Below are 72,089 nucleotides of genomic sequence, written 5' to 3'. Positions count from 1 at the left end.
TTTTCTGCTTTTCTCATCCCATCTATGTGAGTGAAGGCATTGGGAGACAAGCAACAAGCCAAAGGATACTTGCCACCACAAGGAAGGATTTTCTACTTACCCTACGCGACACTTACCTCATATAGATTGAGGTTAAGGAGAGTAAGTAGAACCCCCTGAGGGGCTAGTGTGATCCGCCACTTTGGGATTTCCACCTTTTCCTTCTCTGCACAAAGTATCACTTATGGACTCTATTTGCATGTATATCTTGTGGATTTACTTTTGTAATTGCATATTTTGACTGTATGTACTGTGATTCTTCTCTGTCCACTGTGGTGTTTTAGTATTAACGGCACCATCTGCTAGACCAGTGTATCTTTGCTCTAGCCAGCCTTTGATGTTTGATGTTTGATACTTGAAATATTTTTTATTTATATACTGCGAGAGTTTTATATATGTATTTGTTTTTTTAACTACTTTCTACATTCCCTAATTACTATCCAGCGGTCCTATATTGTGACCCTTTATACACATTAATTAGCTCTTTATACTAAGCGCCCCTATATTTTACCCTCTCTTGGTTACATATTTCTTGTTCTATATATTAGGGCTGTGGGGTTTGGGGATCCCACTTCCCTAATAAGTAATTTTGGGGCAGCATAGTGAGCCATCTATTCTCTTTTTATTATATATATATATTTTTTTCTTCTTCCAAATTAGGATTCTTACTGGCATCACCTATTTTTGCGCCGTTATCATACATTTTTCTCTTTGCATATATATATATGTGTGTGTGTATGTGTGTGTGTGTGTGCAGATGTATCTATGTATTTATATGTGTATATATGTATTGACAGACATATATACACATATAAATACATATGTATACATATATAACAAGAGGAGGACGGCACTCATTGGTCTTTTTAAAGTGTACTTTTATTAGAAAAAAAATGTTTTTTTCTAATAAAAGTACACTTTAAAAAGTCCAGTGAGTGCCGTCCTCCTCTTGTTATATTCAACCGTTGGCACCCTGGCAGTTGATATTATGGTGAGAGTGCTCTTTTTTGGAACTTTGTATACATATATAGAATATATATACAGTGGATATAAAAAGTCTACACACCCCTGTTAAAATGTCAGGTTTCTGTGATGTAAAAAAATGAGACAAAGATAAATCATTTCAGAACTTTTCCAACTTTAATGTGACCTATAAACTGTACAACTCAATTGAAAAACAAACTGAAATCTTTTAGGTAAAGGGAAATAAAAATAAAAAACTAAAATAATATGGTTGCATAGGTGTGAACACCCTTAAACTAATACTTTATTGAAGCACCTTTTGATTTTATTACAGCACTCAGTCTTTTTGGGTATGAGTTTTTCAGCATGGCACATCTTGACTTAGCAAGATTTGCCCACTCTTCTTTCTAAAAACACTCTACATCTGTCAGAATGCGAGGGCATCTCCTGTGCACAGCCCTCTGCAGATCACCCCACAGATTTTGAATTGGATTCAGGTCTGGGCTCTGGCTGGGCCATTCCAAAACTTTAATCTTCTTGTGAAGCCATTCCTTTGTTGATTTGGATGTATGCTTTGGGTCGTTGTCATGCTGAAAGATGAACTTCCTCTTCATGTTCAGCTTTCTAGCAGAAGCCTGAAGGTTTTGTGCCAATATTGTCTGGTATTTGGAACTGTTCATTATTCCCTCTACCTTGACTAAGGCCCCAGTTCCAGCTGAAGAAAAACAGCCCCAAAGCATGATGCTGACACCACCATGCTTCACTGTGGGTATGGTGTTCTTGCATACTGTGTGTATATATATATATATATATATATATATATATATATATATATATATATATATATATATATATATATATATATATATATATAAAGATTAAGAAGCAAAACATTCTTCAATTAAAAAGTCCAAATGTATTCAGCAAAATTTAAAAAAAAAGGATATATAACGAACAGCATAGGTAGCAGTTTAGTCTGACATGTTTTGGCCAGTGGCATAATTAAAATGTGTGCATTTAAACATATATACCTTAAGCTTGTTTCTGAAAGGTTAAGCACTGATCACTTAACGGGAATCAATTAATACTCTTTCTATTTGATTAACTCTTAGTCTACCTAATTTATAGGAGGGCTAAACTCATATACAAAGTGCATTATATTCTTAGAAATAAAGGTACGATGCCAATATAGTTGCAGTTGTACAAACATTACAGATAGATGATCTAGCAAAAAGTGTAATACTATTGGAATACAATAGAATACATGTCCTGTGTATTCATGGTCAGTACATAACTAACTCATAATCACACAAGATATATTGGACCCTTTCGCTCAATACAGTGTGTTCATAATTTACCCAGTAATCTCATGTTCTATCTAAGGTTTGAATATATCCTTTTTACATATGTTTTACTAAAACAAAGTATAGTTTACTTCTGTATCCTCTATAGATAGAACATCCCTGGGGATAGCAATGGTAGTATTCCTGTGCAAAGATCCAAGAGCTGACTTTCAAGCCCCTTACTTCCGTTAGAGAATTTGTTCTTTCTTTCTTACTACATGACCACTTGCAGTTAAGAGCATAGGCTCACTGGGGACTATACTATATATGTGTGTGTGTGTGTGTGTGTGTGTGTGTGTGTGTGTGTATTGGAGCCCTTTGCAGTCAAAAAGATGAAAACATGTTAAAGCATATTTATGCAATATTCATATTTAATAAAGTGTTTAACTATGTGTTTACTGTAAATATTTAACATTCCTTGGTTCTTCACATAGCAGAATATATTCCTTTATATATCTGTATATATCTATACCTAGCTATATATAATCATATATATATATTTATATACTGTATGTGTATATATTTATATATATATATATATAGATTAGCAAGAATGTGGAGAGCGCTCAGTGTGAAATTTCCTTGGTTCTCTGTATTACTCTCGCATATATATATATATATATATATATATATATATATATATATATATATATATATATATATAGTATTTTCAAAATAGGACTGCACTCGCTGGATTTAAGCATAAAACTTATTTTATTTTATTGTGGTAACGTTTCGGAGTCCACAGACTCCTTCCTCAGACCAGTACAAACATGCAAGTGAACACAGTGCCTTATATATACAATAAGCCCCACCCATCTAACAATACCTGTGTGAATTGCGCCAAAAACATGGTTGTCATGGTGATGACCCCCTCAACCAAACAATATTGCCATACTACTAAGCTAATAAAATAGTAAAATATATAGAGCAGAAATGCAAACATATCATTATAGCAATGTATATCTATGTAGACCAACATTTGCAGTATCAGGTTACACTGTGTTAACAATAATTCAGCACATGATTCATGTTATAAAGTCACATTAAGCATGGAACAATTGAGTCACAATAATCTATCCCTAATTTATAGCTAGTTGGTTACTTATATGAGTCTGTATGTGTCCATAATTGAGGTTATTACACAGTCATCATATCACATATTGTTTAAATAAGCGTTACCCAGAATTGGAGAATCCTAGTAAATCTCTGCCACTGCTTTTGTAAACGCATCATGTTTGTTAGGTCATAACAGATCTAGATTATTGCTGATACTCATAGCAGACACCTCCGTATAGGAACATACCTTATGTAAAAATGCCAGTATCCCCAGTCTGATTAGTGATCTGTCAAAAAGATGTGTTGCTGTCAAGTGCCAAGTTATGTGTCTCAGAGACGCTGTGCAGTGAACTCCGGCGTCTGTGGTGTAATTCCTCAAACCGCATGGCTAATTAGCATATGCGGCTGACGTCACCCGGCTTGCGCTACTGCTTGTAGTCATGGTAACCGCGGTGCGTTTATACAGCTTCAAGCCCTGTCAGTATTATCAGAGTGATTTGAACACATTAGTGAGTGTTAGGTGGCCATGTCACAATACAGCAGTAGCTCACCCAATGTTACCAGAACGGTTACAACAGATGTAAAAGGGCAAGGTATTAAGGCTTCCACCGGTGGGGGGGGGGGGGGGGGGAAAAATTTACATAGTGCACAACTTATAGTGCATAGTTAAAGTGTATTGTCACCCATATAGCTATTGTGGGGTAGTTGCTAAGGCTCTAGTAATAAATCCCTTGTTAGGTTACCGCAGCTGTGGTGGCAAATGGGTCATATGAGAAAGAAACAAAAATGTACATAAAGATAAAACTAAATGTAAATACAGATACAACTAAGGCTTCCACTAGAAGCAACATAACATGGTCCAACACATTATTGTATCCCACATACCTCCTCAAATAAGGTAGCATATTGTCTTGTTACTCCAATTTTAAGCATATATCTGATACAGACTAACACAATGAGTATATATCTCAGGATACTTATTAGCATCACATTCGTTTAACAGTATTACCTCCTTGTGTCTGGATACCATTGTGTCCATATAGCTGAACCTCAAATAATATCATTGGTTCACTATTCATAATTGGCAATCAAGGAAGGGCATGTAATCTAGTTTAGTTCTGGTCCATACATAAGTCATTATAAGGTGTTAACTCCTTTTATAAGGTGGTGGTATTATAGTGGTCATAGACTTCCATTCATGATGGTGACAGGTGACTCCATAGAGAGATGAGAGTTATATTCATACTAGGTTCGTGGAGATGTCATGGTACCCTAACATTATCCAAGTGCCCTTCAATCCCATGTTTCAACCACCTCTGATAAGGCAACAGTAGACACTCATGAGTGGCACGGATACCTAATCCAGTGTGTATCACATTTTGTAACATGAAACACACTGGTTAGTGTTCCAACCCTCATGTATAGTCAAGATCGAGGTGGTCCATCTTAGTGTGTATCCCAGAGCTACAAGTGACTATCCCTGGTTGGATATCAAGCTCTATCAAGTGTCCCACTATAGCGGGTGATTCACCACGGGTGAATCCTCACAAGTATGGGATCAGTGGTATATAACCACACCACACTGTTATCAGAGGAAGCAATGCCAATCGTTAGACATATTTAGGCCACATAGAATTTGAGCATGATGGCAGAAGCGATATGTGATCTTGAGTTGCCTGATGAGGAATATACTACCAAGACTTTTGCATTTACCAATGATGATGCCCTAAGGATATTAGTGGACTCTGATACAACAGAAGTTGAACCAGCTGAGAGCACGCAAACAGTTTACAACACCCTAATGAGACTCAGGAAGAGAGAAACAGACCTAGAGCTACATACAATCTACCTGTCTAAATACTACAAAAAGAGCAAGATACCTAGAGGGTTCAGAATAAAAAACCAGCCAACCATTGGGAGAAATAATAAAAACTTTTGCTTACGTTGGTGTCAGATACTTAATAAATGCTCATTGGATTTAATCCTGTTGGTAATAGAAGAATGCACTAATATCTTGGCAACTGTTAAGGAAGAACTAAGAGAGTTTAATACTCATAAGCTACAGATACTACAGAATGACACTGGGGAACCATGGATGGACAAGATCACCAAACAAGTCAGTGACTATAGAAAAGAATTGGTAGCTTTTAAAAACTAGAAACTACTAACGGTAGACAACGATTATAAGGACAAAAGAATTTACGCATGGATCCATGGTGGTAACCAAGGAGGCCCACAGAGACAGAGACGTCTACGGAACTACAGATCAAGATATCTCAATACTATTGACAGTAGCTCAGGCTCTGATAATGAGACCGGGAACTACGAACAACGCCATCAAGACCAGGCACCCACACCATCACAGACACCTTTTTTAGGGGTAACCACAAGATCGGCAAACACAAGAGGTCGAGGCCGCACCCGCGGAGGGGGAACTACTGTAGGCAGAAGACCCCCCCTGCCACCAAGATGAAAAACCCTGATATAGTCATCAACCTTAGTCAAAGGACACTGGAAGAAGGTGAGATTAGTTTACTAAATAAGAGTCTCACATTTATCCCCACATTTACTAATGATGACTTTGAGAATTACTTGGATATACAAAGATTCCAAAGGAACCTCAAATTAAAGGAACACTTTAAGGATATATCCATAGAAAAGGAAATAAAGCAATTTAAACCTAAAAGCAAATTTGAACCCAAAACCTGTGGCTCAAGCATTAAAACCTACCCCAGATTGATTGGTAATGACACTAAGGAGCTAGAACAAATGAAACACAGACCTAACCTCAATAAAGCAGAAAGAATGGCACTAAAAACCTTGGCCAAAGACACAGACATTATCATACGCCCAGCGGACAAGGGAGGAGCAATCATAGTCATGGACTATGTACAGTATCGCAAGGAAATCTTAAGACAACTGGATGATCACCAGACCTATAAGAAATTAACCCGGGACCCAACGAATGAGTTCAAAAGGGATATAGACAGTACACTATTAGAAGCACACCAGATGAACTGGATCAACATTGATGAATACAACTTCTTGAGGACCACTCATCCGATTCATCCAATATTGTACACTTTACCGAAGATACATAAAGATCAACAGAATCCCCCAGGAAGACCAATTGTGTCAGCCAGAGGGTCCTTACTACAACCTATAGCACAGTTTGTTGATGCCCTTTTACAACCCCTTGTAAGATCTATGGACTCATATATTAGGGACTCAGGTGACCTCATTTCCATCCTCAACACGGTGGATAAAGTTGATGACAATGACTTATTAGTCACACTGGATGTAAGAAGCTTGTACACGGTCATTCCCCATAGGGAGGGACTTAAGGCAGTAGCAGTGGCGTTGACACGATTCCCATACGTGGGACCACCTATCTCTCTGATCCTGGACCTATTGGAAAAATGCTTAACCTTGAATTATTTCCGTTTTGAAAACACATTTTACCAGCAATTGACGGGGACAGCCATGGGATCGAACATGGCCCCGTCATATGCCAACTTGTATATGGAACAGTTTGAACGTGAAACCATTGACATCTATAATATCGACACAGTGAAACACTACAAAAGATACATTGACGATGTCTTTTTCATATGGCATGGCACAAGAGACACTTTGGTGGATTGGGTCACGCACATAAATGCGCTTGAGACCCCAATCAAATTTGAACTTAAATACGATGGGAGTTATATTGACTTTCTAGACCTTAGGATTTACAAAAAACAAGGCACATTATGTACAACTCTCTACACTAAACCAACTGACCGGAATTCAATACTCGAAGCATCCAGTAACCACCCTCCCCACACCAGAAAAGCAATTATAAAGTCAAAAATAATTAGAGTGTTAAGAAACAATACTGAAGCCAGCAATCGTGAAACACAATTAAACATGATGGCTGAAAAGTTCTTACAAAGGGGCTACAGTATGGAACTCATACAAAATGTTATTGCTGAGGTGGTCACTCATGGAATGAATCCAGTAGACCAACGGGAGCAGCCAAAGAGAGACAGGATGGTTTTCACCACGACCTTCAACAAAGGAAAGGACAAGATGGCTGATAATATCAGGAAGAGATGGGAGATCTTAACTACAGACCATACTCTACCATTTAAGCATATGGATCCTCCCATCATGGGTTACAGACGGGGAAGGAGCCTAAGAGACCTGCTCATGTCCACAGACCCCCAGCAGTGCTATAATAAACAACAATGGCTAAAGACTAAGAAAAAGGGTTGCTACAGGTGTCTGGGATGCACAACATGCAGTGGGATGATCCCGTGTAAAGTCTTCAGACATCCACACACAACCCAGAAATATACAATAAAACATTTCATTACCTGTACAACCTCTCATGTTATTTATCTGTTCAGCTGTTGTTGTGGCCTATTTTATGTAGGAAAAACGACGGACAACGCAAGACTCAGGATGGCGAACCACAGATCAGCCATAAGGAGTGCCCTGGACAAAGGGGTATCGGACCAACCCGTGGCACGCCATTTCCTTATAGCCAAACATAAGGTAACGGACCTAAGATTCGTCTTGATTGACCACGTTCCACCACTTAAACGAGGAGGTGACAGGGACAAAGCCTTACTTCAGTGTGAAACGAGGTGGATACACAGACTTGGTACCCTACATCCTAAGGGCCTAAATATGTCTAACGATTGGCATTGCTTCCTCTGATAACAGTGTGGTGTGGTTATATACCACTGATCACATACTTGTGAGGATTCACCCGTGGTGAATCACCCGCTATAGTGGGACACTTGATAGAGCTTGATATCCAACCAGGGATAGTCACTTGTAGCTCTGGGATACACACTAAGATGGACCACCTCGATCTTGACTATACATGAGGGTTGGAACACTAACCAGTGTGTTTCATGTTACACAATGTGATACACACTGGATTAGGTATCCGTGCCACTCATGAGTGTCTACTGTTGCCTTATCAGAGGTGGTTGAAACATGGGATTGAAGGGCACTTGGATAATGTTAGGGTACCATGACATCTCCACGAACCTAGTATGAATATAACTCTCATCTCTCTATGGAGTCACCTGTCACCATCATGAATGGAAGTCTATGACCACTATAATACCACCACCTTATAAAAGGAGTTAACACCTTATAATGACTTATGTATGGACCAGAACTAAACTAGATTACATGCCCTTCCTTGATTGCCAATTATGAATAGTGAACCAATGATATTATTTGAGGTTCAGCTATATGGACACAATGGTATCCAGACACAAGGAGGTAATACTGTTAAACGAATGTGATGCTAATAAGTATCCTGAGATATATACTCATTGTGTTAATCTGTATCAGATATATGCTTAAAATTGGAGTAACAAGACAATATGCTACCTTATTTGAGGAGGTATGTGGGATACAATAATGTGTTGGACCATGTTATGTTGCTTCTAGTGGAAGCCTTAGTTGTATCTGTATTTACATTTAGTTTTATCTTTATGTACATTTTTGTTTCTTTCTCATATGACCCATTTGCCACCACAGCTGCGGTAACCTAACAAGGGATTTATTACTAGAGCCTTAGCAACTACCCCACAATAGCTATATGGGTGACAATACACTTTAACTATGCACTATAAGTTGTGCACTATGTAAATTATTCCCCCCCCCCCCCCACCGGTGGAAGCCTTAATACCTTGCCCTTTTACATCTGTTGTAACCGTTCTGGTAACATTGGATGAGCTACTGCTGTATTGTGACATGGCCACCTAACACTCACTAATGTGTTCAAATCACTCTGATAATACTGACAGGGCTTGAAGCTGTATAAACGCACCGCGGTTACCATGACTACAAGCAGTAGCGCAAGCCGGGTGACGCCAGCCGCATATGCTAATTAGCCATGCGGTTTGAGGAATTACACCACAGACGCCGGAGTTCACTGCACAGCGTCTCTGAGACACATAACTTGGCACTTGACAGCAACACATCTTTTTGACAGATCACTAATCAGACTGGGGATACTGGCATTTTTACATAAGGTATGTTCCTATACGGAGGTGTCTGCTATGAGTATCAGCAATAATCTAGATCTGTTATGACCTGACAAACATGATGCGTTTACAAAAGCAGTGGCAGAGATTTACTAGGATTCTTCAATTCTGGGTAACGCTTATTTAAACAATATGTGATATGATGACTGTGTAATAACCTCAATTATGGACACATACAGACTCATATAAGTAACCAACTAGCTATAAATTAGGGATAGATTATTGTGACTCAATTGTTCCATGCTTAATGTGACTTTATAACATGAATCATGTGCTGAATTATTGTTAACACAGTGTAACCTGATACTGCAAATGTTGGTCTACATAGATATACATTGCTATAATGATATGTTTGCATTTCTGCTCTATATATTTTACTATTTTATTAGCTTAGTAGTATGGCAATATTGTTTGGTTGAGGGGGTCATCACCATGACAACCATGTTTTTGGCGCAATTCACACAGGTATTGTTAGATGGGTGGGGCTTATTGTATATATAAGGCACTGTGTTCACTTGCATGTTTGTACTGGTCTGAGGAAGGAGTCTGTGGACTCCGTAACGTTACCACAATAAAATAAAATAAGTTTTATGCTTAAATCCAGCGAGTGCAGTCCTATTTTGAAAATACTGTGAATATTACTGACCTGGCACCCTGGTTGATGACTGGAGGTGATTGAGAGTGCAGATACACATGGAGGATATATATATATATGTATATGTATAGAAGTCTGGTTACAATGTGATAAATTATTGATCACTTAGTAATTCCCCGTTCTAATTCACTAATATAAAACCAATGTTCATATGAGTCCATATCACAATAAAATATATAAAAAGAAATTCTTCTGTGGCATTCAAAGTAAGCGTTAGGAAAAGACCCCGTTGGGGTCCCTACTTACATTCCTTACCCCCAATCTTATGAGGTAGATGCCGCACAATGAGAGGGATCTCCCACGTAGATCATAAAATTCCTTGCTTCTTTGCGCCTTGAAGCTGGTAGAGTGGTCTTTCAGTCACGGATTCCGTTTTGCTATTTTAATTGGATGTATGAGGTTGAAAGGATGAACACGGTTTCTGAATATTTGGTGGAATATTAAATAAAGACCTATCTGTACGGATATACAGATAAGTGTATTATCTAATTCTGATATTTAAAAGTGATCAATAGTTTAAAAAATATTATTTAATTAGCAAAAGGTAAAAAACACATATGTGATCGACAAATTAAAAAATAAAATAAAATAAAATAAAACAATTACAACACACTCAAAGTATCAGAACATAAAATCACATATCACGAAATGCAATTCATAAAAAATTATTAATTTTAAAGCAATTCATAAACATATTACAAACAATAAAATATTTGGCCATTACTGTGTGTGTTTTCTATGAAATATTTTATTGATTAGATTGATTTAGTCCCCTTACTGGTACTAATCCTTCTAAACCATCTTCATACTCTGACTAGGCCATGCAAGGACATTCACCTTTTTCTCCTTCAACCACTGTGTGGGCATTTTTGCTGTGTACTTTTGGTCATTGTCATGTTGGAAGGTAAATCTTCTTCCCATTGACAACTTCCTGGCAGAGGGCAGCAGATTTTCCTCAAGAATTTGCAATATTTTGCCCCATCTATTATTTGTTCTATCCTGACAAATGCTCCAGTGCCTGCTGCATAAAAAACACCCCCATAACAGGATATTACCACCTCCATGCTTTACTGTAGGTATGGTGTTATTTGGATGGTAAGCTGTATTGGATTTCCTCCAGACATATCGTTTGGTGTTGAGGCCAAATAATTCTGATTATCCTAATATTTGAAGGTATAATCTAGATTTTATTAAAGACACAGAGACAAGTATTTTTATGCATTAATCTTTCTTTACTACTCAATGCAGCCTTTTTAAAGAACAATAACATTAAGATAAATAACATAATACATAATAAGAAGCTAACAGAAGCTTATTATAATGAGAGAAAAAACAACCAATCAGCACAGAGAATAGGCTATAAACTGAGTACACAGCAAACACTCTTCCTCTTTCTAGTTGATGCTCAAAAGAAATAAAATATTAAGCATCATGAGGAAACCAAAAAGTCCGAAACAACAAAGGATAACAAAAGTCATTTTCTTGTAGAATTGATAGAAGGAATTCCATGAACAGTTGTACTTGATTGAAGACCAAATAGGTGTCCAGAATTCAATGGTTGGATGTTGAAACTTTTTAGTTGTAGGGAAGAATTCAGATGATGAAAATGGATTGAAATTACATGGATACTGTTAAAGACAAAATATATATTAATAACATATAATAATAGAATAGGGTGATAGAAAATATACAAAATTATTTCTGAGGAGGGAAAATACTCGTCTCTGTGTCTTTAATAAAATCTAGATTATACCTTCAAATATTAGGATAATCGGAATTTTATTACAAGACCAGAGACTCATATTTTTATGCAAGTTTAAAGCATATTAAGAAAACAAGTTAAGAGAGGCATGTTGAATGGGTCTGAAATAGAATTGTTTAAAAATGGAATCAGAAGACCAATCTGCTGCAAGTAAAATTTGTTGGAGAGGGGCCGCTTTTAAAAAGGCCTTAGAGGCAGCAGAACCTCTGACGGAATGAGCTGTGAAAGAAATGTTAATACCAGCCTCTTTCATGACCCATTTAACCCACCTAGCAATAGAGGTAGAAGTAATAGGAGCGTGAGGAGGAATAAAAGAAATTAGAAGTTGGTTAAAGTTAGATTTCCTAAAAGATAAAGTTCTAGATTCATATGACTTTAGACATTCAACCACACACAGAGAAGGTTCAGAAGGAAGATAAGGGTAGAAAATAGATGTAGATAAAGTTTTAGTTCTTCGAGAAAGGAAAAAGGTGACTCCTTCAGGAGAGAAACGTTTAGAGTTCCAATCTAAAGCTTTCACATCAGATACTCTTCTGAAAGAGATAAGACAGAGAAGAGTAGCTAGTTTAGCAGAAAGTTGTTTTAGAGATAACAAATTATTATCAGGCCAAGATTTGAAAAGGGAAAAAATTAGATCAACGTCCCAGAAAAATTCATGTTTGGGAACAGGAGGACGTTTTAGTCTAATGGCTTTAAGGATTCTGCAAACTAACGGGTGCTTGCCGACAGGAGAATTATTAATTAAACTATGTCTGGCCGAAATAGCTGACCTATGAACATTGATGGTTCTGTAAGCCAGACCTGAGTCAAAAAGATGGGAAAGGTAGTTAACAATATTATTCAAATCAGAAGAAACGGGATCCAAATTCCTTTGCAGGCACCAGCTAGACCACCTTGACCATGCGGCAAAGTAGCATTTGCGGGTGCCTGGGGCCCAGGAATCTTCAATGAGGGACCTAGCTCCCTCCGAAAGGCCTCGGAGAGACCAGGGTCCCCTGATATTGTCCAAGCTATCAGGAGAAGAGACTCTTGGAGAGTTAGACTGTGATAATCGCCCTCTGGGTTGACTAACAGATGAGGAAGCGGAGGAAAAAGAATTGGGAGATTGATGGACATCTCCAGGAGGGAGGGATACCATGACTGGGTTGGCCAAAAGGGAGTCACTATTGTCAGACATAAAAGATCCCTGCGAACCATTGAAATTGTCCTCGGGATCATTGAAAAAGGAGGGAAAGCATAAGCCTTCTGAGGGGGCCACGGATGAAGAAAAGCATCTATGGCCGCTGCCTCCGGATCCGGGCGCCAGCTGAAGTATGGGTAAACTTGAAAATTGGTCCTGGATGCAAAAAGGTCCAAACAAAAGGGACCTCTGAGAGATTGAAGGGAAAGAAACATCTTCCTGTCTAATCTCCAATCGCTGGAATCTGTTAAATAACGAGATCCCCAGTCTGCAGCTTCGTTCGACTGGCCTGGAATATATTCCGCTTTGATAGAAATATTCCTGTCTAAACAAAGATGAATAAACTCTTTGGTTATGTTGGATAGATTTCTCGATTTGGTGCCTCCCAAACGATTGAGATACTGCACCGCGGAAATATTGTCCATGCGCAGGAGAATAGAAACTGGAGAAGAAAATCTGGCAAAACTTTTGACTGCAAACGAGCCAGCCAATAATTCCAAACAATTGATATGGAAATGTTTCTCCTCCAAAGTCCATTTGCCACCTGTGATGGAAGGACCACAACGCGCACCCCAGCCTGAAAGACTGGCGTCGGATTCTATAACAAAATCGGGAGTTCTGCCAAAAATGGCACTTCCATTCCAAGCTTCCAAATGAGAAAGCCACCAAGACAGTTCTTCTTTGGCTTCTGAAGACAAAGGAATCAAATGAGAGTAGGAAAACCCTTTCCTCAAGTGAAGAATTTTCAATCTTTGAAGTTCTCGGTAATGTAAGGGGGCAGGAAAAACGGCCTGAATAGAGGATGATAGTAAACCTACTATTCTGGCTATAGTTCTGATGGGGACTGAATCTTTTGATAGAGTTTTGGAAATTTCTTTTTTGATGTTCTTCACTTTGTCTGACGGAAGACTCAAAGTAGAAAGCCTTGTATCGATTTGAAATCCTAGGAAAATTAAGGATTTCGTAGGGTAAAGAACTGACTTCTGTTTGTTCACAATGAAGCCTAAGGATTCTAGTAAGGAAATTGTGGAAGTTAGGTGATTCTGTAGGGAACAAAAATCTTGGTCCATTATTAAAATGTCGTCTAAATAAATTATCAGACGAATACCTCGAAGTCTCAACCAAGCCACTACCGGTTTGAGTAACTTGGTGAAGATCCAAGGGGCGGAAGACAGGCCGAAAGGAAGACAAGTGAAGTTCCAAAATTGGTCTTCCCAACGGAAAGTCAAATATTTCCAATGTTCTTGAGCGATTGGGACAGTTAGATAGGCGTCTGTAAGATCTAGACGAGCCAACCAATCGTTTTCTCTTAAACACTCTCTTAGTAAGTGAATCCCTTCCATCTTGAAATGATGGTATACTACATAAGCGTTTAAAGTTTTTAAATGTATTACCGGTCTGAACTGATTGTTTTTCTTTTTTACTAAAAATAGATTGCTTAGGTAAAAATCTCGGGGTTGAAAAACCGGAAGAATTGCTTTTTTGGAAGAAAGAGTTGAAATTTCTTTTTTGACCAAAAGAGCGTCTTCCTGAGAAAAATGAATGGGATGAGGAAGAGAGATTTGGATTGGGGGAGAAATTAATTCTATGAAAATACCTGACACTGCTTGTAAGACCCAAGGATCTGAAGTAATTGAAGCCCAATTTTGGGCAAACAGGGCGAGTCTGCCACCAATTTTTTCTGGGGAAAAAGGGAGAGGAGGAAATAGTGAACTTACCAGGGGCTTGTCTAGCTCTGGCTCTGGTCCTGAAACCTCTCTGGGTCCAAGGGCGACCTCTTGTTGGGAAGAAGGAGGAGGTAGAAGGTTCTGAATAACCTCTTTGAAATTGTGTCTGGAACTGTTGTTGGTAATGAGGTTGATGGGGAAAGTAGTGAGACCTTGAGAGATAGGATTGGCGGCCGGGAAAGCGGCCTCTGCCTCTCCCGGCCTTGTCAGAAAAACCTTGGTTAGGGTAGAAAATTTTCTTAACTGAAGTCTTTACCTTGTTCAAATTGGAGAAAGTGTTAACGTATTGACTAAGGTCTTTTAAATATAAGTCACCAAATAAAAGACCATTTTTATCAGATGCGATATTGCTTGAGGAAAAATCCGAGATTTTGGGGTCTATTTTCCTTAAAATATTACGGCGTCTTTCACCAGACATGGCACAGTTTGTATTCCCGATAAAGCAAAGTAATCTTTGGACCCATTCTCTTACTACGTAGGGATCCAAAGGACAATTTTCTGCAACTCCCTGTTCTGACAGTTCGAACAATTTAGTCAGGGGGCCGACAGAATCCAGAAGTTTGTCCTGGCAAATTTTTCAGGATCTGTCTACCCCTTTTTTCAATTTGTACCCAGGGGTGCCAATGAATTTTAAAATCTTGGGATCAACCTCTGGAGTGATAGAGGCATTTTTAGGTAAAAGGGGGCGAGGACATTCAGCCTTCATTTTGTTACGGGTTTGTTTCTTTAGGGGTTTACGTAGTTGATGATCAATAAATTTGGCTAGGTCAATGGGGGGACACCACTCGGCGGACCGGGGATGGTGTAGTTCGTCTGGTTTAAATCTAGGGTTGCCCAGGCAATCTATAAAATCTTCCTCGTCTTCACTGAAATTGTGACAGTTTTTTTATTTCTTTTTCTGTTTTTTGGGTGCGGGAGAGCCGTCAGAATTATCCGACTCATTAAAGTTGTCAGAGTTTATATCTGTATATTCATCACCATCTGAATCATCTGATTCTGAGGATGGGATTTTTGAAAAATCTTTATTATTACATTTTAATTTTTTGCATATGTAGGTATCCCCCGTTTGGTTACCCTCGGGGTGCGGTTTTTCTTCCTTTGCTGTGAGGAATAGAGGGCTCAGCTAAGAGCTGACGAGATTTTTCAATAAGTTTTTTGCTTGCTTTATAGGCAATAGATGGGCTTTTTCTTTTTAAAGAAATCTTTTTCTGTTTTTCTCCCATCAAAGAGGACATTTTATTAAATAAATTGTTCATGGAAGAATCTATCATATTCTGTACAGTTTGTAACGTTAAGGGAGATGTATCTGCTTGCATTTCAGACATTATGGTAATTAAAATATGTCTGAAGCAAATACAAAGAGAAAAAATATAATTAAATAAAATAAACTCCCTTAAAAGAAATATGAAAATGTATATTTATTAGGAAATATATTCCTATGCAAAACGATTTTCTTTAACTTATATACAGTTTGCTAATGGGCAACGATTTTATTATATTAATTAACAAACGTTTAGTCCAGAAATAAATATTTTTTGCAAAATGTCTAAAATGTATAAATAAGCCAGTAGATGGCAATGTAAGCTAAGAAAACAGAGAAATGTTTAAATGTATGCAATGTCGAGTGAAACGGCACACAATGTTACCACTCGACCTCCCAGGAATTTGCAGCTGACTGTCTGAGGTAAATACAGACGTCAGCGTGAATGGGCGGGAAGGGAGGGGAGGGGGGACAGCCCACAAAATGGCGCCGGAGCGGCCGAGAATAGAGCAGGAAGGGAGAGGAGACAGTAAGTTCAAAACTTTAATATAACATAAAAGGATTAGTTTGCACCAGGAAAAGAGTTAGAGCGGTCATAGGAAAAAACGGAAGGCATGGCTGACAAACGGAACAATGAGGGAAAAAATAATAATTTAATGAAAACGAAACATTTTTAAAATAAAAGAGAGAAATAGGCAAAACGATAAATAAGGGTAGAAAATAAGGCTACAAAATTTTCTGAAAACAAATTATAAACAATAAAATATGGAAATTTAATAATTATGGATATAATATTGTGGACAACTTATCTGTTTTGAGCAGCAAAAGAAAGAGAGGAAGAGTGTTTGCTGTGTACTCAGTTTATAGCCTATTCTCTGTGCTGATTGGTTGTTTTTTCTCTCATTATAATAAGCTTCTGTTAGCTTCTTATTATGTATTATGTTATTTATCTTAATGTTATTGTTCTTTAAAAAGGCTGCATTGAGTAGTAAAGAAAGATTAATGCATAAAAATATGAGTCTCTGGTCTTGTAATAAAATTCAATTTTAGTCTCATCTGACCATAACACCTTTTTCCATGTGGCCTCAGAATCTCCTAGGTGTGTTATGGCAAAACTCAGTTGTGACTCCATGTGGCCTTTCTTGAGGAGTGGCTTTTTTCTTGCAACCCTCCCATACAAGCCACATTTGTGGAGAATTTGTGATATTTTTGTCACATGCACACACTGACCACTCTTTGTTATAAATTCCTGCAACTGCTTCAGAGTTGCTGTGGGCCTCTTGGTAGCCTCTCTGACCAGTTTCCTCCTGGTTCTTTTATCTAGTTTGGAGCGTTGTCCTGATCCAGAGAGGGTATGTGTTGTACCAAATACATTCTACTTTTTTTTAATTAGCTACACCTGATTGATTTAACAAGTCATTTTAGGAGGGGGTGATCCTTTCTTTAACTCAGTGATTCTGTTTTTGAATTGTCTTTATTTTTGCCTGACATGTTGGTGTTATATCTTTCACTTGGATGTTATAAGTTGCACTGAGTAATTAGAACTGGATTAACAAAAACTGTGTCTGTCTTTATCTCAGGCTGCAAAGCAACAAAATGTGATTATCCCCTTAGTGACCAGAGCACTTTTCCATTTTCTGTCCGTTTGGGACCAAGGCTATTTTTACATTTTTGCGGTGTTTGTGTTTAGCTGTAATTTTCTTCTTACTCATTTACTGTACCCACACATATTATATACCGTTTTTCTCGCCATCAAATGGACTTTCTAAAGATACCATTATTTTCATCATATCTTATAATTTACTATAAAAAAAAAAGATAAAATATGAGGAAAAATTGAAAAAAACACACTTTTTCTAACTTTGACCCCCAAAATCTGTTACATATCTAAAACCACCAAAAAACACCCATGCTAAATAGTTTCTAAATTTTGTCCTGAGTTTAGAAATACCCAATGTTTACATGTTCTTTGCTTTTTTTGCAAGTTATAGGGCCATAAATACAAGTAGCACTTTGCTATTTCCAAACCATTTTTTTCCAAAATTAGCGCTAGTTACATTAGAACACTGATATCTTTCAGGAATCCCTGAATATCCCTTGACATGTATATATTTTTTTTTAGTAGACATCCCAAAGTATTGATCTAGGCCAATTTTGGTATATTTCATACCACCATTTCACCGCCAAATGCGATCAAATACAAAAAATTGTTCACTTTTTCACAAATTTTTTCACAAACTTTAGGTTTCTCACTGAAATCATTTACAAACAGCTTGTGCAATTATGGCATAAATGGTTGTAAATTCTTCTCTGGGATCCCCTTTGTTCAGAAATAGCACACATATATGGCTTTGGCGTTGCTTTTTGGTAATTAGAAGGCCGCTAAATGCCACTGCGCACCACAAGTGTATCATGCCCAGCAGTTAAGGGGTTAATTAGGGTGCTTTTAGGGAGCTTGTAGGGTTAATTTTAGCTTTAGTGTAGTGTAGTAGACAACCCCAAGTATTGATCTAGGCACATTTTGGTATATTTCATGCCACCATTTCACCGCCAAATGCGATCAAATTAAAAAAAACGTAAAATTTTTCACAATTTTAGGTTTCTCACTGAAATCATTTACAAACAGCTTGTGCAATTATGGCACAAATGGTTGTAAATGCTTGTCTGGGATCCCCTTTGTTCAGAAATAGCAGACATATATGACTTTGGCGTTGCTTTCTGGTAATTAGAAGGCCACTAAATCTTGTTGCGCCTCACACGTGTGTTATGGCTAGCAGTGAAAGGGTTAATTAGGGAGTTTGTAGTGAGCTTGCAGGGTTAATTTTAGCTTTAGTGTAGAGATCAGCCTCCCATCTGACACATCCCACCCCCTGATCCCTCCCAAACAGCTCCCTTCCCTCCCCCACCCCACAATTGTCCCCGCCATCTTAAGTACTGGCAGAAAGTCTGCCAGTACTAAAATAAAAGGGTTTTTAAAAAAAAATGAAATTTTTTTTAGCATATTTACATATGCTACTGTGTAGGATCCCCCCCTTAGCCCCCAACCTCCCTGATCCCCCCCAAAACCGCTCTCTAACCCTCCCCTCTGCCTTATTGGGGGCCATCTTGGGTACTGGCAGCTGTCTGCCAGTACCCAGTTTACAATAAAAAGTGCTTTTTTTTTTGTTTTTTGTTTTTTTTCTGTAGTGTAGCTTCCCCACCCCCCACAGACAAACCCCCACCACCTTGCTGATTGTTTTAATTTTCATTTTTTTTATATTTTTTATTTCCCCATTTTCTGCAGTGTAGCGGTTCCCACCCGCTCCCTCCCCGTGCACGCGCCCGCCCCCACCCTCCCGTGCACGCGCGCGCGCCCGTGCGCGCCCCCAGCCACCCCCGCCCACGATCCCGCCCCCCTTCACATCCACAGGGCCATCGATGGCCGCCACCCGCCTCCCGGTCCGGCTCCCACCCACCAACACAGGGAGCAACCGATCTCCGGTGCAGAGAGGGCCACAGAGTGGCTCTCTCTGCACCGGATGACTTAAAAAGGTTATTGCAGGATGCTTCCATATCGAGGCATCACTGCAATAACCGGAAAGCAGCTGGAAGCGAGCAGGATCGCTTCCAGCTGCTTTCCACACTGAGGACGTGCAGGGTACGTTCTCAGGCATTAACTGCCTTTTTTCTGAGGACGTACCCTGCACGTCTTCAGTCGTTAAGGGGATATTTTCAAGGGGGGTGATTCTTTTCAATACCCACTGTAGGTTACACTACAGGTATCTGAAGAGAGTTGCTGCACACGGGCACCCCAGCACTGAAATGCAGTGAAAGATAGGATTTAACATGGAGGTATCCGTGACTAGAGGGAGGCGGGAAATAACCTCAATACTATGCTTTTCAACAGAAAATACCTTATAGTAAACATACATATTTCATACAAATATATCAGATTGGTTATGTTAATAAATAATAAAAGATGTGAAATCAAGATGTGTCAGTCAGCCGTATAGAATCAGTCCAGGATTAGGCCCAATTGCTAGAGTGATAATAGATACACACACTAGCACACTGAGAAAAACCAAAAACGTGACCCACTCAGAAAAGAAAAAATTAGTATGTGGAAAAAAAAAAAACTGAGTACTCAAAAATTTTGCCGAATCACGGGAAAGAATACTTGATGAGAAGATTGAAAAATCAATGTACTGTTGCTTTAAAACTAACTGAGTATAGTCCGTAAGAATGGTCAAGGAAAGCAGAGGTCTGTACCACTTTATAGCAGGCAGGGGTTAATCCTTTAGATTAGTCAGGCAAAGCAGAGGTCAAAGTCACTTTAAGGCAGGCAGAGGGTATACCAATAGAGAAGTCAGGCAAAGCAGAGGTCAGTATCACTTTTAGGCAGACAGAGGATATTCCAATAGAAAGGTCAGGCAAAGCAGAGGTCAGTATCACTTTAACACAGGCAGAGGATATTCCAATAGAGAGGTCAGGAAAAGCAGAGGTCAGTATCACTTTAAGGCAGGCAGAGGATATTCCAATAGAGAGGTCAGGCAAAGCAGAGGTCGTTAACAGATTATAGCAGGCAGAATAATGAGAAAACTCACAGACGTTGAAAGGAGCCAGCAGCAGGAAGACGATCCAACAAACGGGCAAACGGGGATTTAAAGGATGGTGACGTCATCCCATGCCAGAGAGAGACCGCGTCACATTACTAGGCAACGTGACGCGGCAGAAGAGGAAGACAGTTCCAAGAGCCGCAGCGACACGGCAATGATCGGAATCATGACAGTGTCTGGTGCTGTTTATGTAAAGCGTGTGCTTGGAAAGTCGTGATAGGCCCTAAGGATGTCACCCGCAGCGTTCTTTTTTCTTAAAACGTCACTGTGTAATGTCGATTCTTTAGCCACAGCTTCGGTACTTCTTGTAGTATGGTAAAATTTGGGCAGAGCTCCAAGCATGTATGCAGACAAAAAAATACAGAAACCAATAGTACAACACTATATTTTAATGACATCAAATCAAATAAAAGCAGATACATTGTCTTTTAGATATGTTCAAATAAAATACCCTCAATTTGATATGAGGGGGCCGATTTCATTAAGGGGTCGATCTTGACGTATTCGCAATGGGCTATACGCTCGCCATACATCTTTGGCACAAATCTACATTCAACGGTCTTATTTATCAAAAAGTCCGTCAAAAACATGCGCATCAAGTTCGGTGCGATTAGCATCGGACTGCTGATAAATAAGAGTCATCGATGTCTCGGATATCCTTATTTTTCAAATAATCTACCCTGAATGTCCATTGTTTTATCTGTTTTTTTTCCAGTTTTATTTACACCATTTCATTACTGTCCATGAACAAGCACATTTTTCTAAAGCTAATCTTTTATTTTTCATCTGTTAATGTCCAAGATATAACTAGATTTATACCTGAAAAAAACAATATCTCATACAGCTAGATTACGAGTTATGAGCGCTATAGAGAAATTAATGACCGCCACAAAAGCGGCGGTATTTCACCTCCCTATTGCGCAGCTATTACAGGTTTTATAAAACCCGGCTTGTGCCGGCAATATGGTGGCGTTGAGCTCCATACCTCACCCAAATACAAGCGCTGATTTGACATGCTCGTGCACGATTTCACCATAGACATCAATGGGGAGAATCGTCTAAAAAAAAAGCCTAACACCTGCGATCGTGGAAACAAAAGCTCCGTAACGCAGCCCCATTGTTGTCTATGGGGAAAGAAAAAGTTATGTTTAAACCTAACACCCTAACATAAAAACCACGTCTTGACACCCTAATCTGCTGCCCCCAACATCACTGCAACCTGCATAATGTTATTAACCCCTAATCTGCCACCCCCAACATCGCCGCCACTTACATAAATTTATTATCCCCTAATCTGCCGCCCCAACATCGCCGCCACCTACATTACAGTTATTAAACCCTAATCTGCCGCCCCCAATGTCGCCGCCACTATACTAAAGTTATTAACCCGTAAACCTCTGGCCTCCCACATCACTAACACTACATAAATATATTAACCATTAAACCTAACACTAACACCCCCTAATTTAAATATAATTAAAATAAATCTAAATAAAACATACAATTATTACCTAAATAATTCCTATTTAAAACTAAATACATACTTACCTGTAAAATAAAACCTAAGATAGCTACAATATAACTAATAGTTATATTGTAGCTAGCTTAGGTTTTTTTTTTTATTTCACAGGTAAGTTTGTATTTATTTTAACTAGGTATACTAGTTAGTAAATAGTTATTAACTATTTACTAACTACCTAGTTAAAATAAATACAAACTTACCTGTAAAATAAAACCTAACCTGCCTTACTCTAAAATTAACATTACAATCAAATATAAAAATTAAATTAATCAAATACAATTATCTACATTACAAAAAAATAAACACTAAATTACAAAAAATAAAAAACTAAATGATCAAAAATAAAAACAAATTACTCCTAATCTAATAGCCCTATCAAAATAAAAAAGCCCCCCCAAAATAAAAAAAAAACCTAGCCTACACTAAACTGCCAATAGCCCTTAAAATGGCCTTTTGCTGGGCCTTGCCCAAAAGAAATCAACTCTTTTACCTGTAAAAAAAAATACAAACAACTCTCTAACAGTAAAACCCACCACCCACACAACCAAACCCCCCAAATAAAATTCTATCTAAATAAACCTAAGCTAACCATTGCACTGAAAAGGGCATTTGGATAGGCATTGCCCTTAAAAGGGCATTTAGATCTTTTATTGTGCCCAAACCCTAAGCTAAAAATAAAACCCACCCAATAAACCCTTAAAAAACATAACACTAACCCCCGACGATCCACTTACAGTTTTCAAAGACCGGAAATCCATCCTCATCCAGGCGGCAGAAGTCTTCATCCAAGCGGGCAGAAGTTCTCATCGAAGCCTCAGCTTTCGCACCTGTATTAAGGTATCAATGACCGACTCGGAGAAACCAAGCTTTGATAAAATCAAGCGTTCAATCTCCAAGCAGTCAGCCGCAGAGAAATTAGATTTGGATGGTTGAAGGGACCATGAAGTAGAAGGTCCTGCCTCAGAGGCAGAGTCCATGGTGGAAAGGATGACATGTCCACCAGATCTGCATACCAAGTCCTGCGTGGCCACGCAGGTGCTATCAAAATTACTGATGCTCTCTCCTGTTTGATCTTGGCAATCAGACGAGGGAGCAGAGGAAACGGTGGAAACACATAAGCCAGGTGGAAGGACCTAGGCGCTGCTAGATCATCTATCAGCGCTGCCTTGGGATCCCTGGACCTGGATCCATAACAAGGAAACTTGGCGTTCTAGCGAGACGCCATGAGATCCAGTTCTGTGTGCAAACACCTCCGGATGGAGCTCCCACTCCCCCGGATGAAAACTCTGACGACTTAGAAAATCTGCCTCCCAGTTCTCTACTCCTGGGATATGGATAGCTGATAGATGGCAAGAGTGAATCTCTGCCCATTGAATTATCTTTGAAACCTCCAACATCGCTAGGGAACTCCTTGCTCCCCCTTGATGGTTGATGTAAGCTACAGTCGTGATGTTGTCCGACTGAAATCTGATGAACCTCACTGCCGCTAGCTGAGGCCAAGCCTGAAGAGCATTGAATATCGCTCTTAGTTCCAGAATGTTTATTGGAAGGAGTGCCTCTTCCTGAGTCCAAGACCCCTGAGCCTTCAGAGAGTTCCAGACTGCACCCCAGCCCAGAAGGCTGGCATCTGTTGTTACTATTGTCCAATCTGTCCTGCAGAAGGTCATACCTTTGGACAGATGGACCCGAGATAGCCACCAGAGAAGAGAATCCCTGGTCTCTTGATCCAGATTTAGTAGAGGGGACAAATCTGTGTAATCCCCATTCCACTGACTGAGCATGCAGAGTTGCAGCGGTCTGAGATGTAGGCGGGCAAACGGAACTATGTCCTTTGCCGCTACCATTAAGCCGATTACTTCCATACACTGAGCCACCGAAGGGCGAGAAGTATAATAAAGAACACGGCAGGAATTAAGAAGTTTTGACAACCTGTCCTCTGTCAGGTAAATCCTCATTTCTACAGAATCTATCAGAGTTCCCAGGAAGGAAACTCTTGTGAGAGGGGATAGAGAACTCTTCTTTTCGTTCACTTTCCACCCATGAGACCTCAGGAATGTGAGAACAATGTCCATATGGGACTTGGCAATTTGGAAATTCGATGCCTGTATCAGAATGTCGTCTAAGTAAGGGGCTACTGCTATGCCCCGCGGCCTTAGGACCGCCAGAAGTGACCCCAGAACCTTCGTAAAGATTCTTGGTGCCGTAGTTAACCCAAAGGGAAAAGCCACAAACTGGTAATGCCTGTTTAGGAAGGCGAACCTGAGAAACCGATGATGATCTTTGTGTATCGGAATGTGAAGATAAGCATCCTTTAAGTCCACGGTAGTCATTTATTGACCCTCCTGGATCATAGGTAGGATGGTTCGAATAGTCTCCATCTTGAAAGATGGGACCCTGAGAAATTTGTTTAGGATCTTGAGATCTAAGATTGGTCTGAAGGTTCCCTCTTTCTTGGGAACCACAAAGAGATTTGAATAGAAGCCTTGCCCCTGTTCCTCCTTTGGAACTGGGTGGATCACTCCCATAACTAGGAGGTCTTGAACACAATGTAAGAATGCCTCTCTCTTTATCTGGTCTGCAGATAATTGTGAGAGGTGAAATCTTCCTTTTGGAGAAGAAGCTTTGAAGTCCAGAAGATATCCCTGGGAAACAATTTCCAACGCCCAGGGATCCTGGACATCTCTCATGCTGTCTTAGAGGCAGCAGCAAGCTTCTTGGCCTGCTTACCTTTGTTCCAGGCCTGGTTAGGTCTCCAGACTGGCTTGGACTGGGCAAAATTTCCCTCTTGTTTTGCATTAGAGGTAGTTGATGCTGTGCTCGTCTTAAAGTTTCGAAAGGCACAAAAATAAGTTTGTTTGGTCCTTAATTTATTAGATCTATCCTGAGGAAGGGCATGACCTTTTCCTCCAGTAATATCAGAAATGATCTCCTTCAGTCCAGGCCCGAATAGGGTCTGCCCCTTGAAGGGAATGTTGAGAAGCTTAGACTTTGAAGTAATGTCAGCTGACCAGGATTTAAGCCATAGCGCCCTACACGCCTGCATAGCAAAACCTGAGTTCTTAGCCATTAGTTTGGTTAAATGAACAAAGGCGTCAGAAACAAATGAATTGGCTAGCTTAAGTGCTTTAAGCTTGTCAAGTATATCATCCAATGGAGTTTCTACCTGTAAGGCCTCTTCCAGAGACTCAAACCAGAAGGCCGCAGCAGCAGTGACCGGGGCAATGCATGCAAGAGGCTGGAGAATAAAACCTTGTTGAATAAACATTTTCTTAAGGTAACCCTCTAACTTTTATCCATTGGATCTAGGAAAGCACAACTGTCCTCGACGGGAATAGTTGTACGCTTAGCTAGGGTAGAAACTGCTCCCTCCACCTTAGGGACCGTTTGCCATAAGTCCCGTGTAGTGGCATCTATTGGAAACATTTTCTTAAAAATAGGAGGGGGAGAGAACGGTACACCTGGTCTATCCCATTCCTTAGTAATAATTTCTGAAAACCTTTTAGGTATTGGAAAAACATCAGTGTAAACAGGCACTGCATAGTATTTATCCAATCTACACAATTTCTCTGGCACTATAATGGTGTCACAGTCATCCAGAGTAGCTAAAACTTCCCTGAGCAACCCGCGGAGGTGTTCAAGCTTAAATTTAAATGTAGACATATCAGAATCAGGTTGAAGCATTTTCCCTGAGTCAGAAAAATCACCCACAGAAAGAAGCTCTCCTGCCTCAGCTTCTGCATATTGTGAGGGGATATCAGACATAGCTACTAAAGCGTCAGAGAGCTCTGTATTTTTTCTAGTCCCAGAGCTGTCTCGCTTTCCTTGTAACCCTGGTAGTTTGGACAATAATGGACGCTGTAAGGGTATGATCCATAACTGCCGCCATGTCTTGTAAAGAAAACGCCATGGGCGCGCTAGATGTACTTGGCGCCACTTGAGCGGGAGTCCCTTGAGTGGGAGTCAAAGGTTCTGACACGTGGGGTGAGTTAGTCGGCATAACTTCCCCCTTGTCAATTTCCTCTGGTGATAAATCTTTTAAAGACAGAATATGATCTTTATAACTTAAAGTAAAATCAGTACATTTGGTACACATTCTAAGAGGGGGTTCCACAATGGCTTCTAAACATAATGAACAAGGAGTTTCCTCTATGTCAGACATGTTTAAGCAGACTAGCAATGAGACCAGCAAGCTTGGAAAACACTTTGATAAATGTAAACAAGCAAAAAATAAAAACGGTACTGTGCCTTTAAGAGAAACAATTTTTGTCAGAAATTGAAAAACAGTGATAAAAACTGATTAAAAAATGATTAACCCCTTAGTTTCAAAACCGGATCAAAAAAACGATATAAACGTTTTTTAACAGTCACAACAAACTGCCACAGCTCTGCTGTGGCCCTACCTGCCCATACAATGACTTTTGAAGGCACAAAAACCCTTTGTAGAGGTCCTAAGTGTTCAGGGGACTCCTTCAGGGAAGCTGGAAGTCTCAAGCTGCAAAAACTACTGCACGATTTAGGCCTGAAATTAGGCCCCTCCCAACCTGTACTCACAGTGAGAGGGCCATAAAAAACTATCCCTAGGCAAAATCTAGCCAGCCATGTGGAAAAAACTGGGCCCCAATAAAGTTTTATCACCAATATGTAGAAAAAAACGTTTAAACACTTCCAGCAAACGTTATCTTATTTTCAGTAATGTGAGGAAGTAATAAGAATATTACCTTTTACAGCAAGCATGATACTAGTCGTTATTAAATCACTGTAATCAGGCTTACCTTAAATAAATCCGGTATTAACAGCATTTTCTAGCATATTCATTTCTCTAGAAAAATTTAAACTGCACATACCTCATAGCAGGAGACCCTGCACGCCATTCCCCCAGCTGAAGTTACCTCATCTCTTCAGTTATGTGTGAGAACAGCAATGGATCTTAGTTACAACCTGCTAAGATCATCAAAAACCACAGGCAGACTCTTCTTCAACTTTCTGCCTGAGGCTAAAACAGTACAACTCCGGTACCATTTGAAAATAATAAACTTTTGATTGAAGATAAACTACATAAATTCACCACATCTCTCTAGCTACTTCCTATGTTGTCGAGAGCTGCAAGAGAATGACAGGTAGTGGCAGTTAGGGGAGGAGCTATATAGACAGCTCTGCTGTGGGTGATCCTCTTGCAGCTTCCTGTTAGGAAGGAGAATATCCCACAAGTAATGGATGATCCGTGGACTGGATACACCTTACAAGAGAAATACATTTGTCAGAAAAAAAATATACTGCTTACATAAAATTCAGAGTGTTATTGCTCTGTCTTTATATTATGCTCTTGTTAAGTATGCAATTCTACTGTATTGAGTGGTCCTTTAAGGAGCACATTCATACAATGCTAATAAAAAATTTAATTGTGGTCAAGTCATGTGCATTCTTGAGTCTATACCCAGAAGTTTCAAGAAAGGACACCAATCAAAAAAAGTATATTTTATGATAGTAGTAAATTAGATTTTGTTTAATTTATTATAATTTTTTTAATGTTACAGTCTGTATGAATCATTATATTGTTTATATTGACGCTCATGTGCCTTAGTGTGATGGACTCCGCCTACCCTGACTTGGCAGCTCCACCAAGAGGGTACTTCCTTTACCTGGAACTTGCAGTTAAAGAGCGGAGAGAAGTGATTTTAGAAAGAGCCCTCCAAAATAACCAGACAAAACCAGTATTCAGGTGGAACAAGAACATTTTTATTGTGAAACACACACACTTATATACACCCAGTTTATCTTGAAAAGGGTCTTATCTGACCCCCAGATCTCCCGCCATTCCCGCCCCTCCAGACAGGCTGGCACCCCCTTAGTGTCCATAGTCCAATAGAGACCCAGTGGTACAGAGGTGGTTATTCTGGGGTGATCCCGGAGGAGCGGTGGCACTTCCAGGGTATCGTTGGAAAGCCCTTGGTCCCCAGATGCCACAGACAAAAAAGTGACATTATCCGTTGCTAGGGGCAGGAACTGCGGGCGATCAAACATACACCAGAAAAGCCAGGGGGAGTAGGGGTTGTAGATGGGTCAGAGACTCCAAGTTAATAGCTCTTTTGCTACAAAACAAAACAAACACCCCCTAACAGTATTGCAACCCCCCAAACCCACAAAATAAAAATAAAGTAAAACCTAATCTACCCATTGCCCTGAAAAGGGCATTTGTATGGGCATTGCACCTTAAAATGGCATTTAGCTATTTTCCTGCCATTAAAAGGGCCCAAGCCCTAATCTAAAAATAAAAACCCACCCCAAAACGAAAAAAATGCATTACACAAAATAACAAATAAATTATCAAAAATATTAAAAAATATTCCTATTCTAATACCCATTTAAAAAAACACCCCCAAATAAAAAAAACTAATCTAGAATAAACTACCAATAGCCCTTAAAAGGGCCTTTTGTAGGGCATTGCCCTAAGTTAAACAGCTCTTTTACCTGAAAAACAATTCATTACAAAGACCCACCCAAACCCACAAAATAAAAAAAAAAACTATCTAAAAAAAAACCTAGGTTTTTGTTAGAATTATTTTTTTTTATTTTGAGGGGTTGGTTGGGTGGTGGGTTTTACTGTTGGGGGTCTTTGTATTTTGTTTTCAGGTAAAAGAGCTGTTTAACTTAGGGCAATGCCCTACAAAAGGCCCTTTTAAGGGCTATTGGTAGTTTATTGTAGGCTAGGGTTATTTTTATTTTGGGTGGGCTTTTTTATTTTTATAGGGCTATTAGATTAGGTGTAATTCTTTTTTATTTTTGATAATTTCGTTTGTTATTTTTTATAATTAGATAGTTTGAAATCTTTATAGTAGTGTTAGGATTTTTTTTAATGTGTAATATAGTTTATTTAATAGGTAGTTAGTTTAATTTTAGTTTAATAGTTATATTAGTTTAATTGCTAGTTTAAACTAAGTTTTTTTTTATTTTACAGGTAAATTCTAATTTAATTTAAGATAGGGAAATTGTAATTTTAATATAAAGTTAGGGGGCGTTAGGTTTAGGGGTTACTAGTTAAATTAGTTTATTGCGATGTGGGGGGCTTTTGGTTTAGGGGTTAATAGTTTAATTTAGTATATTTCATTGTGGGGGGCTTGCAGTTTAGGAGTTAATAGGTTTAGTATAGTGGGGGCGGTGTAGGGCTTAATAACTTTAGTATAGTGGGGGCGATGTGGGCGGACGGCAGATTAGGGGTTAATAATATTTAAATGGTGTTTGCGATGCGGGAGGGCGGCAGTTTAGGGGTTGATAACTTTAGTATAGTGGCGGCGATGTCGGGGAGCGGCGAAATAGGGGTTAATAATTTTTAATAGTGGCGGCGATGTCGGGAGCGGCAGATTAGGGGTTAATAACTTTAATATAGAGTTTGCGATGCGGGAGGGCCTGGGTTTAGGGGTTAATAGGTAGTTTATGGGTGTTTAGTGTACTTTGTAACACTTTAGTTCTGAGTTTTATGTAACAGTTTTGTAGCGTAAAACTCATAACTACTGCTTTTAGATTGCGAAACAGATCTTGTCGTTATAGGGTGTAACACAAGCTTTTTAGCCTCACCGCAAAACTAGTAATGGCTGCGCTATGGAAGTCCCATGAAAAAACGTAATTTTTACGTGTGTGGGGCTGACGTAGCATTACAGGCTAAAAGGCTTGAGGTACAGCTATACCGACAAGACTTGTAATGGCTGCGGTGCTGTTTTAATGCTGAAATTACCATTTTTTTCAGCGTTAAAACAAATCTTTGATTCGAAACCACAGAAAAAGGAACTTTACCAATACCATAATCCTTAATAATCTTTAGCAAAACTGAATAAAACTTTAAAGGGTCAAATCTAACTGGAGAAACCAAAGAAATAGTTACCCAATTAAACTTACACAAAAGTAAGCCTCACAAAAGGCTTACTTCCTCCATTTGCTGTTCTCACTGTATAGGAGAGAAATTTCTGAAAAATAAATTTTCGCCACATCTGGAAAATCTTTCCCTCCATTATTATTATTATTTTTATTATAATTATCAGGTATTTGTAGAGCGCCAATAGATTCTGCAGCGCTATAAACATAGTCGGTATACAGGATATTTTTTGTAGGGATCAAGTGGGTATAGGGCCCTGCCGAGAGTTTCACTGTTGTAGTCGCTTATGAAGGCGAGCTGTGGAGTAGGAAAGGTTAGTGTAGGTTGTAAGCATCCCTGAATAGTAGAGTTTTTTTGGAGTGCTTGAAGCTGTTAAAACTAGGAGAGAGTCTTGTGGAGCGAGGCAGGGAGTTCCACAAGATGGGGGTCAGTCTGGAGTCCTGTAAACGGGAATGTGAGGAAGTAACAAGAGAGGAGGAGAGGAGGAGATTGTAAGCAGATTGAAGGGGACATGCTGCACATGCTTATAGAATTGAATATTGTGATATAGTTTCACTAGTTGTGTCTACCAGCATCTTTCTCCATTTAGTGACTACATTTCTACTATTTATTTCCCCATGTGCTTGGATGAGAGTGTTGTATGCATTGTACCCTCTTGGTACATATAGATTACCTTGTCCAGTTTGCCCAAAGTGAGGTCGTTGCAGTCTCAGTTTTAAGAATTGAAATCCAGTGCCTAATCTCGAGGAAGACAATAGAGGAGAACCTCGGCAAATCAAATTCTGTTCTTAACTCAGGGTAGGGTTTTACTAATAGGGTGTGATCTCGGCAAATATATTTTATGCTTATAATCCCCTTATATGCCCAAATGGAGAATACCCCTTGTATCAGTCCTGGTGGGAAATCCGGGTTCCCTAGACTAGTAGGTAATTGGTCTTCATTTCAGAGCATATCTTTTGCCAGACTAGTATTATATGTTTAAACGTGTGTAATTGAATGATATTCAAAGGCAATCTAGAAGAGCGAAGGGAGCAGTTAAATAAGATTCCATAGAGCAAAGGGAGACTTGGTCTTTCTCCGAAATCCAATCCAGAGCAAATTTAGCAAGTGTGGCATAGTTATAGAATTGAATATTGAGGAACATTAACTGGGTTATGTATAGAGGATATCAGGAAAAAAACTTTATAATATTAAAGTAAATAAAACTCCAGGCCCAGATGGAATTCACCCAAGGGTGTTAAGGGAATTTAGCACTGTTATAGACAAACCTCTACTCTTAATTTTTCAAGACTCATTATCCTCAGGCATGGTCCCCCAGGATTGGCGTAAAGGTGATGTGGTGCCACTCTTCAAAAAGGGAAGCAGGGATGATCCAGGAAGCTATAGTCCAGTTAGTCTGACATCAATAGTGGGGAAGATATTTGAAGGGATTATAAAGGATTATATTGATGAGCATATTCGTGTAAACAAGATTATGAGTTCAAATCAACACGGTTTTATGAAAAATAGATCATGTCAAACTAATCTAATTAGATTCTATGAGGAAGTATGTAAAAATATAGATAAACGGGAAAATGTTTGATGTGATATACTTAGATTTTGCAAAGGCGTTTGATACAGTGCCACATGGGAAATTAATGCACAAAATTAGGGGACTGGGAATAGCTGAAAATGTTAGCTCATGGATAAATAACTGGATAAAAGATAGGGAGCAACGAGTAGTAGTGAATGGATCATACACAGATTGGACAAAGGTAATCAGTGGAGTCCCCCAGGGATCAGTACTGGGCCCTGTTCTTTTTAATATTTTTATGAATGACTTGGAGAAAGGATTAAATAGCGACATATCTATTTTTGCAGATGATAGTAAGTTAAGTAAAGTCATTAGGTCAGAGCAGGATGAACTTTCGTTACAAAGGGATCTGCAAAAATTAGAAGTATGGGCAGGTAAATGGAAAATGAGATTTAATCCGGGAAAATGCAAGGTTCAACATTTTGTAAGTAAAAATAAGCAGGCAATTTATTATTTAAATGAGACAAGATTTAGCCAAACAGAGGAAGAAAGGGATTTGGGAGTAGTAATAGATAACAAGCTAAAGATGGGTGTACAAAGCAGGGCAGCGGCTTCATAGGCTAATAAGATACTAGCATGCATTAAAAGAGGCATTGACTCAAGGGAGGAAAGTATAATTCTGTCACTATATAAATCCCTGGTAAGACCTCACCTTGAGTATGGAATGCAGGTCTGTGGACCGATTGCAAAAAAAAAATACTCCAGAACTAGAAAAAGTTCAGAGAAGGGCCACAAAGCTAATAAAGGGAATGGAGAATTTAAAGGGACATTCAAGTCAAAATTAAACTTCATGATTCAGATAGAGCATGCAATTTAAAACAACTTTCCAATTTACTTCCACTAACAAAACGTGCACAGTCTTTTTATATTTACACTTTTTGAGTGACCAGCTCCTACTGAGCATGTGCAAGAATTCACAGCATATACGTATATGCATTTGTGATTGGCTGATGGCTGTCACATGATACAGGGGGAGTGGAAATAGACATAACTTTGCAATTTATTTAAAAAAAATCTACTACTCATTTGAAGTTCAGACTAAGTGCTATTGCATTGTCTACTTATCATGCATTTGTTGATTATGCAAATCTACTGTATTGACTGGGTCCTTTAAGGTATGAGGAGAGGCTAGCCAAACTGGGTCTGTTTTCTTTAGAAAAAAGGTGCTTGAGAGGTGACATGATTACTTTTTATAAATATATTCAAGGCCCATACACAGAGATGGCAGAAGCTCTGTTTATTCCAAGAAAATTGTTTTTGACAAGAGGTCACAATTTAAGGTTGGAGGAAAGGAGATTTAATCTCCTGCAATGGAAACATTTTTTTCACTGTAAGAGCAATAAAATTGTGGAACTCATTACCAAAAGAGGTAGTGAATGCTAATACCATAGATACATTTAAAAATAGTCTGGATACATTTCTGTATATAAACAAAATTCATGGATATGATTGCTTATATTAAATGGGTCACCTTTTAGTGGGATTATTTAAGTTTAACTGGAGCTTTTTGTAAGTATTTTACTGTATATTTGTATTGGTTGAACTAGATGGTCGTTTTTCAACCTCATCTACCAAGTTACTATGTAACATTAGACCACCATTGACTTTGGGTAATGAGAGTTTATAGGAAGAAACTTTTGCTTTTTGCCCTTGCCAAATAAAACCAGAGAAGATTTTATTAAGGTAGCTTATATCTTTCCGTAATAGCATCAGAGGCAAGTTTTGTAGTAAATAAAGTAACTTTGGGAACGAAATCGCTTTAATAAGCATAATGCGTGCGGATATGGAAATAGGGAGATTTTCCAATGAACTTATTTTCTTCTTGAAGCCCACCAAACATTTAGGAAAATTCAATTTATACCATAGAGTTGGGTTCCTACTAAAAAATATACCCAGATACTTGATCTGGTCAACTTCTCGGAATGGATTGGTAATTACTTCATTTGTTTCAGATTTCCCAAGGTTAATTTAAAACACTGAGAAAGAACTAAATCCTTCATGCTGCACGCTAGACTTAAATATAATGGACTCCCCAATCCTATCAATCTCCCTCTTAATTTTTCCCTTCACCGCAACCAATTCACTCTGAACCTCAAACCCATTATCTCTCATTCTATACAACCATTGCAACCCCAACTGCAACTCATAATAAAGTTTACTTTGCTGACGTGCCTTAATCTTCCCCCATTTAACAAAAAAAAAAACTAATCTCTTTTTTCACCATCACCCACCAAAAAACTATAGAGGAATAAAATGTTTTAAGATGTTGTACACTGCTATACAACTTAACAAAATTCTCCAAAATAGCTTTATCCTTCAACAAGGAAGAATTTAATTTCCATATAAAATTTCCCCTTTCCCAATCTTCCACATCAATCTTTAGGGAAACACACATTTTATGGTAGGGAAATATATTATCCAAAAGCGTTGCTTGCTGGGGTAAAGACATAGAGGAACAAAAAATATAATCTAACCTTGATTGGGTTCCAACCCGTTCCCATGTATAACCAGGGTCATTTACATTAGCTGTTTTCCACACGTCAATCAAGGAATTATCCTCAACAATATCAGTAAGAATTCTAGAAGTGATGTCTAAAGACACCACTCCTCTCTTACGCTTCCTTCCCTCTACACTTAGCACGGTATTAAAATTCCCAACCAAAATATTCACATCAGATCTTAAACAAAACCTGAGGGTTTCAAATAATGTAACCCTTTCCTGTTTATGAGGAGGAGCATAAACATTAGCAATACTAACACTTACATTTTAAAAAAACAAATCCTAACAAGCAACGCTCTCCCTGGCACAATTTACATTTAACACATTACAGTTCTTACTATAAATAAAAGTATAGAAAACCCCGCCAGCCTTATTATCATCACCTCCTGGCCAACACGGATGGCCCATACTTCAATTCCTTCTGCAAGGAACTATAGTCAGAAGATGATGACAACGCACATTCTTGTAGGCAGATAATATGTACCCCTAAAGTAGCAAGAACAGCTAGAAGAGTCACCCTACATGCCCTTGACTTTATGACATGTACATTAAAGGAAATAATTTTAAGATCCATCTTAAAAAAAAATATATTATGGCCTTCTTATATCCAAAACCTCAGCTGGAGACATAACATCTGGCAATTCTTCATAATTAACAGGAGAAGAGGCATTATCTGCAATTATCATGGACTCCTCTACAGCAGGTGAGGAGAAATTATCAAAATCTTCAATATCATGAGAAGATCCAGGAGAAAGGACATTTCCAATAAAACCAGATCCACATTCATCACCCTGAGAGAGAGGAGTTCTTGTGAGATAGTGGGTTATGATAGTGATAATTTTCTTCTGTATGATGGTAATTGGTTCTTATGGTATAGTATGTGGTACTAGTTTTTCTACGCGTTTCACTCCTTTCAAGAATGTTGATAAAGCTCTGAAAGGAGTGAAACGCGTAGAAAAACTAGTACCACATACTATACCATAAGAACCAATTACCATCATACAGAAGAAAATTATCAACCCGGGTTGTTACTTCATTTTTTATCCCCTGGCGGATAGCTGAATAAGAGGTTGCGTGCACAGCACTAAGAGCAATCTCCAACTATAACCTAACTACTACGAACCGGATCGGACAACAGTGGAATAACAGACAGGGACCCACGGAGGTTCTGATTGGCTGAAAAGAGGCGAGCCCTCGAGCGGGAAACCGTGACGTCAGACGCCAGATTCTCGAGGAACACACACGGAGCTGCTTGACAGAGACCGGCTACTGGTAAAGTTGTTGCCAAGTATTTGAGATAAGGTATAAGACGTTTCTAGTTCACAAAATCACAGATGAAGTAAAGATTCTCTATTCTGCAAATATAATATAGATCAGCAATCAAGATAACTTGTATATCTGACATTTGACTCTAGATATAGACACTGTTTCATACAAACGGCAATGCCCTAAGGAATGAACTTTTATCTATACTTAGTATCCACCGCTTATTTGAAATCTAGTTTCCAATTCAAGATTCTTTATTTATTATTTTTTTATATTTTTATGTTAGACTATTTTTATGTTGAATCATTGTCTTATCATACAATTTTTGGGAGACATCCCTTTTAAAGTTTATGTCCTTGTCATTTTTTATGATATATTAAATATACAAATATTTCATTGAAGTCCCTGGTTATTATACAATTATCTGTCAGCTTTAAGTGGTATTTTTAAGCTTTTTTAGCGTCCTTACTTTCTCTCTCACGCTTAGAGAGGAGTTCTTGCCTGACTAGAACCACATAAGATAAAATAACACGAATGTACCCTTAAGGTAGAAATAGCAACTCACTAGTGTGACAATCCCAAACTTCACACTATAAATTTAAGTACTAAAAAACAAGATATATGAGTGCGCACAAAGGCTCTACCAATAAATAGTAAACTAACCTGTTAATAATTGATACCACACTAAAAACATAGGTAATCACATCTATATGACACATTTATTTATAGTACAATATAGTGCATAAAAACATATTTAATCAAATACAATGTATAAAATAGATAAGGTGCACTTTATTAGAACATAAACAATAAATAGAACAATTAGTTAAAAAAACTGCATTTGCAAAATATTATTTTCTTGGAGTAATGGATAATCTACTAGAAATGCTGCTTAGTTGGAAGTCGTTGGTTTATAAAGGACCCACAATTATGTTTGTGTCCAAATGGATAATAACCATAGTCGGCACCGCTATTCCATGGAAACAAAATTGCAGATTAGCTTCCCGCAAGGATTATACGTTTTACCAGTTTACTGTATAAAAGGTATTTGCGTGCAAGTATTTTCACTGGGACCGGAGGAGTTTACTCACCAGAATACGAAAGCAGGTACCTTTCTAACCGCTTTCTCCAATCTGCTCCCCTGCAGCGTGCAGTTGGCGTTCAGGCAGCCGTTGACAATTCACTGACGTATTCTCGTCACGTGTCTGCCCACTCAGCCTATCAAGCAGGTGTTTTATTTTTAAAATCCCAGTCCGGAACAAAGATTCTTTCAGTGTTGGAGTTTTTAATGTTCTATTTACACTTATCTCCCAGTGTCGTCACTTCAATACTCCACAATAGGCTTAGGATAGTGTAAAGCACAAAGGATAATTAAAGATCCGTTGGTTAGGAACACAAATATTCCATTCACAGTGTGTCCGTTAAGAGCTGGCCAGCTACACAGGACTGCTTATCATCAACGCGTTTCAGCTTGAGGCTTTTTTCAAGATATCTTTAATTATCCTTTGTGCTTTACACTATCCTAAGCCTATTGTGGAGTATTGAAGTGACGACACTGGGAGATAAGTGTAAATAGAACATTAAAAACTCCAACACTGAAAGATTCTTTGTTCCGGACTGGGATTTTAAAAATAAAACACTGGTAATCTGACTGCTTGATAGGCTGAGTGGGCAGACACGTGACGAGAATACGTCAGTGAATTGTCAACGGCTGCCTGAACGCCAACTGCACGCTGCAGGGGAGCAGATCGGAGAAAGCGGTTAGAAAGGTACCTGCTTTCGTATTCTGGTGAGTAAACTCCTCCTGTCCCAGTGAAAATACTTGCACGCAAATACCTTTTATACAGTGAACTGGTAAAATTTATAATCCTTGCGGGAAGCTAATCTGCAATTTTGTTTCCATGGAATAGCGGTGCCGACTATGGTTATTATCCATTTGGACACAAACATAATTGTGGGTCCTTTATAAACCAACGATTTCCAACTAAGCAGCATTTCTAGTAGATTATCCATTACTCCAAGAAAATAATATTTTGCAAATGCAGTTTTTTAACTAATTGTTCTATTTATTGTTTATGTTCTAATAAGGTGCACCTTATCTATTTTATACATTGTATTTGATTAAATATGTTTTTATGCACTATATTGTACTATAAATAAATGTGTCATATAGATGTGATTACCTATGTTTTTAGTGTGGTATCAATTATTAACAGGTTAGTTTACTATTTATTGGTAGAGCCTTTGTGCGCACTCATATATCTTGTTTTTTAGCACCACATAGGGCCTTCTGGGAAGAAACATCTCCTGCTTGCTCAACATCATCTTGAGTAAAAGAACCTTCAATCACAGAAACACACTCAGGTTCCCGAGAGGAGCAAACTTCATCTGACATACCTCAAACTTTAGAAGCAGAAGGCTTCATCTCTTTAGATATCTGATGGCAGTCACAACCAAGCTTTACATCATCAACCCTCTTTTTGTCTTTTCGAAGGTAGTAGCATTTCCACAAAAGACTCTCCTTCACCAGAATCAACATCTGAAAGGCACTTTTCTAGCTGCACTTGTGCGCATGGGAGGCTTGAAACATCTGAAATAGAGGATAAGGGCACACCATCTCCCTCTGAACATGTCATAAAGAATGACCCCATAATTGGAGATAAATTACCACCATACCCAAGAATAGTTTTAAGAAAACAAATAATTTAAAACAATCCTAGCCCCAAGTGAGTTTAAAAGAAAGAAGTGCAGTGGGAAAAGTAAAGATAAAGATTTGTGGGGGAATGATGTGAAAGGTTTCTTCCCATGTGTGACATGTAAAGCCTGCAGGTACAGTAATAAAAATAAAAAAGTACTGATTCCAGGCACTAATAAGGAATATACAATAAAAGATACGATTAGGTGTAGTAGCAAAGGTGTAGTGTATATGTTACAGTGTACATGCAATTTAATTTACGTAGGGGAAACGACCAGGATGCTCAGGAATAGGATACGTGAGCATCTCTGGAATATAGAGAAAGGTAATTTAGAGACCCATCTTTACTTACATTTTAAAGAAAAACATAATAATAATATAAAAGATCTAAAATATTGGGGGTTTTGCAAAGTACATGATAACTGGAGAGGAGGTAATTTTGAAAATAAATTATTAAAAAAAGAAGCAGAGGTCATCTACAATTTTAACACACTGTACCCTAATGGACTCAATTCAGAGTTAGACATTAGCCCATTTTAAATATAAAAGAAGAGACTAATTTATTTATTTTTAAAAACAGATTATTAATAGATTTATGATAAGGGAAGATATTAATTAAACAAAACAGCTATTGTGTTTGGGGGTGAATGTTGTTTGAGAAATTGGAAGCAAGACAATATATAAGTTCAGTTTTATACAATTTATAAATATTTTAATTTTATTATCATTTTGTATTATTTGTGCCAAAAGATAACAAGAATCCTTTTGTATGCAGAAGAGTGTTTGAATTTTTAGGTTTTTATGATAACAAGAAATTTTATTATGAAGGAGGTAAAAAGGTGAAATAGAAAGCACATGTATAAATCGATGTATCCCTTTAAGATTGGAGAAGGAAGTCTGAAATTAATTAAACCAATCAGCTGTAAGAGCGGGGTTTTTAAGATGAGCTAAGGCAATACACAGTATCTTGACAAAGCCCCATTAGAGGGTGAAACGCGTAGAACTGTGTAAGGAGCCCTTGTGGGAAGCAGGAGAGACCGGACAGGATTTGTAAAAAAATCACTGTGACTAAAGAACCAGACAGGAGGCGGAAAAGACTGCAAGAAGGTTGCCAGCTCTGCGTACAGAGTACTTAAAGTGCAGAGAGACCTGTTCTGGAAGCCAGTGAGATTGGGAGAAATACTTGCGCAAGTACATCCAAGCGTCGGAGGCTAAGTGACGTCACACGCGCATAGCAGCGTGGAAGTCTCGGACAGCTGCGGTCCAAGGTAGTGGAATAACCAGAGCGATCTGAACGAAGGACAACAAGATTTAAGCTCACAACCCCGAAGGAGGAAGGGAGAGAGGTAAGCGGATCTCCCAGCTATATATAAAAATATAAACTTATACCTTGTGGGACATTACATCTGCTTCATAAAGGGAAAGTCAGATCCTAAAGGACATTTCCTATGACAGAAAAGAATCCTTTACAAGTGAAAAGACTGGAGTGAAGTCTATAAACATACTGATTATTGTTTTTACGGACATATCTTGTTATCTTATTGAAAAGAGGCAGAAGTGTTAGCGTGATATGTTAGTTTTCATATAGACCTTTGTTTGTAAGGTGATACTAATTGCGTGATTATTACCAGGAGTGAGTGATAGTGTATATAACTTTGTAAACAAAGTATGAATGTTTCTATTGATTTGATAAAATAAGGTTTTTGGTACTTGTATCAGCAGTATAGCAGAAGCATATTTTATGTACGATTTTTAATTACATGGGTATATTTACTGAATAAATTTGTGATTTTCTAAAAAGATTTAACTTACTGTTTGAATTTGCTTAAGTGAATACGGAGGAAGTTTAACACCATATAGAAACATATTTTTAGGATATAGCAAAATAAGTTGTTGTAGCATTTTGAGGAAGATTTTCTAAACAAACACTCTTTTAGAATAAAAGATAGTATCTAAGAATTTATAGACAGCCTACTTTAAGGAGTTAGTAATACATTTTTATAAAAAAAAAAATTCTAAATATCCAAATGAATCCACTAGCTTTTAGCGCCCTCTATAAATTTTGTTGTTTTAAGTGTCCCTCTGAACATGAAACAACATCCTCAATACCTGTAACAGCTTCTTCACCCGCCACAGTTAAAACTCTGGGCTCCGCTGAACAGGACATATCTTCCCTATCTTCACCAAAGTCAGACTTCAATTTTTTTCTCTGAACATGTTTCTCCCCCTTTCCATCCCTTTGTGGCTTAGCCTTAAAATCGGCAGAAGTAAGAGACACACCAGGAGAATCCCCAGAAGCATCACCAAGAATAACTTTATCAGCATTAGAAAGATCCTCATTCATCTGACTCTCCTCTAAATTTTTCAGAATTCTCAGGGAAATAATCAGAATCTTCTTCTTCTTCAGGGCTTAGACTTCCTAGGACAGTCCTTAAAAAGATGTCCAAGTGAGTGACATAAGTGACATTTTTTTAACCTTGCATTCACTAGTAGCATGAACATCACTCATTTGACTATTTGAACAAAACTTTTTAACACAATTTTCAATCTTATGGCCATAAATCATGCACTTTTTTTTTTTACAAAAGTTGGCTTTCCCTTTATTAAAAACTCTTCCCTTATTAGGACCAATAAAGAGAACCATAGGAGGACATTTTATACCATTATGTGCAGTTTAATTTTTCTTAAATTGAACATGGTACAGCCTTTTACCGTTCCATATACCAAGGTCATTCTGCAATTTTTAACAAAAATGACCTTAGAACAGTAAATCTTAAGATACTTTTCAATGTCATCCTCTAATACATATGGATTATACATGTGCAATGTTAAAACGATATCCTCATCTCGATACAATAATTTCCACTTAATCCCTACAGTAGCATAAGCAGCAGCATACTTATTTTACAGTGTTATAAACATCTCCCCTTGAAGCAAAATTAACATCAATGAAACCTAATTTTGAAAGATCTTGGCTACAGAAAAAGTTAGCAATTTTAAAATTCATGAGGCCAAAAAGGAATTTGTCAAACAAAAATTTCTCAGTTATGCGCCCTCTAGCATCCTCATCAATGTGAAACCTCACAGTGTTCCGAGAAGTGGTAAGGAATTGCGCCCCCCTAGGGGCCGATAAACATTTAGAATCAGCCATGCTCAAATAGAAAGGAAACTGTCCCTCAAAAAGGCAAAAAAAAATCCAACCCCAAAAAAACAGGAAGGAGACAAAGGAACAGATCCTCACTATAAAAAAGAAAACAATCCAAACCGCTACTCGTTTATGCTGCAGGTTATGCCCCCACACAATAGCAGCAGTGCCCCAACCCTGAAGGGAAGGGGCAACAGGCCGAGTAAGGGGGTCCTACAGCTACCTTTGACTAGATCAGTAAAAACAAAATTACCCCCTCATCTAGCCAAAAGGCAGAGAAGCAATCCTATGTTACACCTATATTACAATATAATGCTTTAAAAAAAAACGTGATTTCTCTTCATGCTGGCAAGTTGTTAATTATAGTGCCCAATGTCTAAAGGGACAGTCAACACTAAACATTTTATTGTTTAAAAAGATAGATAACGCTTTTACTACCCATTTCCCCTTTGCAAAACCAACATTGTTATACAGTATTAATATACGGCGAGATTACGAGTCTTGCGTTAGCCTTAAAAAGCAGTGTTGAGAGGTCCCAATGCTGCTTTTTTCCTAACGCTGGTATTACGAGTCTTGCAGGTACTGGTGTACCGCACACTTTTTTGGCCAGACTCGAAAATAACGCAAATCCACTTACGTCAATTTCGTATCCTCATTTTTCAATAGGATTTGCCTAACGCCGGTATTACGAGTCTTCAAAAAAGTGAGCGGTACACCCTCTCCTGTCAAGACTGATACCGCATTTAAAAGTCAGTAGCTAAGAGTTTTATGGGCTAACGCTGTAGTATAAAACTCTTAACTAAACTGCTAAAAAGTACACTAACACCCATAAACTACCTATTAGCCCCTAAACCGAGGCCCCCCCACATCGCAAACACTAAATACATTTTTTAACCCCTAATCTGCCGAACCAGACATCGCCGCCACTATAATAGATATATTAACCCCTAAACCGCCGCACTCCCGCATCGCAAACACTAGTTAAATATTATCAACCCCTAATCTGTCTGCCCTAACATCGCCGACACCTACCTACATTTAATAACCCCTAATCTGCCGCCCGCAACGTCGCCGCCACTATATTAAAGTTATTAACCCCTAAATCTAAGTCTAACCCTAACACCCCCCTAACTTAAATATAATTTAAATAAATCTAAATAAAAAAATACAATTAAATAAATGATTCCTATTTAAAACTAAATACTTACCTATAAAATAAACCCTAAACTAGCTACAATATAACTAATAGTTACAATGGCCTCTATTTAAAAAAGTCTGGCGGACCGGATCTGAGAGTGCGGATCAGGTCCGCCAGACCTCGCTGAATGCGGAGAACAATACGCTCTCCGTATTCAGCATTGCACCAGCAGCTCACAAGAGCTGCTGGTACAACGCCGCCCCCTGCAGACTCGCAGCCAATGGGCCGCCAGCAGGGAGGTGTCAATCAACCCGATCGTACTCAGTCAATCGGAATTAAGGCAGAAAAAATCCTATTGGCTGATGCAATCAGCCAATAGGATTGAGCTGGCATTCTATTGGCTGATTGGATCAGCCAATAGAATGCAAGCTCAATCCTATTGGCTGATTGCATCAGCCAATAGGATTTTTTCCACCTTAATTCCGATTGGCTGATAGAATTCTATCAGCCAATCGGAATTCAAGGGACGCCATCTTGGATGATGTCATTTAAAGGAAACTTCATTCTTCATTTGGACGTCGATGGAAGAGGATGCTCCGCGTTGGATGTCTTGAAGATGGAGCCGCTCCGCGCTGGATGGATGAAGATAGAAGATGCCGCCTGGATGATGACTTCTGCCCGTCTGGAGGACCTCTTCTGGCCGGCTTGGATGAAGACTTCTGCCCGTCTGGAGGACCACTTCGCCCGGCTTCGTTGAGGACTTCGGCCAGGACGGGTGAAGACATCTCAAGGTAGGGTTATCTTCAAGGGGTTAGTGTTAGGTTTTATTAAGGGGGTATTGGGTGGGTTTTAGAGTAGGGTTGGGTGCGTGCGTGGTGGGTTTTAATGTTGGGGGGTATTGTACTTTTTTTTTCAGGTAAAAGAGCTGATTACTTTGGGGTAATGCCCCGCAAAAGGCCCTTTTAAGGGCTATTTGTAATTTAGTAAAGGGTAGGGCTTTTTATTATTTTGGGGGGCTTTTTTATTTTATTAGTGGGATTAGATTAGGTGTAATTAGTTTAAAAAACTTGTAATTATTTTATTATTTTCTGTAATTTAGTGTTTGTTTTTTTCGCACTTTAGATAATTTTATTTAATTGTATTTAATTGTAGTTAGTTTAGGGAATTAATTTATAGTGTAGTGTTAGGTGTAATTGTAACATAGGTTAGGTTTTATTTTACTGGTAAATTTGTCTTTATTTTAACTAGGTAGCTATTAAATAGTTAATAACTAGTTAATAACTATTCTACCTAGTTAAAATAAATACAAAGTTGCCTGTAAAATAAAAATAAATCCTAAGCTAGCTACAATGTAACTTTGAGTTATATTGTAGCTAGCTTAGGGTTTATTTTATAGGTAAGTATTTAGTTTTAAATAGGAATCATTTATTTAATTGTAGTTTTTTATTTAGATTTATTTAAATTATATTTAAGTTAGGGGGGATGTTAGGGTTAGGGATAGACTTAGATTTAGGGGTTAATAACTTTAATATAGTGGCGTTGACGTTGAGGGCGGCAGATTAGGGGTTAATAAGTGTAGGTAGGTTGCAGCGACATTGGGGGTGGCAGCTTAGGGGTTAATACATATAATGTAGGTGGTGGCGGTGTCCGGAGCGGCAGATTAGGGGTTAATAATATAATGTAGGTGTCGGTGATTTAGGGGGTGGCAGATTAGGGGTTAATAAGTGTAATATTAGGGGTGTTTAGACTCGGGGTTCATGTTAGCGTGTTAGGTGTAGACATAAATTTTCTTTCCCAATATTAATCAATGGGGCTGAGTTAGGAGCTTTACGCTGCTTTTTTGCAGATGTTAGGTTTTTTTCAGCCGGCTCTCCCCCATTGATTCCTATGGGGAAATCGTGCACAAGCACGTTTTGCCAGCTCACCGCTACCGTAAGCAGCGCTGGTATTGAGGTGAGATGTGGAGCTAAATTTTCCTCTACGCTCACTTTTTTGCGGCTAACGCCGGGTTTCTAAAAACCCATAATACCAGCGTTGTCTGTGGTGAGCGGTAAGGGAAAACTGTGCGCACAGCCTTACCGACAAAACTCGTAATCTAGGTGATAGTTTATAACATTTAAACCTCTAAATTTCTGCCTGTTTCTAAGCCACTACAGACAGTCTCTTATCACATGCTTTTTTATTAGCTTTTCACAACAGGAGACTGCTAGTTCATGTGGGCTATATAGGTAACATTTTGCGATGTAAACAAATTGAAATCTCGCGATCGTGCATGCGATCGCAAGATTTAAATGATGGGATCGGGTCAGTGGGGTGAGCCTACAAACTAGGCATGCCCACTATGACCTGATTCCATTCAGTAAAGGCTGTTGGCTTTAGGACATCCAAACGGCTAGGACATTCCATGCCGTCCTAACGGCACTAAAGCCCAACGCAGTTAGGATGGCATGGACCGTCCTAAAGTCAGTAAATGGTTAACAGCACAACACAGCACTAATTGGCTAAAATTCAAGTCAATAGAAAATAAATAAAAAGTCATGTGATCAGGGGGCTTTTAGAAGAGGCTTAGATACAAGGTTATCACAGAGGTAAAAAGTATATTAATATAACTGTGTTGGTTATGCAAAACTGGGGAATGGGTAATTAAGGGATTATCTATCTTTTAAAACAATACAAATTATATTGTAGATTGTCCCTTTAAAACAAATAGAGTTTGCATTTAATTTCCTATTGAAACCGTAAGCAAACATCCCTAAGCAAGCTACTTATTGTATACTGGGATTTATTTTCTTGGAAGAATATTATAGAAGCCCTTAAACTCCACTCCATCCATTCTCACATTTGCAGCTAACTGGGGAAGAAAACATTATTGTTATTATCTGTTCATTTGCAATTTGTGTAGCTATATTTATATCATGAGCTTTGTTCACTTTTTAGTTTTTTTTATTTATTTTGGCATCTTTAAAACATTTAATTTTACAAATTATGTGAAGAAATCATTTCATTTTCATAATATTCTTTTTTTTTAATATTCATAGCCACTGTGGTATGACATTGTTTCACTAGATGTCACATTTATATATTAGTAGTTTTTCTAATCAATTCATTTGTAGATTGATAGATATGGCTATAGTACTTCCTTCACTGAAAACCAGAAAACAAGACAGAGCAACCCTTTAGGGAAGATAAAAATTTGCTCAGCTAAGCATTTTGTTACAGATATTGAACCAATAGGTGGCGCTATTGCTTTAATGAACGGCATAGTACACCTATAAATACATATTTGCATACAAAGAAGCTAACTTGTATCTCATATATACACATGCAATAACATCACGAATAGCTTTGCTTTCTAGATAGACTACAGCAAATTGCTTTCCTATGTACTGTAACTCTTTTGGCAGCTAAGTGGTTAAAATGCTATGACATACAGTATGAAATCAGTTATAATATTAAGTCTTAGATCAAGTGTATTTTAACAGTGATAACATTTAAAATATGTACTATTGCAAACATGTATTTTGCAACATGGTTATGGGGTTATTGGCATTTTAAAAGCCGTTTATGAGCCCTTTTCAATGTTAAAGTGATTAAAATCAGCAATTTTCATTGTTTATCGGTAGCACATTTTTCATTATCAGTTTGTTGAAAAATAGGGGGCGCTAAAGTCAAACTTTCATGATCCTGAAAGAGTGTGTAAAGTATATTCATTCTCTTGGTATCCTCTGTTGAAAAGCATACCTAGGTAGGCTAAAGGGACATGAAACCCAAAAGTTGTCTTTCATAATTTAGGTAGAGAATTCAATTTTTAACAACATTCCAATTTACTTCTATTATCTGTTTTGCTTTATTCTTTAGATATCTTTGTTGATGAAAAAGCAATGCACATGAGTGAGCCAATCATATGAGACATCTATGTGCTGCCGCCAATCAGCAGCTACTGAGCCTATCTAGATATGCTTTTCAGCAAAGAATATCAAGAGAATGAAGCAAAGTAGATCATAGAAGTAAATTGGAAAGTTGTTTAAAATTGCATGCTCCTTTCTAAATCATGAAATTTGGGTTTCATGTCCCTTAAGGTAGAAATATTTACTAACATATGTGTAAAACATGTTGACTTCCCTTATAAATAGCAGAATAATTTACTTACATAGTAATTATGTAAGAAAAAACCTATATACACATCATAGAAATAAAAATCCTTTAATAATGAAACATGTGGAGAATAAAAGGGAGCCCCCACTTTGTGAGTTTTACATAATGAAACATAGTGATGTATCATTGATAGTAATCACATTTTATTTAGCTTGGAGTCAAACATAAAAGGATAATATTAATTGTAAACATGATGTATCATGAGCCGGAAATCACAATTTGTTTCATGTCATATGCACTGATTATAGTCAGTATAACATATTACATACATATAAAATATATTTTTAATTCATGCCAATGCATTTCACTATCAACAGGTTAACCATGTTGAGAATTGTATGGAAATGGATTGTATGAGTTATTATATATCCCAGATCTCTTGGAATATAAGGCCTATTTTAAAAGCCTTAACCCCTTAACGCCGTTAGGATGTTCCATGCCGTCCTAACCGTGCTGGGTTTTAGAGCCGTTAGGACGGCATGGAACTTCCTAGCCGTTCATCTTTACTGAAGCAGCTACGGCTTCCTAACTGGGATTGCGGACTGGAGGGCATGCCTAGCATCATATGCACTCCCCCCAGACCCGATTCCATCATTGAAATCATGCGATTGCATGTAGGATCGCGTAATTTATATTTTTTACTTATTTGTTTACATTGGAACTTTGTTCCGATGTAACAAATAAGTACCGGTAGAAAGCGGTTGGAAAAAAAGCAGTGTTACGTTACAAAGTATACTGAATTTGTTGCCACTGCATTTTTTTGTATGTCTGTTACTGTGAAGCAGAAGTTGTACGTTTTAAATTACTTTTTCCAATGTAAACACACACAAACATAAAATGCTAGATTTACTTACATCAGAGTAATAGTGATGTTTAATACTGTACCATTGTTCAGTTTTATTAACTTTTTTATTAGATGGGGATAATGTTAATTTTATGTCTATATAGCTCTGGAAAAAAAGTTAAGAGACCACTGCAAAATGATCAGTTTCTTTGGTTTTACTGTTTATAGATGTTTGAGTAAAATTACATTTTTTTGCTGTATTCTATAAACTATTGACAGAGGCGTAACTAGAAACCACAGGACCCAGGTACAAGAATCTAAGAAGGGGCCTCCCCACTGCCCCTCCCCCCTCCAAAAAAAGGTGAATTTAATACATTTTTTTTTTACATTTAACACAGAAAAAAAATGTGAATCAGATTACATGGCTGCAAAAGGAGGTATCCTGTTCCCACAGTCTGTGAGATGGTCTGACCCCCTACTACTGTATATATATATATATATAGTGACACTATTAACCCCCCAGTACTGTATATAGTAAGTTAGTGACACAGTCTGTAATCTGCCGGTGAGATGGCTGGCCTGACCCTACCCGCCCAATACTTTATAAAGTGACCATAATAGTATGTGACATGGTCCAGCCCCCCATACTGTATATAGTGGTACTGTATAGACTGACACTGTTTATCCCCTGCCCCCCCCATGCTGTAGTAACAAGGTCTGTAATTTGCTGGTTCCACAAACATACACAAACACACACATACATGCATAAATACACACACAGTCACATACATACATACATACACACACACACATAAACATCAATGGGTAAAACAGAAACACTAACCCCTGTAGTCATGTCACACTCACATGATATCAGTGCAGGCAGTGGTAGGTTAACGTTTTTTATTAAAAAAAAATTATAAAAAAAATTATAATTTTTTTTTTTTTTTTAAGCTGGGCCCCCACTCTCAGGGGCCCAGTCGCACCTGCGACCTCTGCACCCCCTGTAGTTTCGCCTCTGACTATTGACAATATTTCTCCCAAACTCCATAAAAATATTGTCATTTAGAGCATTTATTTGCAGAAAATAACAACTGGTCAAAATAACAAAAAAGATGCAGTGTTTTCAAACCTGAAAAGAAAACAATTCCCTGTTTATTTTTAAATGAGACAATACTAATGCTTTAACTTACCAAGAGCAAGATTAGGTTGTGCAGGTATTACAAGTTGCAAAACAACTTATTTTGCATTCACGTTAAGCCGTGTAATGAAAACCACGAAATCGCTTGCGCGCTCATGTATTCCCCATAGAAGTCAATGGAGAAAACAAATAGAAAAAAAAAAACCTAATATGTTGCGGAAACACCATGATGTATTCTCCTTGAAAAGTGTACATGAAAATGCGAATATTTCATATTTTGCGAAAATGTTTTCGCAATGGAATATGTTCTATTTATTTCTAAATAAATATTTCTCTATATTTTTGATATTTGGACTGATATATCTTTTTATTGCGAAATATGTATATGAATATATATATGCCTAGTTATCTTGAGCTCTATATGTGAATATCGCATTGAAAATATATCTGAGATATTGTTTAATGTGCATAAGATTGTAATGTAAAATATTTTCATTATCTCCATAGTTAAACATATGTCTATACATATAAATCCATGTTTCTCTATGTATGTGTATGTCAATGTAAAATCCCTGAGTCTGCTTTTTCTTCTAACACCTGAGACCTTATATCTTTTAGCCCTTATAACTTTTGTGGGCAATAATTTTTTTTTAATAATTTTTATTAGACAGTGTTAATATAAGTGTAAGTGTACTTTGTATTGTATTTTTGAAGTGTTTCGTGAAACTTTTTTGTTGCGGAAAAGCATTAACTACAGCTCTTCGAGTGCAGAGAGGATTGTTGCGTTAAAGGCGAATGTGCGCAATGGAAATTGATTACAAAAAGACCACATAACGTGCTACTTGTAATCTTGCTGCAAGAGTTTGGAAAATAATATTTAGTGGAATAATCCTGATTTTCAATCACAGCTTTCATGCTTCTTGGCATGTTCTCCACCAGTCTTTCACATTGCTGTTGGGTGACTTTATGCCACTCCTGGCACAAAAATTAAATCTTCCTCTTGATCACATTCCAGAGGTTTTCAATAGGTTCAGGTCGGGAGATTGGGCTGGCCATTACAGGGTCTTAATCTGGTGGTCTTCCATCCACAACTTGATTGACCTGTCTGTGTGGCATGGAGCATTGTCCTGCTGAATTAGAAAATAAGTTATTGTCTATTGCACCCACTTCACACCTTAAGCCAAGCTCTATGTATCTATTCCCTCCAATTAGATAATATTTGAAAATGTTAACCAAGTTAAGACCGCCGTACACTGAAGTTTGAATGCAAGGTACCTGTTTAAATATAGAGTACCTTGCATTCCTATTGGCTGACATTTTCAAATCAGCCAATAGAATTTCAGTAGCTCTCATCCTATTGGCTGATTTAAACAGACAATAGGAATGCAATTTACCCTATTTTTAAATGGGTACCTTGCATTCAAGCTTCATCCTGCACGCTGGATGTCCGCGCCGCCGGCAAAGATGCTCCGTACCTCCACAGCTCTGCACCTCCACAGCTCCGCGCCACCGGGATGAAGAAAGAAGATGCCCCCGTGATGGATCAAGATGTCGCCGCCTGGATGAAGACTTCTCGCCGCCCGGATGAAGATGGATGTCTGGACTTCAGGAACCATGAGTAGATTTTCTGGGGTTATTGATAGTTCTTTATTTTATATTTTTGGGGTGTTTTTTTTTTAAGATTAGGGATGGGCAGTAAAAGAGCTGAATGCCCTTTTAATGGTAATGCCCATACAAATGCCCCTTTAGGGGCAAAGGGTAGCTTTTTTTTTTTTTTAGACTTAGGTTTTTTCATTTTGGGGGGTTGGTTGGGTGGGGGGGTATACTGTTAGGGGGACTTTGTAAGGTAAAAGAGCTGTTTAACAGGGCAATGCCCTACAAAAGGCCCTTTTAAGGGCTATTGGTAGTTTATTGTTAGGTTAGGGTTTGTTTTTATTTTGGAGGTAATGTTAGGATTAAATTAGGTGTAATTTTTATTATTTTGGATAATTTTGTTTATTATTATTTTGTAATCTTAGATTTTTTTTATTTTTCGTAATGTTAGTGTTTATTATTTTAGTAATGTTATTTTTTTTATTTTTTTCGTAGTGTTAGGATTATTTAATATTGTAATGTTAGGTTTTTGTATTTTTTGTTTATTTTATTTATTTAAAATAGTAATGTTAGTTTAATTTATAGTTTAAACTTAGGTTTTTTTATTTCAAAGGTATGTTTTTATTTATTTAAAGATAGTTATATTGTAAGTTTAATTTAAAATTAGGGGGGTGTTAGGTTTAAGGGTTAATAGTTTAATTTACTGTGCTGCAATACGGGGGCTGGCGGTTTAGGGGTTAATAGGTTTAGTTTATTAGTACTAATGTGGGGGGCGGCGGTTTAGGGGTTAATAGGTTTAGTTTATTAGTACCGATGTGGGGGGTGGCAGTTTAGGGGTTAATAATTTTATTTCATGTTGGCGATGTTGGGGCGGTGGTTTAGGGGTTAATCATTTTCTTTTGTTTCGGCAATGTCGAGGGCGGCGGATTAGGGGTGTTTAGACTAGGTGTTTATGTTAGGGTGTTAGGTTTAAACGTATCTTTCTTTTCCCCATAGACATCAATCATGTTGCGTTACAGCAATCACCATTCCGTGATCGCAGGTGTTCGTTTTTTTCTAACACTTTCTCCCCATTGATGTCTATAGTAGGCTGACCATATTGCCGCTTTAAGAAGGGACACATATGAAAAATACATGTCAGGGTTCTTATACAAAACATTTCCTAGTCTACAGGGGAAATCGTGTATGAGCACGTAAACTCAGCCCTTGGCTTTTGTGCGGTATGGAGCTTATCGCCACATAACGCACAGCACAAGGAGCTTTTTCAGTAACTTGTAATGACAGCGCTATGGAAAGTGTGATAACGCAATTTTTTGCGTTCTTTACGCACCCCATTTAGCGCACAACTTGTAATCTAGGTGTTATTTAGTCCGTTTAATAAATATGATTTAAATATATATTTGTGGGTTAAAACATCATTCGATTTATAAAAACCTTATTATTATTGGTATATGTGAAAAGTTTGAAATAATGTGGTTAAAAGTGAGGATTAAAAAAAAAAGTCTTTAGGGACGTCTCCCAAATTACATCTATAGTCCATCTTACTATTAATGATTAGGTAGCAGAGTGTCCCATTGTAAGTACCTGGAGTTTCACCGGCAAGGATATCCAATTGATACTTTTATTATCGGAGCTCTGTTGTTTCCAGTGGATGGTTTCTCCGTTAAGTTTAACGGCTCTGTCTTTCCATAATTCCTGCTGCAGGATTGGTTAGCAGTCCCAATGTGACTTGTCCACCTGACCAGTGATTGCTCCGTAAAGAAACAAAAGTTGCCGATAGGACCTCTTATTCAAATGACAACAAATGTATTCTTTGGCAACACTGTATGCTCATATATTTCAATATACTAAGACAAAGAATTTTGTCTAGCTATGTAGTTCCGAGGTATTTAAAATTTGTCTACAGCTGTGTGCATCTAGTGGTGTCTGTTCACTATAGAGAAACACAATTTGAATGGTAATATAAGGTGCATTTATTGCATTAAAAACATATAGAGTCAGATAGTCTGAGTATTTTGAAAAACGTAGATAAAAAAAGCTGTCGGCCGACCTACATAAGCTAAAATGTTCAGGGTACCCCACTGGTTAAAAAGAGTGTCCTCAATCTCTGTAGTTAATTGTTCCGTATGCTTAGTTGGGTAAATGGTATACGGTTATGTTATAAACAGTTCCAGTAGTATTTATATCCTTATCGGTGTTAATGCAATAACACAGTTCTGTCCATATTTAAATATCCATTACCGAAAACCGGAAGTAATTTGTCTGGTTTTTAGTGTACCCGTAAAGTGTTTATTGAAGAGTTTTCTCCTTTTTAGTAGGAATATCCGTAAGAAGTTTTAACATAAGAAGTCAATACTCACTATCTGCCGTGAGCTTACCACACAAGCTGGTCCTGGAGCCTGACAGTTGTCTTCCTTTGTGTCTGCCATAAGATATAACAGGTCTGTGTTCCAGGTGGAATTCCTCTGCGGTCCTGCGTGTACTCAATACGGTCAGAGCAGTGTCCGTGTCTTTGTGTCTCCAGGTATCTTCGATGTGTAAGCAGCAGTTCAAGCTACGCGTTTCAGCCGAGTAATCCGGCCTTTTTCAAGCTATACTGCTGTAAGTCCATACTTGATCACTTCATACCCCTTCTGGGCTTTTGTTTGATGGCAAACAGCTGGTCTAATGAAAGTAATTAGAAAACAGCTGTGTACCCTTGAAGTACAGTTGCGTCTCTGTCTGCCAGAAATGCAGTTGATACAGTCTTATAATTGTCCTGATTGGCTTGCCGGCTTTATCCTAATATGTATGCATCAATGCATTCCATGAGCCGGCAAGAAAATCAGGAGAATTATAAGATTGTATCAACAGCATTTCTGGCAGACAGAGACGCAACTGTACTTCGAGGGTACACAGCTGTTTGCTAATTACTTTCATCAGCTCAGCTGTTTGCTATCAAACGAAAGCCCAAAAGGGGTATAGTGATCGAGTATGGACTTACAGCAGTATAGCTTGAAAAAGGCCGGATTACTCGGCTGAAATGCATAGCTTGAACTGCTGCTTCCACATCAAAGATACCTGGAGACACAAAGACACGGACACTGCTCTGACCGTACTGAGTACACGCAGGACCGCAGAGGAATTCCACCTGGAACACAGACCTGTTATATCTTACGGCAGACACAAAGGAAGACAACTGACAGGCTCCAGGACCAGCTTGCGTGGTAAGCTCACGGCAGATAGTGAGTATTGACTTCTTATGTTAAAACTTCTTACGGATATTCCTACTAAAAAGGAGAAAACTCTTCAATAAACACTTTACGGGTACACTAAAAATAAGACAAATTACTTCCGGTTTTCGGTAATGGATATTTAAATATGGACAGAACTGTGTTATTACATTAACACCGATAAGGATATAAATACTACTGGAGCTTTTTATAACATAACCATATACCATTTACCCAACTAAGCATACGGAATTTCAATTAACTACAGAGATTGAGGACACTCTTTTTATCCAGTGTGGTACCCTGAACATTTTAGCTTATGTAGGTCGGCCGACCCCTTTTTTATCTACATTTTTCGAAATACTCAGACTATCTGACTCTATATGTTTTCAATACAATAAATGCACCTTATATTGCCATTCAAATTGTGTTTCTCTATAGTGAACAGACACCACTAGACACACACAGCTGTAGACAAATTTTAAGTACCCCGGAACTACATAGCTAGACACAATTCTTTGTCTTAGTATATTGAAATATATGCACATTATTAATGATTTTCGTTTTGATTTTCTCTCAGAGGTTACTTATAGAGGTTTAGGCACTTTTTGCGCTATATCTCCAAACTACATTTCTTTTCTGCTCGCCACACCTGATATTTAACTGGGAATATCATAGGAGATTTAGCTTACTTCAAACATCTAGCAGCGCAAGAAAGAATTTTAACCCTACTCTTAACACTGTATGCTCTCAGTGTGCTGTTATGAGCAGTCTTTTATCGCCCCTTGGTTCCTGCCTTCACCTTGCTCATAAGCACATCCAGATGTTGTACAGGATTCTTGGGACATCATCAAAAGTGATTCTGTAGTTAGATCTTAATGGGACTTTCCCCTAAACAGAGGAGTATGATCTACGCGTTTCACCAAATTAGGGCTATATCAAGATACTCCTGATGTGTTAACATGTCTTTTTTAAACCATGTGGTCACTTTCTTATTTGTTAATCCTTCTCCTTTGTTATTGTTTCTTTAGGATTTACATCCAATTCATGTTTTTTATTAAGCTGGTACTTAAATTCTTTGTACTTATTAAAACATAAAGGTATTCTAACAACATAAATTATCAAAACAGTTTTAATTCAGGAATTCATATAATTGTTATAATTCAGATGTTAAATATCTGATTTGTTTAAAAATGATGATGTGTAACCCACTTTATAGCTATAATGTAGTGCTTATTTAAGGAGGTATATTCATTGCTCCTTAAAAATCCTACATACAACAAATAAATAATTAGTTGGAATAGCAATTTCCTAAAAATACATGATCAAATTCAGGTTTTATTTACCCTGATAGGTTTGTTATTATACATCTGGATTAACAAATTTCAATCATACTGTTTGCTAAAAAAATAAATAAATTATAAATTAGATTAAAGAAAAAAAGATAAAATATCTATGTCAAGTTCAAGCCTATAGGATACAGGGTCTGTAATTTATAAATGAGTCCCGCTTCTTTTCTAAATAGTTCTGATTCAAAGTTTTATTATGTACTTCTTTTAAGTGTTGATAGAGGTGGCTATCCTGATCAGTATTTTCTATAATACATAGATGTTCCCTTATTCTTCTTTCTCGTAGTGTTCTAGTAGTCTCTCCTATATACTGTTTATTGCAAGAGCAGTCTATCAGGTATATAACCACTCTGTCGTGACATCTTATTACATCATTGATATGGAATACTTGTCCTGTATGTCGGGAAGTATAATTATTTTTTTTGGTACTATATTTAAAGGATTTACACCCAAAATAGGGGAAAAAGCCGCTTAGCTCCTTTCCCACGAGGACTACTTGTTTAATATTCCTTTGTGTAAACTCACTTCAAACCAAAATTGATTTAAAGGGAAAGTCTACACCAGAATTTTTATTGTTTTAAAAGATAGATAATCACTTTATTTACCCATTCCCTAGTTTTGCATTACTAACACAGTTATATTAATACACTTTTTACCTCTGTGATTATCTTGTATCTAAGCTTCTGCAAACTGCCCCCTTATTTCAGTTCTTTTGACAGACTTGCATTTAAACCAATCAGTGCTGGCTCCTAGGTAACTCCACGTGCGTGAGCCCAGTGTTATCTATATGACACACATGAACTAACACCCTCTAGTGGTGAAAAACTGTCAAAATGCATTCAGAAAAGAGGTGGTCTTCAAGGTCTAAGAAATTAGCATATGTACCTCCTAGGTTTAGCTTTCAACTAAGAATACCAAGAGAACAAAACAAAATTGGTGATAAAAGTAAATTGGAAAATTGTTTAAAATGACATGCCCTGTCTGAATCATGAACGTTTTCTTTGGACTAGACTGTCCCTTTAAAGAGACAGCCTACTCCAGAATTTGTATTGCTTAAAAAGATAGATAATCTCTTTATTACCCATTCCCCAGTTATATATAATTATATAATCAGTTATAAGAGGACATTTATAATATCCATATCTAGGACTTGTTGTTAATTTTTTTTTTTTTTTATTTAAATTTATTTTTTTATTGAGGTTAAATTGTAGTACATATATGCATACAAGAAAGAAATCTGTTTGTCCCGTTGGGTTACAGGGGGGGGGGCGACAAGAGGCAGCTTAATTACAAATGCATAATATGAATATAGTAAAATAATAATGAACATTGAACGTTAAATGACTCTCTTAGAACATAAACAATAAAACATTCATGACAGGCATGTGCCTCAGATACCTCATTTTACAGCTGAACTATGTTCAAATGGGTTTAATATAATTAAAATGGTTCTGTGCTGCACATCATTACCTAGCAGGTTTGCTTGTAAACTTTGCATGAACTATTTTAACCTGTTTTGCATCGGACATCTTAAGAGATAGGGAGCTTTTAACAAGTTAGGGCCAGGTAGGTGAATAGGAAAAACCCAAATGGGTCTCACTGTGCCTATCTGCATACATGTCAATTACTGAGCTGAAATCAGGCAGGGGGAGAGGGAGAAAGAGGAAAAGAGGAGAGGAAGGAGGGAGCAGGTGAAAAGGGGGATGGAAGAGAGGGGGGAAGGAAGAGCGAGCTCCTCCAGTTAAGCTATTCGGCTGTACAGACGTGGGGCGGACAATTCCCCAAACCCAGGTCTACAGAGATCATCATCGATCTTATGTGTATTCTTGTCTATGAAGCCATAAATCTCAAATCCTCCAGTAGGAGTCTAGTTTGTTCAGGTGTCAGAAGAAACCTCTCTCCATAAAGGCAAATGTCTCTAGGGTTTTCTTAATAGCAGTCAGAGGTGGGGGTTCTGGCTGTCTCCAACATCTGGCAATCGAGATCTTAGTTGCCGCAAATATGAAAATGGCTAGTTGCTTCATAGGTTTGGGTATTTTCGTAGGGAAGATATGTAGAAGAGCAATTTTAGGTTCTTTCAGGAGTAATATTTCAGCAGATCTACATAGCTGGAACACCTCATCCCATAATCTATCTAACCCCGGACTCGACCACCAAATGTGCAGGTCATTTCCCACCTGTCCGCAGTTTCTCCAACACAAAGGAGAATAAGTCGAGGACATCTGTGCTAATCTTAGGGGAGTGTAGTTCCATCTAAGTTAGATTTTAAAATGCAGTTCTACTGAGTTAGCGCAATGAAGTGTATTCTTGGTAAGTGTGAAAGCACTTGCCCAAATATTGTCAGAGATTTTACATGTTAGGTCTTGAGCCCAAGCCTTCAACTGCCAGATGTCTCCAGATACTACATCCTTCATGATCAGACTATAGTGTACAGAGAGGGGACGAATCTGAGTCAAGCCAGACTGCCATCTCCCCTCCAAATAGAGCGTTGCCTCAGATTTGAGATTGGGAAGCCCCAACTAGTGAGAAACGTATGCCATCTGAGGCGTTCAAATTGAAACCAAGGTGGCAAGAGGTCATGCCTTTCCGGTAATGTGTCAGCTAGTTGTAATGTATTCTATTGGTATAGGTCAGAAACGTGAGAAAGATCCCATTTCCTCCATTGTGTAGCATGTGAGTTCGGGAGACCACGTAGCAGGCCGGAGATAGAGTGGATTGGAGATGTTGAGGGGCTATCTCAGTGTAGTGTCTGAAAGACTTCCAAATGTCAAGGTTCTGTCTAATGATAGAATTTTGGATATTTAAGTGGTTGACTTGATAATCCGGAAGCCAGGGTAGGTCCCCCAGGGTGAGCCCTGATGGGAGGGAAAACTGTTCCACCTTTTTCCAGCCTTGGGGCAATCAATAGAACCGCAATAAGAAATATGGGTGAGGCGAGCCACCTCGTAGTAGATGGAAAGGTTAGGGAGGGATACACCTCCAAGATGGAAGGGTTTTTGTAGTGTTTTCTTAGATACTCTAGGCTTCTTCCCTTGACACATGTATCTCATGATCAGGGCATTGAGTCTCTCCAGGCAGGTTTATCGGTAGGCATCTAAAGTAATAGAGGCTTTTTGGGAGAATTGTCATCTTGACCGATGCAATGCGCCCCAGCCAGGAGACCTCTCGGAAGGTCCAAGAATTCAGTAAACTTCTAATCTCCCACAGGAGTTTATCATAGTTCCTCTCTCTTACTATGTTGATGTCGGGTCCCAATTGGACTCCCAGATGGGTAATGGTCTCAGACGCCCAATTAAATGGGTAGGATTCTCAAAGGATTTCCAACTCAAATTGTGGGATATGAATGGGCAGGGCTTCTGTTTTGGAGAAATTAATCTTGTAGAAGCTCAGAGAGCTGAACTGGGTAATAAGATCAAATAGTGCTAAGGATACGTTAAAAAGAGGGTAATATTGTCTGCTAATAATGCTATTTTTCCCCACCCTTCCCTTCCTACATCTCCAGGATGGCTCAGGGGAACTCCTCGTATTAGAGGTGACTGTCTAATGGCTTGGGCTAGAGCTTCAATTGCCAATGCAAATATTATGGGCGATAGTGGGCAGCTTTGTCTCGTCCCATTAGTGATGGGGAAAACCGAAGAGCAAAAACCTAGCCCCTTAACTTTGGCACACGGGGAGCTGTACAAGGCTTGGATGGCTGTAACAATTTTGCTAGGGAACCCGAAATGTAGTAGCACTTCCCACAGATATTACCATCTGACCCTGTCAAATGCTTTCTCTGCATCTAGAGACAGGGCCAGCATGGGAACCTCCAGTCTATTAGCCTCAGAGAAGATGTTTAGTATCTTCCTAGTGTTGTCGGGGCCCTCTCTGCCCCATGTAAACCCCACTTGATCCGGGTCAAGCAAGTCAGGGGTGAGGAGGCGGAGTCTATTAGCCCATATTTTGGAATAGAGTTTCACATCAATATTGATGAGTGAAATGGGACTGTAGCTGCTGCATGGAGATGGATCTTTGTTGGGTTTTGGTATGGTAAGTATCGTGGCCTCTAATAACTCACTTCTAAAAGTACCGCTGTCTCTAGCTTCTGAAAAGGCCCTGAGCAGAAGTGGTGAGAGAGCAGTCCGAAAAGTCTTGTAAAACATGGCCATAAATCCGTCTGGCCCTGGGGTTTTGCCATTTTTGAGCTGATTGATAGCTCCCTTTAACTCTGCCGCAGAGAGTGGAGCCATGAGTGAATTCCCATTAGCCTCTGTCAAAGTAGGGAGTCCCAAGGTCCTCAGGAAGCCTCTTATTTTGGTTCGGAGAAGGGGATCTCCGGGTTCCTTTTTATGAAGGTTGTACAATTCTGAGTAGTAGGACGCGAAGGCTTCACCTATATCCCTAGGGGAGGTGACTTGTCGGACCCCTTGTTTATAGAAAGGATATGGGAGCTTGCGCACCTCCCTCAGAGTTTGCGTGCTAGAAGGGTAGACGCTTTATTCCCTTGGTAAGAGAGGAGCTGTTTGAATCTATGTATAGCTTCTTGAATCAGGTTAATCTCTATCTCTTTAAGCTGATTGCGGAGGGTTTCCACCTCCAGGGAGACCTCAGGGGTGGGGTTAGCTTTGTTGAGCATTTCTTTAGTTCGCAGGTTAGTAACCAGAAGGCCTAATGGGGCACCCCTCGATTTTGTGTTGGCGGCCTGCTTGTGAATACAGACGTCTCTAATATAAGCTTTTAATGCTGCCCAAATAGTCTGCTGAGATGTGGGAAAGTCAGAGTTATAGGTCAGATATCCTTGAATAGAGTTTTGGATTAGGGGCAGGAAGCCAGGATCAGACCAGAGATGGTCCGGCAGTCTCCAACCCGGGCGAGATGACGTGCGTAAATCAGAGTCTAGAGAGAGTATCAGAGTGTCATGGTCTGACCAGGAGCAGGGCTTGATTACAGTCTCACGGATTTTATTAAGGGTCCATGTGTCCGTAAAGAAATAGTCTAGTCTAGAATAGGAACTGTGAGGCCTAGAGAAAAATGTGTAATCCCTAGCAGTGGGATGGCATGCTCTTCAGGCGTCATAAAGATTGTATCTATACCTATATATAATCATGTATGTATATACATCCACGCCTGGTCAAACGCAGTAGACTAGATGCAGAAGTTCACGGTACCCAACACACTAAAGTTAAAAAAGACGAAGTACCACGGATGACTTTCTCCACTACGTACAGCTCTGTGACAAGAAATTTGGGACAGACACTGAAACAGCATTGGCATCTAGTACAGAGTGACCCGTCATTGCCATTCAAGAATTGGCTAAACCCAAGGGTTGGCTTTAAGCGCGATAGGAGTCTGAAGGACTTATTAGTGATTACTGACCCTATCCATAGTTACCAACGTGACACCTGGCTCACTAAAAAGAAGAAATTGGGTTGCTATAGGTGTTCTGGTTGCACAACTTGTAGTGCAATGATCCAAGGGTCATCATTTGGACACCCACATCAGAATAAGAGGTTCCAGATCCGACACCATCTCACCTGCACCACTACCTTTGTAGTGTATTTGTTGAATTGCAGCTGCGGGATTTTCTATGTGGGCAAAACTATCGACGACACAAGGACACGCCTTGCCAACCATCGGTCCGCTATTAGGACTGCTCTGAAGAAAGGATCCAGTGAGCAACCAGTAGCTAGACACTTTCTTGAAAAAGGACATAGAGTGCAAGACCTACGGTTTATTCTTATAGACCATATCCCTCCACCTAGACGAGGTGGTGATCGTAGTAAACTCCTTCTGCAGATGGAGGCTAAATGGATATATCGCCTCAACACCCTACAACCTCAGGGTTTGAACACAATGTTTGATTGGCACTGTTTCCTCTGATTAAAGAGTTGAGAGTTCATGCTCAGATTCAATTGATGCAAGTCCATAACTAGATCCATTTGATGAGAGTCCATATCCAGACCGATTTAGTACAGTCTTGGGCTCCTGTTCCCATAGATCACTTCTGTGTTCTTTTCTTTTCTAGGTCCATCATTCTGCAACCCCTCCCTTATGATTGTTTCCCACTCTGTTCCTTTCTTCCTTTGTTCTTTCCCTTTTTCCCTCTTCTGTGTTTTAAACAGAGCTACTATCAGGCGGTACCAGCGCTACACTGCACTCATACCTTTTGGAGTATTGACGCTTTGGACGTTTGGTACAGGTGAGGTATTACTATATAACAGGTTGACGCTTATTTTCCTTACTGGCAGGTTATGTTAACATAAGCATGTCTTTGCTGCATAATTACACATATCGGCAATGGTGTTCTGTTTCCCTTAATGTTTTTCATCATTGAGCCTCAGATTATCACGCTACTGGCTAACAGTGTCCAACTGACATAATCTTAGCATTTATATACTTTAATCTGACAAGTTGATTTACCCAGTCTAAGTTTCACATTAAGAATATGACAATAGGGGATAATTAGAACCATTTGAGTTTTGGGAGCTATCTATGCCACACAGCATTCCATACTAGAGGTAGCAACCGCATCTTAATACTTCCAGCCCTTATGTGAATTTCTGCGGCATTGAAGTATATCTTTTTGTTATGTACGTGTTGGTACAATCTAGTGCATCACACTCCTTCACTTTGTGATCCTAAAGCCTCTTTTGATTAGGGGCTTGCTCATGCAATTCCTTGCCTTGGCCGCAATACCACTCTATTAGTGGATGGTCGCTATGGTGACCGTTGCGTGGAGATACCTTTGAGGGCTTGTCTCCGGATAACCAATCAGACCCAGTAGGCGGGTCCTTTATGTGTAGCCCAGTTGTTTGGTGTGCGCTGCAGACTCTGAGGGATCAGGATGTCTATTAAGGAAGGTAATGTTATTTACATATGGTGCTTTTTTGGGAATATATTTGTTCAGTTCGGTAAACAAGCTCTACACTGAATGTTTATACAGTGGGTTTACGTGATCATAATTGCAGCGTTTTTGATTGGCCATCTTTTGCACATTGGCTCTAACTTCCTGGTGTTTACCAACACACGCTCCTCTGCTGACATATAATAAGGTGCTGCGGTTTGTATATATGTATATGCTCTTTTAATTATACTAGACTGTTGTGAGTTCATTCGCCCCAATATGTCCATAAAGATACGCTTTGCAGTGTTTGATTTGGCTTACGCTATTTGGCTGACCCGCAAGTGGGCGGGGCTATCGGCATTACACTATTTTGTGACTTTTGTTCTGTTCTGTCCTCTCTTTCCTGTCACTATGCCCCCTCAGCCCTCTCCCTTATTTTAAGAGTCACTTATAAGAATATGATATAGTTGACACTTATGCAGACTCAGACAGTTTTAAGTATAGCACTTTTGTTTTTGTTATGACTCAGTGGTTACCATGACAACTGCTGTTTGGCGGTTTTTTGGTCTAATTGTGGGGGCGGGTTACCATTGGTTTGCTATAAATGTATTTCACTTTGTAACACAAGTGTCTGAGGAAGGGGTTATATTGTCCCCGAAACGTTACTACACGGTCACAGTAAATATTTTTGCTTTTGAAAAATCCAGTGAGTGCAAGTTTTTTGTTCATTTACATATATATATATATATATATATATATATATATATATATATATTGTACCAAAAAAACATCAGATATATGTAGTATTTCTGAATAAATAGAACATATTCTTGAAGAACATTGGAATGTGAAATATTCATATTTTCATACAGGGTAAGCACCCTGGAGAATATGCAAGTGAGCAAAAACAGTTTACTTTTAACTCATAATACGAGCACAACCTGATGCGCCAAAAACTTTACTTCTAGCGGAGTTAAAGTTGGAGCAGGAGCGTTAAATAGTGCACTAGTCTTGAAAGTGAGACTAACATTTCTTTTTGTTATTTTTGAATTATTAATTTAATATGAAGGATCATGCATATAGGTGTATTCATATATAGTATTTTTTTAGCATGCATCTTTATGTTGAATGTATTATTAAAAACCACTAGTTGGTAGTATTGCATAAATATATACATTTTCAAAAATAAAAAATCTTCTCTTGGCAAAGTGACCAGTAGGGGTCACAAAATCCATAGAGATTCAAACAAAACAGGATGTGCTGTGGAGCAGAGACGAACACAGCTTTGTAAATTCTCCTCCATAGAAACAAGTGAACTGCCAGTAATGGACTAAGATGTGGTATTCTTAGAGCCCACAAAAAGCCTTTCTTCAGATTGGACTGCTAACATGTCAATTTAAAGGGACAGTCTACCATAGAATTGTTATTGTTTTAAAAGATAGATACTCACTTTATTACCCATTCCCCAGTTTTGCATAACCAACACAGTTATATTAATATACTTTTTACCTCTGTGATTACCTTGTATCTAGGAACCTTCTTCCAGCCCCCTGATCACATGACTGTGACTGTTTATTATCTATTGTCTTGCATTTAGCATTGTTTTGTGCTAAATCTTAAATAACCCCCTGTGCCTGAACACAGTGTTATCTATATGGCCCACGTGTACTTTCTGTCTCTTTGTGTTAAAAAGAGATTTAAAAAGCATGTGATAAGAGGCAGCCCTCAAAGGCTTAGAAATTAGCATATGAGTCTGCCTAGGTTTAGTTTAAACTAAGAATACCAAGAGAAAAAAGCAAATTTGATGATAAAAGTAAATTGGAAAGTTGATTAAAATTACAAGTCCTATCTGAATAATGAAAGTTTAATTTATACTAGACTGTCCCTTTAAGTTTAAATGTAATGTCAATTACACTTTGGAAGTGCAAGTTAAAGTGATTAAAAAAATCCAACACTATCAATTTGTTTGGCTTACATGTGTACAGGAAAGGAAAGATAATTGACATATACTTTTATATACTGTATATATATATATATATATATATATATACAGTATATATATATATATATATATATATATATATATATAATTAACTTAGCTCCTAGTAGTGACTTGCTGCTCCTGAACCTACCTAGGTATTAATTTAATAAACTATAGCAAAAGGACAAAGTAGATTAGATAATAGATGTAAATTGGAAAGTTGTTTAAAATTGTATGCTCTATTGGAATCATAAAAGAACAATTGTGGGTTTCAACAACTTGAGATAGCTGAACAGGCTAATATTTAGGGGCCGATTTATCAAGTGTCTGGCAGATTTGATCCGCTATATCGATTATGTCCGCCAGACATCAATAAATGCAGACAGCTGTCGGCATTTATCATTGCACAAGCAGTTCTGGTAAACTGCTTGTGCAATGCTGCCCCCTGCAGAACAGGGGGTGTCAATCAACCTGATCGTATGAGATCGGGCGGATTGATGTCCGCAGCCTCAAAGGCAGCGGACGAGTTTAGCATACCTTTGGTACAAGATGATTTGACATAAAAAGACCAGCCACCATGTTTTCATCTTTCTTGAGAAATAAAAGTATTCCTTCCAGCAGACTTTTAAGTAATCAACCATCTTCATACGTAACAATATATTCATATCTACACCTGCTAAGAAAAAATGCTTACACCAATAGTGCAGTGAGAAGGATGATGAGATCCAATTGAAGTCAACTATTAGAAGCTTCAGAATGGATAAAGACTGAACCCAATTTAGCTTTGTATCTAAATAACAAACTCCTAAATGAGGAGTTTAATAGTTGCGCCTATCTAGATGAACGTAGTGTGTGTGCATACACCAATACGTGCTAATTTGTGAGAAATGTGAAAGTTGCACTGATGCACGCTAACTTCAGGACTTTTGATATTGCGACCACGTTTACTTCTCCCCTCAAACATCAATGAAGCGCCATGAAGAAAATAAACTAACACGCATCACTTGCGTATTAACCTGACACTCCATTAGACCTACAACGCTAAATAACCTGACACTCTATTAGACCTACAACGCTAAAGCCGAAGGTAGCTATGAACATTTCACATCCCAATATTCTTCACAGAGAAGAAAATGTTCTTTTAATTTTAATATATATATATTTAGATATGATTTTTTTTTGTAAAATATATATCTATACTTATATATCTGTATGAATATATACAGGTATACCTCTCTCATACAGCGGGTTAGGGACCTGAGCCCCCTTTGTGAAAAGAAAAAAGCCTTATAGTAAAACAAGGCAGTTTTAGCTTTCTTTTCACTTGCCAGTGTGTTTAACAACTTGAAAACATGTTTGAGCTAGCAAATATTAGGTGTGCAATAGCGCTGCTTTTAGTTTAACACTAAAAGTACAGAAAAGTTTTCAATTAGTATTCAATACAAACTGTACAGTACCTATAAAATAGTGACAATTACTGCAGTAACATTTGCCAGACTAAGACACTGAGACACAGATTGCACTGCAATGCTTTAAACAGACTGAACTGTGCATAACAAAATGGTGCCAGTCACTTTTCTCGCATACTCACGATGAGTGCAATACTGTTTCAAAATCCTTGGAGGTTGAACTTCAGCTCCATACTAGTGCTGTATTAGTGAAGCGCTGTAAAACGAGGTAAACCTGTACAGGGAGTGCAGAATTATTAGGCAAATTAGTATTTTGACCACATCATCCTCTTTATGCATGTTGTCTTACTCCAAGCTGTATAGGCTCGAAAGCCTACTACCAATTAAGCATATTAGGTGATCTGCATCTCTGTAATGAGAAGGGGTGTGGTCTAATGACATCAACACCCTATATCAGGTGTGCATAATTATTAGGCAACTTCCTTTCCTTTGGCAAAATGGGTCAAAAGAAGGACTTGACAGGCTCAGAAAAGTCAAAAATAGTGAGATATCTTGCAGAGGGATGCAGCACTCTTAAAATTGCAAAGCTTCTGAAGCGTGATCATCGAACAATCAAGCGTTTCATTCAAAATAGTCAACAGGGTCGCAAGAAGCGTGTGGAAAAACCAAGGCGCAAAATAACTGCCCATGAACTGAGAAAAGTCAAGCGTGCAGCTGCCAAGATGCCACTTGCCACCAGTTTGGCCATATTTCAGAGCTGCAACATCACTGGAGAGCCCAAAAGCACAAGGTGTGCAATACTCAGAGACATGGCCAAGGTAAGAAAGGCTGAAAGACGACCACCACTGAACAAGACACACAAGCTGAAACGTCAAGACTGGGCCAAGAAATATCTCAAGACTGATTTTTCTAAGGTTTTATGGACTGATGAAATGAGAGTGAGTCTTGATGGGCCAGATGGATGGGCCCGTGGCTGGATTGGTAATGGGCAGAGAGCTCCAGTCCGACTCAGACGCCAGCAAGGTGGAGGTGGAGTACTGGTTTGGGCTGGTATCATCAAAGATGAGCTTGTGGGGCCTTTTCGGGTTGAGGATGGAGTCAAGCTCAACTCCCAGTCCTACTGCCAGTTTCTGGAAGACACCTTCTTCAAGCAGTGGTACAGGAAGAAGTCTGCATCCTTCAAGAAAAACATGATTTTCATGCAGGACAATGCTCCATCACACGCGTCCAAGTACTCCACAGCGTGGCTGGCAAGAAAGGGTATAAAAGAAGAAAATCTAATGACATGGCCTCCTTGTTCACCTGATCTGAACCCCATTGAGAACCTGTGGTCCATCATCAAATGTGAGATTTACAAGGAGGGAAAACAGTACACCTCTCTGAACAGTGTCTGGGAGGCTGTGGTTGCTGCTGCACGCAATGTTGATGGTGAACAGATCAAAACACTGACAGAATCCATGGATGGCAGGCTTTTGAGTGTCCTTGCAAAGAAAGGTGGCTATATTGGTCACTGATTTGTTTTTGTTTTGTTTTTGAATGTCAGAAATGTATATTTGTGAATGTTGAGATGTTATATTGGTTTCACTGGTAAAAATAAATAATTGAAATGGGTATATATTTGTTTTTTGTTAAGTTGCCTAATAATTATGCACGGTAATAGTCACCTGCACACACAGATATCCCCCTAAAATAGCTATAACTAAAAACAAACTAAAAACTACTTCCAAAACTATTCAGCTTTGATATTAATGAGTTTTTTGGGTTCATTGAGAACATGGTTGTTGTTCAATAATAAAATTAATCCTCAAAAATACAACTTGCCTAATAATTCTGCACTCCCTGTATATACAGATATATAAAGAAATATATATTTAAAAATACATTTTTTACTATGTGAAGAACATTGGAATGAAAAATATTTACAGTAAATACACAGTTAAACACATTATAAAATATTAAAATTGATTAAAATGTTTTTTTCCAAGTTTTAAGATATTGAAGTGGAAAGGGCTCCAAAGATTTTATATATGTCTATATGTGTATACATGTGTATATGTGTTTATATGTGTAAATATGTATGTATATACATAAATAAGTAAACATGCATATGTATATATATATATATATATATATATATATATATATATATATATATACTGTCATAGATAGGATTGCACAATCATACCACAAATTATGCCACGGTGCACTGCTAATACAATATCCAGTTCCTCCAAGAAGCAGGCACTCACTGGTCTTTTTCCATAAAAAATATAAATTTATTTCATTAGGTTAAAAGACAAACGTTTCGGCACTGCATTGTGCCTTTGTCAATGTCACACAAAATATGAGAAACAGAGTGCAACTAAGCACCCGAAATCAGATTACATACAATTAAAAGCATACCCCTTAAAGGGACAGTCTACACCAGAATTTTTATTGTTTTAAAAGATAGATAATCCCTTTATTACCCATTCCCCAGTTTTGCATAACCAACACAGTTATAATAATATACTTTTAACCTATGTGATTATCTTGTATCTAAGCCTCTGCAAACTGCCCCTTTTTTCAGTTCTTTTGACAGACTTGCAGTCTAGCCCATCAGTGCCTGCTCCCAGATAACTTCTCATGCACAAGCACAGTGTTATCTATATGAAATACGTGAACTAACACCCTCTAGTGGTGAAAAACTGTTAAAATGCAATCTGAAAGAGGTGGGCTTCAATGTCTAAGAAATTAGCATATGAACCTCCTAGGTTAAGCTTTCAACTAAGAATACCAAGGGAACAAAGCAAAATTGGTGATAAAAGTAAATTGGAAAATTGTTTAAAATTACATGCTCTATGTGAATCATGAAAGTTTATTTTGGCCTAGACTGTCCCTTTAAATAGAACAAATACCCCTTAAACTTTACCGCCATTCCTGTATCACGCTGCTTCAATCTCAGACCACTGACGTCACGCTGACACGCTAGCCGCGCCTAGCGTGATGACGCATAGCGCGGCGTTGTCATGGCAACGTCAAAAAGCATCACGTCGGCGTGCTTACCAGATATCAGTGAACCACAGGGGCTAATGTGCACATGTTCAGAAAGACATATTTCATGAAGCGCAGCGGTTGCTATAGGCAACCGACATCAACACACAAATTGCTGCAGCAAGATCGCTCCGGGTGTTACCCGTATGTGGCTGAGATGGAGGCTGTTAGATGTTATAATTTCCCAGATGTCAAGACCCTATTCTGCTGTCTTTTAACCTAATGAAATAAATTTATATTTTTTATGGAAAAAGACCAGTGAGTGCCTGCTTCTTGGAGGAACTATATATATATTTATATATACACACACCCATATACAGGGAGTGCAGAATTATTAGGCAAGTTGTATTTTTGAGGATTCATTTTATTATTGAACAACAACCATGTTCTCAATGAACCCAAAAAACTCATTAATATCAAAGCTGAATATTTTTGGAAGTAGTTTTTAGTTTGTTTTTATTTTTAGCTATTTTAGGGGGATATCTGTGTGTGCAGGTGACTATTACTGTTCATAATTATTAGGCAACTTAACAAAAAACAAATATATACCCATTTCAATTATTTATTTTTACCAGTGAAACCAATATAACATCTCAACATTCACAAATATACATTTCTCACATTCAAAAACAAAACAAAAACAAATCAGTGACCAATATAGCCACCTTTCTTTGCAAGGACACTTAAAAGCCTGCCATCCATGGATTCTGTCAGTGTTTTGATCTGTTCACCATCAACATTGCGTGCAGCAGCAACCACAGCCTCCCAGACACTGTTCAGAGAGGTATACTGTTTTCCCTCCTTGTAAATCTCACATTTGATGATGGACCACAGGTTCTCAATGTGGTTCAGATCAGGTGAACAAGGAGGCCATGTCATTAGATTTTCTTCTTTTATACCCTTTCTTGCCAGCCACGCTGTGGAGTACTTGGACGTGTGTGATGGAGCATTGTCCTGCATGAAAATCATGTTTTTCTTGAAGGATGCAGACTTCTTCCTGTACCACTGCTTGAAGAAGGTGTCTTCCAGAAACTGGCAGTAGGACTGGGAGTTGAGCTTGACTCCATCCTCAACCCGAAAAGGCCCCACAAGCTCATCTTTGATGATACCAGCCCAAACCAGTACTCCACCTCCACCTTGCTGGCGTCTGAGTCGGACTGGAGCTCTCTGCCCTTTACCAATCCAGCCACGGGCCCATCCATCTGGCCCATCAAGACTCACTCTCATTTCATCAGTCCATAAAACCTTAGAAAAATCAGTCTTGAGATATTTCTTGGCCCAGTCTTGACGTTTCAGCTTGTGTGTCTTGTTCAGTGGTGGTCGTCTTTCAGCCTTTCTTACCTTGGCCATGTCTCTGAGTATTGCACACCTTGTTCTTTTGGGCACTCCAGTGATGTTGCAGCTCTGAAATATGGCCAAACTGGTAGCAAGTGGCATCTTGGCAGCTGCACGCTTGACTTTTCTCAGTTCATGGGCAGTTATTTTGCGCCTTGGTTTTTCCACACGCTTCTTGCGACCCTGTTGACTATTTTGAATGAAACGCTTGATTGTTCGATGATCACGCTTCAGAAGCTTTGCTATTTTAAGAGTGCTGCATCCCTCTGCAAGATATCTCACTATTTTTGACTTTTCTGAGCCTGTCAAGTCCTTCTTTTGACCCATTTTGCCAAAGGAAAGGAAGTTGCCTAATAATTATGCACACCTGATATAGGGTGTTGATGTCATTAGACCACACCCCTTCTCATTACAGAGATGCACATCACCTAATATGCTTAATCGGTAGTAGGCTTTCGAGCCTATACAGCTTGGAGTAAGACAACATGCATAAAGAGGATGATGTGGTCAAAATACTCATTTGCCTAATAATTCTGCACTCCCTGTATATACCCATAAACATATTTAAATATATTTATTATAACCCTTTCCATTCAAACACTGTGTCATATACTGTATACATTTTAACCCTTACAAAACATTTGTGTTAATATTTCTATGAATAATTTTTATCAGATAGTGTATATATGAGTGTAACACTTTATTTAATGTTGTGTTAAGTACACCTTTTTTTTTTAACTATTACTCTTTACGCTGGGTCTTGGTATTATTAAAAGGCATATCTACTCTTTATTTAGACTTGCACTTTAGTATATTAACAAATATTGACTTAATGTCTACTTCTTCATTACCTCACATCCGTAGGAGGCAGAGGACAACCCTTGTGTAAACATTGTGGTTGTTGGAGGAGGATTCCTTGTCATCACTGGGTTTCCCCAGTATGCCCTTTTGCATCATTCCCTGGTCATCAGTCAGCCCTTTGGTTCTATTTCCCACATTAGCTGTATCACATTTTAGCCCTCCCTCACACTCTATCTCCCCTTTGGTACTCTTAAGGGGGAATAACAAAGTTGCATCCTATCTGACCACAAATGCTTAATATTTAGTAGTGAATAACATTTTTTATGTGTGCACTTTTTTTTTTGTTACTAATGTGGAACACATACTGCATACAAATACATAAGCTAAATGCAGAGAGCACAGTTGACACACAGTTATGACAAATGGTGACCAGATTCCAAAACATTGTATCATAGTATGTTGCTGTAAATCCATGTACCTGAAATGGATGAATTATTACAAAAAGTAAAGCTTTTTGGCTAAGCTCCCAATGTATGAATCTTGATAATTACAGTGGCCCAAAATTGCCTTCATCTTTTTTTAGTTTAAATTATTATTATTATATGTAATGTGCCAAAAGATTCCTCAACACAATACAGGGTACAATACAATACAACAAGGTGAAAGCATTAGGTGATCAAAAGAATGTGACTCGCATTTTGCCCCTATGCCAAGTGGTTTCTAGTTATCAACATAAACACAAGAAACATACAAAGCACAAAAACACATGCAACAAATCACTACAGCTTAGCATTCTAAGTAGAGACGTGTAAAGATTTGAAGTGTCTCGTAATTTTTTCTGTTCTATTCACATTAAACTTGGATTCCCATAATATATGCTTACTTGTCACAGACTACCTGTAAACATGGTTTCAAGTGTAGCACAAGAATATTTATCAGATTTCTGTTCCAAGTTACTACTTATATGATGTGTACACTGGCTTTTGATTACTAAGAGGTAGTGATGTGGTATATTATCATGTCACGTCCATCTTAACACATGGGAGTAGATTACCAAGATAGGACATGAGAATTATTGGGTCTTTAAAGGTTAATCATTATAGAAAGTATGCAAGGCACCAAGACTCTAAGCACCTATATTTAATTAGATCTTAAAGGGACAGTAAATGTAAAAAATAATGTTACATAATTCTGCACTATGTGCAGAATTATATAACATTATTTTTTTACATTTACTGTCCCTTTATAACACTTCTGCTATAAGACTAACTCATAAATCTATAACCCTTACATAAAACAATTAGAAGATCTAATGTAACTTATGAGTACAATATAGTTAAAATTATCCTAGCAAGATATTAACAAATGTTTAAAGTAAAAAATATATAGCACTAATTATTATTATGATTATTTTTTTAGCAATGTTTACACTATGGGCCAGATTCAGTGTAGACACCTTTAACAAGGCTGGTTTGAAAGACAATCTAGCGGATTTCTCATAGCATCTCTAAAATGATAAAAGCCAAACAATATTCATTAAAGGGACACAAAACCCAAATTTTCTCTTTCATGATTCAGATAGAGCATGCACTTTCAGGAAACTTTCTAATTTACTCCTATTATCATTTTTTCTTAGTTCTCTTGGAATCTTTATTTTAAAAAGCAGGAAGCTTAGAAGCTGGTCTATTTCTGGTTCATCAGCACCCTTGGTAGCACTTGCTAATTGGTTGCTACATTTAACCACCCATCAACAGGCGCTACCCAGGTTCTGAACCAAAAATGGGCTGGCTTCTAGACTTACACTGTTGCTTTTTTAAACAAAGATACCAAGAGAACTAAGATTTTTTTTAATAGGAGTAAATTATAAAGTTGCTTAAAATTGCATGCTCTATCTGAATCATGAAAGAAAAAATGTGGGTTTTGTGTCCCTTTAAAATAGTGGCTGCTAACACCTGGTTGCCGTAATCAGCTACATATCTGCTGTTCTGACCTCAGGTGATAGCAACCAGTTTTTGTAATATAGGTAAATCAACACTAACACAACCTTACCCATAAACCAACATATAGACATATTTACAGTGACGTCAAAATTAAACTTTCATGATTCGGATAGAGCACGCAATTGTAAAC

Source organism: Bombina bombina, chromosome 5 (assembly GCF_027579735.1).
Source record: "Bombina bombina isolate aBomBom1 chromosome 5, aBomBom1.pri, whole genome shotgun sequence".
In the NCBI taxonomy this organism is placed as follows: Eukaryota; Metazoa; Chordata; class Amphibia; order Anura; family Bombinatoridae; genus Bombina; species Bombina bombina.
This window is presented reverse-complemented; position numbering follows the sequence as displayed.